The 72,089-nt window shown below is 35.0% G+C and overlaps 1 protein-coding gene across 2 annotated transcripts; it reads right to left on the reverse strand.

Annotated features, from left to right (window-relative positions):
- Positions 1-43,323: 43,323 nt before the first annotated feature.
- On the reverse strand, positions 43,324-54,308 carry LOC145676567 (uncharacterized). 2 transcript variants are annotated; one of them, XM_081747403.1, is made up of 6 exons: positions 54,018-54,308; positions 51,412-51,565; positions 49,426-49,593; positions 47,914-48,042; positions 45,490-45,651; positions 43,324-43,670 (listed from the first exon to the last, which is right to left on the reverse strand). In XM_081747403.1, exons 2-6 carry the CDS (start codon positions 51,472-51,474, stop codon positions 43,380-43,382), a joined length of 813 nt encoding a protein of 270 aa, XP_081603529.1. In that variant the 5' UTR covers positions 51,475-51,565; positions 54,018-54,308; the 3' UTR covers positions 43,324-43,379. The 2 variants fall into 2 exon arrangements, with proteins under 2 accessions (XP_081603529.1, XP_081603530.1); XM_081747404.1 differs by lacking the exon at positions 45,490-45,651 and having other exon boundaries at positions 54,018-54,303.
- Between the last annotated feature and the right edge of the window lie 17,781 nt (positions 54,309-72,089).

Raw genomic sequence — 72,089 nt, forward strand, 5'->3', positions numbered from 1 at the left:
GCTACGGTCTTGGTACTAGCACATATTTCGGTTTCTAGATCTCAAATATTTATCTTTCAGCCTGATTTTATGTATGAATCCGAAGTTTCAAATCTAGAAAAAAGTCACCAAAATTCATAATTTATTCTCGGTGCTCATATTGTGATTTACTAAATAATTATTAAATCTAATTGTAAGGTATACATTTGATATTTTGAGCAGACTGAGCAAGATAAATATACGTAAAAACTAGTCAATACTTGTCTTAACTGTTTATGTTTTCTTAACTGTCAATGAAATAGGTGTATTGAGGAATTTTAAATATTCGAGTTTTGTATTCCGGTTTCAAATATAAATATATGTGTATTTCATCTCGGTCCTGCAACCGGGTGGAACTAAATTCGACATTCAAACTCTCATCCGGATCAAATCAGATTATTTTTTAGTAAGGCAAGCATTTGATTTTTAGTGTAGAATGAAGGAGACAAATAGACTTGTCAATATTCGTCTTAATTTTATATTTTCTTCTTCACTGTCAGGACTTCATGAAATTACTTTCGGCGAATTTTAGATATTCAAGTTTATCGCAATTTGGGTAGGATTTAGGTTTAGATAAGAATCAAGATCTGAGATCTGGATTTCGGATCCAGGTCCGAATTTCGAACCCAGATCCCAGATCCGGATCCAGATCCGAAATCCGAGATCAGGATCCACATCCGAGATCCGTACCCAGATCCGATATAAGGATCCAAAGGATCCGGACCCAATCAGATCCGGATCTTCGGATCCGGCCATCCCTAATCCATACCTCGATTTGCGGAAATTGCCAAACCCTTATTTTCAATAACCAAGAAGAAAATATCGAGGCAATCGGGTAATTCGCAAGAACAAAGTTTCCGTAAATTAAAGATGTGCATTATGAAAAATATTCGCATAAAACATCCTAGATATGATTGTCCATTTTATATGCAATGTGATGGCCCTTTTCTGGAATTTCTGGCATACCCTGGCAACCGAATCCTACAACCAACAAACCAGCTGTCATACGCATGCGTGAGCCGAATGTCAAAGAATACCGAAAAGGGGTATACTACTCTAGAAATTGAATTACTGGGTGTACGCTTTTCATTGCAAAAATTTTGCTTGATATCCTAGTGGATGTCATTTTACTGTTATAACTTATCATAATTCTCTACGTCATTTAAGAAAGTGCAAGGATATGACAGTCTTTTATTAAGATGGTCTTTAGAACTTGAATCTTTTGGTGGTAGAGCATTCACCTCTGGTGTTTGGGGTCCCGGGTTCAAACCCTGGTCCCGCCAATTGAACTTTGTGGTGGAAAAAGACCGTGTGCGTGGGTTTCCTCGAGGATCTCTCGTTTCCTCCCACTTTCTTCATTCCACCATTTCATTCATTGCTCATTATCACCGTCTCCTTTAGCCTAGCCAGCATAATCGTGGGACGTAAAACTCAAAAATTTCATTTCATTTCTTACAACATTCTATTTATCACAACTGTGTTAGTGATAACCAGTGCTAACGTATAAGTTCAATAATATAATAGTGCTTCTCAGCAATGATTGCTTCTAACCAGTGCCATTCTACGAAAAAAGTAACAATAACTACTACGAGCAAACAGTTGTCTCGACTGGCATTCTGATCACCAACATGACGCGTGGGCAAACAGGAACACTACAACTCCCATCACCCACATAGAAGTTGTAAAAGACGCCTTTCAACAAGATGAGTTTAGACTGATTAGCTCTTCTCTTTTAGACTCCCTGGTGCTTTTAAAGCGCTTGCCCACTTTTGTCCCTTGGAGCTTATGTTTCACCATAATAAGTCTCTTGCTCTCCTGGAGCACTTGTAGATAAAAAAAACTTACTTTGGGTGAGCTCTGTGGTATCATAACCCCTCTTGTTGCCTGTCTGGAGCACTGGAAGATTCTAACGACAACCACTTCGCTTGTGTCCAGGGATATATTTTCCTAACAAAACTTCTTAGCTTGCATTAGTTTGAGTATTCAAACTTTGGTTGTCTGGATCTATGGACCTTCCCTCTACCAGAAAGTCCAAACTTCCTTGTGCTAATTGCTCTACTTATTTCTTTCAAAAGGCACTTGTACATTTTTTTTTACCAGAACTCGATTTTAGTGGCGACCTGAGTCAGTTGGTGTTCGTAGCATTCTTTGGTTTGGTTTTCACAAACATCGAGATGATAGAAGGATTCTAAAACATTAAACAATATGGAAGATAAAGATATTAATGTACATGGCCCTTTTGATTTTCAACTCCAATGGCGCTCGAACTCAAAACGTGTTGACACTGATAAAATGATGTCATAAAGAAGAAACAGCTGAGATAAACTACTGTGTTTTGGTGGGTGATAGAGAGGAGCTTATTACTATGGATATTTTGTTTTGTTATGTGTGCTTTGTCTTTAACATTAGCGAAAGAATAATGAAACAAAATGTAAAATTCAGAAGTTTTTAGAATGTAAAATAAGAACCGAAAAAATATTTTAGAACTTGCACTTTACTTTGTTAGTTTTTATAGAATATGGCTTCATTCTTTGAAAAAAGATGATGGAAATACGCTCTATAAGATTTTGAAAATAGGAACTAAACGATCCGTAATTAATATTATATTTATCAATCTGTAAGTTAAAGGGTTGCACACTTGAGACTTTTAGTGTGGTAGGATGTAACAAAGGAGTTGTTAAAATTCTTTTGCTCCAAGTCAGAAAAATCTGGACTGCTGTCCAGAGTTGTAAGTTCAAAAATTTTAATCTAGATCCTAAAATCCTTCGGAACCCTTTACAGGATAAATCTACTTCCCTCACTTCTATTACAGAGCAGAACGCACATCTCTAATAGAATAGCCAATTTGGACATTGTCTTCAAGTAAATATTAAAGTGACACCTATAAAATAATCATAAAGTTAAATCATAAAATGTGTTAAAAGTGAAAAATTTACACAATACATGGGACAAAACTAAAGTCTGATCAAAGCACATCTTAAACAGAACAGTAACAAAAACAAACTAAAGAGGCTAATATGCATGTTCTAATCGACAATATAATTAATTTGCCTATCAATGTATATTTTAACATGAGTTCGCAATCTGTTTACACATTATTCTTTTAAAACTAATACTTCTGAGATAATTGTAGTTTTTATAATTCATGGCATGTAGTGTATAAATATATCCTTACGAAGTAGGTGGGAATAAATAATTGAAACACTTTGGCAGTAGAAGAAATAAGCCTAGTTTCTTATCAGTATCTAGTTTCTCTATTCGTTGTGGACAACTTTGGATTTCTCTGTTTTCCTAAGAATAAATTTTTACTGTTCAATTCGTTATGTTAAAATACGAGTATTTTTTTTGGGGGGGGGGAGAAATAACAATAAATATATTTTAATAATAATCATAAAAGGTATAGGCCTTATTTTACAAGCTATATTTTTTTATCCCTGAGGACCAATTGTAAAATATTTTATTGTCTTCAGACTAATTACAATGTTAGCTGCTTTGTATACTTCGTGGCTTAGTATGTATTTAGAAAGACTGTTATGAAGTAGATATTTCAGATGTTTCTTATCATTACAATATTATATTGCGTGAATTACCTATGATATAGACTATTATAGTTTGTGACTTCTTTGAGAATCAAATTAAGAATGATCTACTTTGCTCTAGTGCTCAAATTTTTACTTTTTAAATTGGTGTCTGTTAAAACATTTTTGTGCTACTTCTTCATAAGAGCTCCTATGTACATGTATAGCGTACGCGTCTTTGGCATGGAAGACCCGGGATTCAGCTGTTTTGTTTCGGATACAGTTTAAGCTGTAAGCCCACCTTCCATATGTCTCGCTGCTGAGCGGGACATAGAACTTGTGTCGAATCCCATCTCATCCAAACTTTACATAAATTATAAACAACTAACTAACTCTTTGGAAATAGAAGGTTAAATGCTTCACTCACACGAACTGACTGTGGACTTCAGTCGTATGCTAGCTATACCTATTTCTACTTTGCCTTTCTATTTCTGCGAAATTTATCTTAACACTGTCCTCCTATCAGCTCCTAGGACTTCGTAACATTTTTTTCGATTGTGTTTCAGTTAAAATTTTAAATGTTATCTATTCAATACTTTCTACATGTTCTGTACACCTAAGGCTAATCGACGTAGTGGCCCTAACAATGTTTTTATCGGTATAAATTATCCAACTAACCGTTACCGAGTTTTCGCCATATCCCATTCTCATCTCACTTGGGTCTGAATCTTCTACTCAGGATTATGTTCCAAAATACTGTAAGGACTGGGTACTTACAATTACAGTGCCGCTATTCACGGCAGTCCAACGCGGGCTGTAATCAACGTATCACGTTCAAATTTGGTAAATATTCTAACGAGACCATGCGGAAGAAAGCTAAGCTGGAAATAATATTAGTTCCGCTTTCCGTCAACATGAAAAAATGTGGCACAAGGAAATGGTACTGAATGCGCACACGGAAGTGGTACTGAAATATCTAATACGACAATTATCTAACAAAGGAAGCTATCCAGCTCCTCGACCAATATCGCATTGAAACGTGTATAAGTGAAAGGACATGTTGAGTGATGGAATCATGCTTACTCCTACGTTGAAACCACACAGCAAAGGCTTTCTGCAATGATGATTATTTTATTATTATTATTATTATTATTATTATTATTATTAGTCGTAATAGTAGTAGTAGTAGTAGTAGTAGTAGCAGCAGTAGTAGTAGTAGTAGTAGCAGTAGAAGTAGTAGTAGTAGTAGTAGTAGCAGCAGTAGAAATAGTAGTAGTAGTAGTAGTAGTGTGATTAGTATTATTAATAGTAGTAGTATGATGAGTAATAATAATAATAATGAGAAGAAGGTAACAAAGGAAATGTTGGACACGTTCAGTAACGAAGGACTTCGGACCGTCTTGATTGTCCTCCAGTACTACAATGAAGGGTTTAAAATGCACAAATAACCATACCGCAGCCGGGATTCGAAGCCGAGACCTGGAATCGTCAGATGGCAAGAAGATGAAAAGAAGACGAAGACAATAATAATAATAATAATAATAATAATAATAATAATAATAATAATAATAACTAGCTAGTGGGGGATATTGTGTTTTCCAGCCAAGTATCAGAACCGGAAGTGAGATCAGAAAATGGATTCCGATAGGGATTCCAAATATGCATTTTCGTTTCCTCTCTGGGGAAGAGGGGGGTTACACACAGGTGAATATACTAGAGGAACCTTAGTCACTTACGTTCGTCAAAATATATCTAATAGCATGCGCGATATAAGGACTGATGGGACAGAATCATATTGTTTACAGGTTCAGAGCTACGTGAGATAAACTGATTTATTTAAGTTTGTCAGGGAAAGTAAAAAAAAAAAAAAAAAAAAACAAATATATTGGTCAATATTATTATCTGATAATTCCTTTCCTACAGTCACATCTACTAGAAAAAATGTGAATTTTCAGGGAATACCGTATCAATAATCTATTGTTCAATTTAAGACTTAAGATTTTAAACAGGGAATTTATTCCTTTAATATATACGAATGGTTACAAAGCCGATAAAAATATCAAATTGTCACACATTTACTGTTAGCCATATAATTTAATTGGAAATGTTTCTACCAAGTACGACAGAGTTCACTAACAAAGCCTTCCTTTCTTCTGCAGTTAAACGGTTCAATTGTTTAGAGTGTTAAACGTTTCATAAAAGAGTATCTACTTGTACATGAGTTTATTGGCATAAAGTAACATTTGAATAAATAAAGGCGAAGCAAAAGCGTAATTTGCGTAGAAATGTTAGCAACTGCTGTTACTCTTGTTAATCAAGACTTCTTTAAGAAAATGAAAAGACGTAAATTTTGAGGTTGGTGTGATAAGAAATGTTATTGAATTTTTACAAATGTACACATCAGCGAAGTATGCAGGTGCATTGTAATGCCACAACAGAATATAATTAAAGAATTGCAGAGTTTACTAGTGAGGTGAACAGAGTACATGATAAAACGATAAATTGTAATATATGTTTAATAATGTTGTTAATTTGTCTGGATATCAGATATTGCATATGTTATTATCCTTATTGAGAAACCATGCTACATAGTTTCATATACAGCTCTCTGTTCATTTTATTGCATTGACCTTAATTCCTAGACCAAACAATATTCTAGGTTAAAAATACAAATGTATAAAACTAGTAAACAAAAGCACCTCTAACAGAGTAAGGTAACTTGATGCAGAATCAGATACATTAAATGATAGAAAGTACTTCTGTATTCAAAAAAGTTACTTTTAAAAAAGACCTCTATTTATGCATGACTACAAAGAAGATCATTGGAAGCACTTTTACATGCAATCTATTTATAATGTATGAGAGTGCTTCCTATGCTTTGTATTTAGTCATGCGTAAACAGTTTCTTAACTAATTTCTTATGTTGCATTTTACCATTTAGTGTGATTTAATACTTAAAAAACGTATTTCAATAAAAGTATTTTATTTTAATTTTTAGTTTATCATTTATAATTGAATATATTTTCTTCTAATAGGTACACTTATTCCTTGCATTTTTGTTTCTGATATGGTCCATCACCGTAAGTTAACCCCGGAACCCCAAACAAAATTTTATGCCTTTCAATACCAACCGGGTCCAATGGACCCAAGGTAACTTTTTTGCTTCTTTCGAGGCAACAGTGCGCACTTTTGGAAGAGGGGAACAATTTTTATTAACTAGAACATCAATGAAATACACTAACTTTAATGCTTTACTTTCTTTAAGGAAAATAATGCATCTTATTATTTGTGAAGTAACAAAACCTAAGATATGTCATTAGGAGAAGGTTGTGACAATGGTTGTTGTTATGCAAAACAATCTGTGATTCCCTTATCAAGTTGGGTCGATTCTTGTGCAGTGCAGGACGAAGCTTTTACAGAAAACTGTTTTAGTACAGTGCATTTACTGTCTGGTTCGGAAGGACTGGATGCCGTAATACGACACCACGTACATCGTATGCCACTATCAGCATCACCAAGTTACACTTACTTTCATGCAGGGTGTCTATTGGTCACGAAAGTCACGAATGTTACGAAAAAGTCACGAAATTTAGCTTTGGGGTCACGATTTTTTTTTAACTGTACAAATGTAAGTATAGATTGTAAAAACTTTGTTCTATAAAACGTCAAAATTCACCACCAAAAATGCATATGGTTGGGTTTAGAGGCTACCAAATCGTAAGCAAAGTACGTTTCCATCGCATGGATGAAAATTCGGCCTAATTCGCACCGAAACTTGCGCTTGAAAATGTTCGGAAATTTTACGATTTCGTAAAGAAAAGGTCACGAAAAAGTCACGACATTTAATTTTGGAATTTTAGTAGACACCCTGTCATGCAGACGCAGCTTCTTGGGCCGAAACAATGATTGGTGGCTTAATGAATTGGCGCTTAAATTCTGAATTATAAGAGCGTATCTACATTTCGTCAAGTGCAATAATCCTGTCCCGGAACACTCAAGATTCCCGTCTGTAATGTGCCAAATGATCACCAGCGAGGACGTATCTGTGATTTTTGAACGCCTGTAAAGTGGTGTGGTGCCCGCTGGGATACAAATTTTCGTTAACGAAGGCTAATACTGTATTGTGGGATGATCATAACTCGTTAGCCAATTCTCTGCCAGTCCACCTCATGTTGACATGTAACAAAGATTGAATTAAATCAATGACTCTTTTTCCGACCCCATGTCGATCTGCACCTGGTTCCTGTTATACGCAATCATGTTCTGAGGAAAATGCTGCAACCCAAAGTATCGCAGTCCAATACCGCAATGCGCCATTACCGCATACTTCACGTAGTCCAGAGTGACATTCCTTGTATTTTTTTTTTTTATCTCAGGACACTTCGATCTTTATCTATCCACGTTGTCTAATTTGGAAACACCACCTTTAGAGCGGTGCGGTTTGTCATCCTACATTGAATACGCTCCACTATTATCACTACATCACTTACACTAGCGCCACCACGAGATTTGTATAGCTCCACACACAATCTACATATGTTGTCGACATGAGCTCGAACAAAACTCCTTGCTCGGGGATATAACAATGTGGTTATGTTTTTTTCAGCCCTCGTATTAGTTTCTAGCTTCACCATGACAGCTAGAAGAATATTAAGATGCTAATTCAGGGATCTACAATGCAAATTTTAACAAAATCTGAAGTTTGAAAAATAGATGTTTACTTAATAATGGTCAGGGTCTGCTATACATTAGTAAACCTACCACATGACTTAGAAAAATAAAATAACACCTAACTAATATAAAACAAGGATACAAACAGGACAGTCAAAGAATGTCAATACTTTATCATTATAATTGCTGACGAAAGATCCGTATGGGTCCAATGGGTCCGTAGTCTTAAGGTTAAATCTACATGGGATCATACGAAAATTACTATTATTTTGAAAATAAATAAATACATACAAATATATGAAAGGAACAATGAATTTCTGTATTGCCACGCCACACATATGTAGCGTAGTGTAAGAAAATTTCATTAGAGTGTGGCGTAAGAGAATATGTTTGAAAATTTGAAGAAATTGTTCGTAAGGTCCAAATAAGTGGTCTTGTGATTTCTGTTGCTGAGCAAAATCTTAGTTAAATTAGGGTTGTAATATTTGAGGAACAGGTTGGACCATTGTAAGTAAAAGTTTAAAAAATATCACTCTTTTAAAGTGAAAATATTTTACATGGAACAATCACCAGTTAGAGAAATTACGTAACATCGAATATTTCACGTCATACTTGATAAGATATAAGTAGTTGCTGGTGCCTTCAAGACCATACAGCATTTAAAAGTGGTGGAAGAAGTACAGTGGTTAAACTGGGTTTCGAACCCTTTTTTGGATTTATATACGAAAAGAAGAATAGAATAGCAACAGCTCTAAAATATAACTTATTGATAAACATAATATTGAACCTGAGCTCCTCCGTCGCAAACGGTTAGCGTACTCGCCTTTGGAGTTGATATCAGGTTTCGATTTCCGGAGGGAGCTCATGTCGTTCCGATTCCGTTAATCAGAGATTCCTTCTCATATAGCCTCGCTGCAGAAGAGGACGTTAAACTCAAAATCAACTCAATCAACATAATATTGGACCACATTTTACTATGCACTACAACGTTTACTCTTCAAAAACCGAGTTAGTCTGTTATCATTATTAATCAACAACGCTGCATTCTTTATGCAGTAAACAACTTGCTTATGTTATCACATGTGAAGAGTAAGTTATGTCGCACATGCTCCATCACAACCAATGTTCAATATATAGTGGGTAAATCATTATTAGTGCTGGTGCACTTCCTGGTGTATATTAAGCAAATCATGAAATGTTTTGACGTGTATATTAGGTTATCATTATCTTTGATTTAGCAAATAACACAAGAATCATAGGATACACCTGGTTACTTAAAATGTATAGAAAAATTTGTTAGTTTTAGAGAGTTTTAAGAGGACAATGAAATACCATAAAGCGATGGCCTATAACACCACGTACCCGTTGCTGCCACGTCAGACGGTGAGGTATGTAGTCATACGCAACATTTTTGTTAGGGTGTGAAAGACATATAAATCCTGTCGGAAAAAGGAAAAAATATTTATAACAATCTTTTACGTTATTCAGTTCATCGTTATTCGAATACTTTTCCTACCCTTTCCGCTAGGATAATAGATATCAGTATTGTATATACCAGATGTACAGCTTAGAGAATAACCATAAAATGACTACATTTGTTAATCCTGTAATACATGCACGAAATCTTCGCAGTAAATTCGTGTCAGTACAGCATCTGTTTACCGTGGGCATCCAGAATGCCTGTTACGTATGATGAAGCCGCGATTGCACTTCGGTATATTAAGGTGAGAATTTCCTTCGGAAGGTGTAAGGTATCCGGCGTGTCGTAAGTTGTAAAATAATGTATAAAACGTTTTGAATATGAAACGCAATAAGTAGATATATTGGCAAGAATAAATTTAAAAGCATACCTAGCCTCAAAATGCATTATGTTTCGTAAATACTACCACCATTGAGAAGGTATTACATATAGTGAGCTACTCTCTTGGAAATTGACTACGTGAAGGGCATGAAACATGAGAAACACCCCAGTCATTAACACTATTAAGAACATTTATGCCAAAATAAGTTCTAGATGGAAGAGAATCGTAGTAATCTTTTTGTTTCGTGGTGGTAGACATAGTTTACACATCCGTCTATTAAATCGTAGTCATTACTACTATAGGTAATTTTTAGAATTACTATTTGAGTTGTTCTTCTATCCTATTTTTGTAACTTCAACAATTATGGACAATCACCCAATGATGGACATGCAAGAGAATTCAGCCACTTTTGATGCCTAATTTATTGAAGTGAAATTTAATACATAACCAGCATTTGCTCATTGGATTATTTATTTTGCACTTCGAAAACGTTAAGCAAAACCAGTATTTTTGCGAAAACGAAATGAAGAGAGCCCAATGGTCATATGAAGGTGCAAGTGTTTGGAAAGAATTTGTGAAAATAAATACCACTTTTATTATCGAGAAACAAATAATAAAGTAAAAGGCTATGTTGAAGGATGCATGTACCATTTTCTGATGAAAACGCAAAGAAAAGCTATTTAAGGATAGGTTTTTATCTCTGCCTGTGTTTTTAGATCTCCTTTTTAAGTACCATATTTATTTGATCTGTTCGTCGCTTTCCTTCTCTCTTTCAAATTCCCTCACACATTTTTTCTTTAAAATCTCCCGTTAAATTCTGTTCTTTTTTAAGTTTCGATTCGGGTGTGTATTGTTCAGATGTAACAACCAGAAATCTGTTCCTTCTACTTTGTTTTGGACAACTTTGGTTTAAGCTCAAAAGAGAGCGCTTCTAAAATCAGCTAAACATCAGGATCTTCCATACTGAATTGTGGGATGTAGCTGATAAGGAAGCAACTGCTGTTGGTTCAAAACTGTCTGATTCTGTGGTGCCCCCTTTCTAAAACTCCCTCATCAAGGAAGTTGCCGTACAGTCGTCTGGATTTCTGATTCTTTCTGTAAAGGCAGAAAAATGCTGAGCAGCATGGACTTTGTTTCATAGAATAGGAACAAACTATTGAACTTGTCATCTGCTGCGAGATTTATTGTCTAACTAGCTCTTTCTGGATCTTCACATTTTGGGGTATTTTTTAAGACTTTCAATCAAACAGCTACTTCATCGTCACTATTTATCGTAGGATCATGATTCATACCTCATTCTCTTTAGAATGGAGCAGGCCTTCAAATGGTACTACTTGCATGCCCATACCGGTTACCAGGTGAGGAAAAAGTGATGTCAAAAAGAAATTTTCGGGGGGAATTTTTTTCACAGTTTGGGACCCTCTGGATCGGCCCTGTGCGAACGTTGATATCTCAAAAAAAATCACATAAATAGTACTTGGTAGACTGAATGTATATGCCAAATTTCAAGTTTCTATCTTGACTAGTAAGGCCCGGAGAAATTTTATCAAGAATCCCCACAATGCCCCAAATTACCGCAAAAGACCATTATCTCAGGTAAAAAATTTCCTGAGACATCTCTATTTACCCTACGACTATAATCCACCAATCTTTCTCTTCAGAATAGATCATTCTCTTCAGATATCTCAATGTTATCTCAAGAACACGTAAATTCTTTTCCGTTTAGCATATGAACAATCGTGTTTTCTAGATTAACTTCTTAAAATAGTCTGACAAACCAGAACCACTAATTATGAATCCTAAGTAAACTCAATAACTTAATATAAAAAGGGACAAGAGACAAACAAAGTTGAGGCTAATGCTATTAAACATTTGAACGACTTGTATCCAAATCGATTGATAAAAGGTACGAATGTAGTTAATATTTCCATCATTTTGGCTTGATCGTCAACATTGTAGATACAAATCTCAACAGTTCAGTTTAGTTTCAAATACGAAAGTAACGTGGATTTCGATGAGGATGAAGCATCTTGAATTGTAGAGAAAGTATACAAAAAGCTACTACAGCTGAACTGTTTATTTTATTGTATCAAGATCTTCATACTAGTCAGCACAATTTCGCTCTTACTTTTCTGTATTCAACTGATAGAAGTTCATGAAAATAGAATAGAATAGAATATTGTCATTAAACAACATTTCTTGCAATACACATTGTCAGCATATAAATAAATATATACAAAGAAAGAAAAGAAAAAAGTTACAATTTACACTTGTCTTCAAATTCGTTGATACTATAAATAGAATTACTTACAAGAAAATATTGGAAAGATAATACCAGCTTAATACTCAATCATTTTCTGCAAATAAATTCGCATACCAACACACATGAAGTTTCCAAAGTATACTGACCTGCTCTGTAATTTGAAATATCTGTGTTAACACTTTTTTCTCGTGAAAACTGCCGTATGTCTTACGTACAGAGAGTATAGTATGCTCTGATCCCATTCTCTGACACAAAAAATAAAAAGTCGCGGATTTAGGAGTGTCGACTATATTAGGTTCACGACTTTTATTACTTCGTCCAGTAGAGCTTTCAGAGAAGATGGCAAGGACAGAGAAGCAATCGATTAATGTTGAATGACGCAATGATCAAAGTTAGGAACTTCTTCGCGTATTGTATCTATAAATCGTTTCAATTGGTCTGTCAGAAAAGCAGCCTCGTCTATACAAACACTAACACAATTCTTCAGTTTTAATTCAATAATGGAGCATATATTCATTTGTTACAGAAAATAAGTATCAAGGGGTGTCTCGATGAAGAAGTCCTTTGCAAAAGAATGAAATAGAAAAAGAAACAGAAAAAAAAGAAAGGAACAAACTAATGTCGATTATATCTCCACCAATATTGCAAATGAAAGCGAGAAGTTGTGCGTGGCAGCAAACTTTAGTGAACTTGACAATTTCAAGTAAGAACTTGTAAATAACGTTGAATTTCTCCTTTATAATGTCTTCAATGTCATAGAATATGTCTGTAAGTTTACTGCTGATATTGTCAGCCGAGAAAGGGATTTTGAAATTTTACTATGCAGTAGCAGCTGCTGAACCCATGTATCATCATCATTTCTTTACAACCATATTGAATTGGATTGTTTAAGTAAGGTTTAATGAAGAAATTAACATAGAAGTTATTTGTCCCCGTCCCGATAACAAGCATTCATTAACAATGTTTCAATTATTGTGTGTGGTTTCTCTGGTTTTACGATACGTGTGGCTACCTTTAAACTAACTCTCTGTATCTTTTCTGTAACACGCACTGTAGCTTAAATGAATGTTGTTTGTTTGTTTCTTTGTTCCAATAGGAAAATAATCAGCATATTTGCTTGCCAGAGAACAATACTTTATTCATAAATGCCGTTTGAAAACATTGGACATCTTAACAGCACTAATGAAGGTTTCACTATGGATGAAGTTGGGAATTGGACACATTCTATTACCACACCAAGTGAAACGATAAGATAAAACAAAGTATTACTATACTGCTGGTACGCTAATTCTTCTTTCCTGCCAAAATCTTTTATTATTCGTGTCGTGGACGAAACATTCAGTACGAGAAAATTGCCCATCTGAAAACTCATGTAGTCAACTATTAGTAACGAAAATAGTAAGTTGTTCGAACTAGTTCAGATCACAGCTAAGGTAGCACTGAAATAGTGAAGTTCCGCAACCTATACTTTTCGAAAGAAGTGACACTTATGTAATACCAATATCTTTAAAAATAATGTCTAACGATGGGTGGATGCATCAATAAAGGAACAAAATAAAGTTGAAGCCCCGCTGAGAGCAAGGGCGCCGATCTTGGGAGCTAGGGGTCCTGGGTCCCTCCAAAGCTCATGTGGTCATTTATTGTATTTATGAATATTCAATATTTGGCATAATTTGAATGCAATTTGTCTTAAAATCTTCTTAAAACCTTTTGCATCTGAATGCCACCCAAAATTTACAGAGAAATCGGCGCCTTTGGCTGAGAGAAAAGGACAAACACCAAAATATTGTAATAAAGTAAAAGACAACAAATGTTTCGCTATTCCCAGAGGACTCAACAAGTGATACCAAAAGAATCACAAAGTTCAGTGCTAGAGGCAACAAACCAAAAAGTATTTTAGTAAGGAATGAACTAATGTTCAATATAATAACAACTGTGAGTTAATATTTTACATTTCAGTTATTGAATACAAGTAAAATAATAAATAATCATTATCATAAATAATCAGTAGTGCCAGAAAATGCTATATTATACAAGAATATGAAACACAGTAACCTCAATATTTCTTAAAACAATCTGGGAACGCTAACCTCTGGTAAAGAGCTGCAGGAGATATTTTTTCTGTAATCTCGGCAGAAGTTTGAAAATGCAGTTGCTAAGCTTATCTCAATAATGCATATTAGTAAATAATTATATTTTAATATTCTGCCAAATATAAGTATTACAGTGTTCAAAAAATAAGCTTTTGTAGTTTTACCAGCAGATTTAATGCAAAATAAGATCTATTAATTTCTTACAATAGGTAAAATTTCACGTCCCATGAGGCTAATGTTTAGAAGGGGTCTAGCAATCGATTCTAAAAATGTTACAATTTCGGTATTCTCTGTTCACATTAGGTTAGTTTAGTTTAGGTTAGGTTAGTTTAATTGAGTTTAGTTAGTTTAGGTTACGTTACGTTACATTATGTTAGTGTAAGGGTCCAGCATAATTTTTCAAAGAATTGCTGAATTTCGATTATTTCTTCTAATATTAGTTTAGTGTAGGTGAGATCAGGTTAGTGTAGGTACTTTTAGGTTAGATTAGGTTACATTTGGTTACGTTATGTTAGGTTTAAGTTCTTGCATCATCCATTCCTCCTCAAAATTGTATGTTTTTTACAAGTTTCTGAACATCTTCTGCTAAACATAAAATATCACATGATTAACATTGTGATACCTTGGCACACTGGTTGCAGGTTAATGTCTCAGTATAATTTGAAGCAAGTTCTTAAATTATTCTTTCGGGCTTGTTTAAAAATAATGGTTTCTTTGCTTCCTTTACGACCAAACGTTCAATGCCTTATATGACAGTATAAATAAGATGTCTCCTAATATATTATAAGTGGAAGCAGCTACAATTTGGTCAATTATGTAGAATAAACCGAATAACAAGAATATTTAAAACTTTTGTGTTTGGCTGTGATATGTATATAATTACAAGTACTCTGATGTTCAAATTTATACTTCATAATATGTCAATATTTATAGAAAGTAATGGGGACGTATGAATGCCGTCTTGTTCAAATATTTACTTATTTTTTTTTTTTTTAGAATGAAATCAAATAAATTATTTTGTAACAAAAACGGTAATATTTAGTATGATTCTGAAAAGGCTGGAATTCTTCAAAAATATTTCCTTCAAGGAATAATCAAATTTTTGACATAGATAGGAATACAAGTGCGCATATTTTGGGCTTAGGAATGAAAACATTATCTAATACATTACATCCATTATGATGCATTATAATTCATCTGAAAGAGTTCAATGCATTCAATTCAATGCATTCACTTCAGGATATGTCGATAACCATGCGCGAAACTTAGATTGTGAGCGTGTACTCCTACCAAAGTAACGAATTATTATATAAATGTAATTTATCTTATGTACATGGTGATAGTGCAAACACTCTGACTAATGCAATGGTATACACAGGGTGACACTTAATTAATGTAACACACCTTGGTAGTTTATTCCTTCGAGATAAGCAAAAATGGTCCATTGAAAATATTAAGCAGATTGGTAACGTTAGCGATTACTGGAAGACTGGAAATAGTAACTTCGATTTTTCCATATTCAGGAAAGGAAAGAGACACAAACGTTTGTCTCTCAAGAACATCATAGGAGAAATTTAACTGTCCGCCATGGACAGCAATGTATGCATGAACGGCAGATCACAGATTGGTGATAACGTTCCAAGATACTTGAGTCATAGCGAACAGTTGCACGAACGAAAATGAATCGCTGTTCCAAGTCACTGACATCCTTCAGTGAAGTAGCATACACCATACTTTTAATGTCTAACTACAGATAAAAATCCAGTGGATATAGGTTCGGAGATCGGGCAGGCCAATTCTCTGTATCGCCACGTACGATCCAATGGCTCAGGAATGTGTTGTTCCACCGCGAGTGTACGGAAGCATAGAGTACATATTGTATTGCATCACAAGGGGAACATGATATACGTGGTACGAAATCCACTGCTGATAGTTTTTGTACCCTTTGCAGATGGTATGTGCACAAGGCATTTCCATGGAACAGGCGTCAATATGCCATGTAACTAACATGCATCTCACGACTAAGTTTCTTTGTACTCTGTACTGTTTTCCAGAAAGATGTTGAAGGTGGCTATGTGACAAGCGAATATCTTGTATCGATAAGGACGTTTGTGCCGATATTGGCATAAAACAATATGGCAAGGCTGAATATGGAAGGGAGCTTATACCTTTAATATACTGTAGTTTAGTGCTGATGACGAATACCACACAGATCAATTCTTTGTTATATCAAGGAATAGTTCTGTGGTCGAATGCTTTTATGACCAAAACCACCACTTTCGTTTTTGTAAATAGACATACTGACTATTCCCTCATATACAGTCCATATACATAGCTTGTTCCACAAGAGTTGCATGTTCATTTTCTTAAGATGCCGATGAATTTCTTTGTCAGAGGAAAGAATTTTGTGAGAAACAAAATATATGTACACAAAATATAAATTTGGACCACAAAATTCACATCTCAGACAACACTTTCATAAGTAAGGAGAACCAATGGGTATGTTACAGTATAAAAAATTGAACTCTTATATAATGATGTCAAGTTATGTGTAAGGTTTTAATGCGATCAGTAAAAGAAATCGTGGATGCATACTTATATGGTATTCGGGGTTAAACACATCAGACTTACTCAGTCATTTGCTCGCTCAGATACAATATAACTTAAAATATATATATTAAACAGTTTGTAAATAACTGTTTTTAATATTTAGTTCTATGTGCACGCTGTATCAATAAGTTTGTTTTAGGGTTTTTCAAGGTGTTTGTATAGTGCTATGTATCTAACAGACAATGGCTTCATTGTTTTCATTCGATTACATTTGTATCGTAATTATCATAATCAATCCAATATTTTTAATAGTAGGCTAATATTTTGTTGAATTTCTTACTTTGTTGTTCTAGAAATTCCACGAATATGAAGTAAGTCCTTGTCTGTCTTATTCTCGTTTGTGTTTTATTTCAATTTGTGTATCTTTCGTTTCAAAAATGCGTATATAGTGAAAATGTTATTCACGGAGAGTGATAATACTTTAGAAAACTGCACTATTCTATGAACATCTGGCAACTCAAGACTCAAGCGCCAAACAGGGGTAAAAGTGAGGGGGAAACGGGCGGGTACGTCGTCCTCCCACTTCCAGAAAATATCTGTGGCGTCTCCCCACTTCCTAAAAAAATACGAAATGCAATGATAGGCACGAGGGACAGCATGTCGTCATGCGTCTCCCTATCTTTTCAGATCTACTGTAAATCCTGGCAGCAAACCGTAGAAAACGCCATGCAGCTAATAGAGATCCATTTGTAAGCATATATATAACCATGATAAATGTCTGGAGAGTGTGAACCCTGCAATACAAATGAACTGGAAGAATGACATCTGGACGAGGGGATTAAATTCGGAATCCCTAGCACCAGTGCTGCGGTATACTTTTTCCTAAAAATTTAATTTATACTCCTATCAGTAAATTACTTCTCTAACAGAAAACAGATAACAAAACGAACAATAGATAAATTAATTAATTGCGTCAAGGAAATTAGTACATATTGATTATTAATTGAAAGTAGGAAACCTTGTATTCGCAACGAAAGTTGGTGAACGTACAAAGTAGCATTACCATTAAAATCTGTATAAAAATAATAACCCTGCCGTGGGATGTTATCCACAATATAGCGCAATACCTTTAAGGCCTGTGTAAAATTGGTATTAAAACAACATTGTTGACATAGAAAAAATACTAGAGAGAGTTGTTCTAGAAGTACTGCCATGTTTATTTTAATACTTAAATCGGACAAATATATTTCATGGGCAGCTAACCAGCCAATATTCTAATGTGAAAAGCATTACAAATACAATAGAAAGAAATCTCTGGATCCGCAATTCATACAACATTCCTTTAGTAAATAATATATTACTACCTTAAATACCCATAGAGGAAGAATACAGTATTAGCAATTTATCATATTTAAAGTTAAAGAAATAAGAATTAGCAAAACCATAGGCTTTGCACACGTCAATATAAACAAAATATGTAAATACTGAAGAGTAACACACACAGCCTTGTCCCTATCAGCTGATGGACCTGCTGCCATGCTTTGTTCTTGCCTAAGCCTGGGCTCAAGTGTAATCGGAACTACTAAAAATGAACTTAGTCATACCCAAAACAATGGTTTTCACACATGTCGTTTTGACCATATTTTCAGAAAATACTAACCTGATGATTATGGTAGTACACATTTCAGCGAGATTAGAAGACTAGGAATTTCGTCCGTATATTTGATATACGGCCCCCATTCCATGGCTTGGAGCTAAGGTAGTTCTGAAAGACATGTGGACGTGGACGCCATCGGGAGTATTCATATTGATCTCAACAACTATGGCAAGTATGAATTTGATACTAATATCGCTAATTCTTTTACAATGTGAACGAACCCAAACTCCAACTGTGATGTCGTCATAAGTTTGGCTTGCACTCCGCCGCCATTGTTAGTCTGCATTTCTGCGAACATGAGAAATGTGCATTTACTTTATTATCCGGCGCTACTGTATTTATCATGTCTTACACATTGAACCCCAAATTTGCCTCTCTCGCGGGAGATAAAGGTTCGATTCCCTGTAGAAGCTCGTATGTTTCAGACAACATATTAATCTACACCTCATATAGTTTCCCTGCAGAAAGGGGCGCTAAACTAAAATCAACTAAAATCAAAACCACCAAAATTCCAAACACGTGCGCTGGAATTCGAGAAAGTGCTTCGTGCAGGATTAGATCTGTTTAATATCTTTCTTTGTAAATGTGGTGCTTATCTTACTCCTTTCTATGCAAAAAACTGATGACATATAGACTGGGAAAGACAAACACATATATTATTTTATTATTAGTAAAAATTAGCAATATTGTTCCATAAATATTTTATAGTAAATGACGAAATCAGAGTATGAACGTTTGGTCAGTACTTTATTTGGCGATTTGGAATGATACAAAGAACAAAGTCTGTGTTAGGGCGGAATCGATTTCTTAATTGTTTCACAGAAAGATGTTGAAAGTAACTGTGTGATAAGACAAAATCTTATATCGATAATGATGTCTGTGCAGTATGGTACAAAACAAGTTCCAGACTGTATATGCAAGGGAGCTTAGAATTTAATGTTGCGTAATGCTAGACATAAAGCCGTAGTGATGAGTCAATCTGAGGATGAATATAGGATATGGCAGATCACTTTACTTCAACGAATAGCTCTGAAGTTCAACGACTCCGGACGGAAACCACAACTTAGTTTTTCAATACAAGCATTCGGACTTCCTTTCGTATATAGTGATTGTGCTATAATAGTTGCCCTATTGTTTTTTGTATGATGATAGTGTATTTCTGTGGTAGGGAAAAGTGTTTCATGAGCAATCGTATGCAATTAAAAATATATACATTTAAAATGAAAGCTCGGATCACAATAATCACACGTCCAGCTGCAATTTCATAACAGATTGTAGTATGGAAATTGAAGTGTATGCACTGTCTCATATATAGTGTTGCCAAGTTATGTCTAACGTTCTAATGCGATCAATAAAAGAAATCGAGGATACATACATTTGTGTTTTTTCTTGTCGAAATACTTCATTCAAGACTTTTATTTGTTTGAAGAGTCTTCAGTTATTGCATGTATATATGTCAATTCATAGTAATTTGTTACTCACAAATCATATTACTTAAAATATTCATATTACATACTGAAGCATTTAATAATGATTCGTGTGTAAATAACTTTTTTTACAGAATATACTGTTGTTCTGTATATTACGTATTATGTGGGCGTGTGTATCAAAGTATGTGTGATTTTGGGCGTTCGCAACGGCTCCGTCTCACTCGCTAATATGAAATTCGTGTTATAAGGACAACCTAGATGTTGATTTTCCTTCCATCGTAGCTGGAGCATAAATATATGCTGTAGTTATCCCCGTAATCGTTGACCCTTTTTACAGTCAATCTGCGCGAACAGAACCTCGCATATCCTAAATTGTAACTGTATAAAGGCAACAACGGGTGAGAATTTACATTTGCAAGCAATTTGTTTAGTGAAACATTGTGTTTCACATTTGCGGAGTATATTCGTATCCGTTTATCAGAATCATCATCAGAACCATCTCATTAAAGAAGACTTCAATGCATTTCGAAGAAAGGGCTTAGATTACCCATCTTTGCTTCTTCAAGAATGACTTAATTTGTGATTTAGAGTTTGATAATCATATGTTACAAACTGTTGTGTTTCCGGAAGATAAAGCCAGGCTCTTTGCTGCCTCATCTCCCCCTAGCAGGTGCATGGTTGATGGCGATACCTTCTCCGCCTGTAGGTCTTCATTTTGCAAATGAAAGCTTTCTTATTGTTTTGCCTTACGTTTAGATTTACCTGTTTGAGAGCCTCATCGCTGTCCAGCTTATGGAGATGAGGTTAAACAATGTGGCTTTCATGCATGAAGAGCGCTGGTAGATTTGCCCAACACTTCTCCGTTAATTCTGTAATACTACGAGCCCTTAACACAGCTGGAATTCCTTTAATACGGGAACCTTCTCGTTGCTGTCGTTCAGATGGAAAGTGAACGGATGGGATGACACTGGTTCCATGGATGAGAGGTAAATGTTTATTGAGGGACTATACATGCAGTGATACTGTGAAGTATCTGTCTATTGGAAATGAAGTGACTGTGTATTTGATATAAAGAGACATGAACTTTTGAAAACTTTGAAAGAAAACTTTGTTTAGAAGTGTACATTCTCAGACACATGTTGTAAATGCACATTTGTTAAATAAACTCGACTAGCTTCCTTCTTTCCTTTCCGCATACCTTCGAGCACAGCCTGATACTTCCCGATTAGGTCATTCTTGAATTGATCAAAACCACGAAGAACAGAACAACAAGGGGTATTCAACACACGATTGGGACAGGTGCAGGATCATCAGAGAGAAGCGGATCCCACCATTGAAGGACCACCGACTCCACAAGTCAAAGAGTACCATTCTGATGGTTCATCTCCGCAGACACCTTTAAGTTTGTCACCAGAGTAGTAGAATGAAGATGTAGAAGGACATTATCGTAAGACGCTTATCGACGCCCCTTGCAGACCAAAAGGATTAAGATTCAGATGTTGACTGTCTTCAGCTAATCCAACTTCTCCAGAGAAAGATATTCATCATTCCAGATGACCAGGACGACGCCAGTCTCGATGGACCTATCAGGCTAGTGCTCATTCCTATTCTTTAATTACAACCTTTCTCTTTCTCTCACCTTTCCCCTTACTAGTCATTTTTTAAATTAGAAACATTTGAATTTTATTTAAATTCAACCACAATTTCACAGTTAAGTACCGTGTTGTGCAACAGTTCCATCCCCATTTGGTTGCATTTATATGTTTCATATTCTGAGCTATACACTGATGACACAGCACCGGCACATGATGGAGATGCTATGAGGCTTAGGCCTTTGTTACGATCCTAAAATTTCGATAAATTACGATTCTAAATATTCGGTAGATGCTTTAAGATCCCAAATTTTGAGTAATTTGTACTGTGTAATTTTAGTTTGTCGACAGAAATTAAGTAGAGTTACTTTTAACCCACCCGCCCAACCTCGCTATTTTATTAATTTGCTCTGTTAGAGTAAATTTTTGTTTTGTTGTATTTTAGTCGAATGATAAGTGGGTGAGAAGAGAAAATTTTGCTAAGTTATTATATTTTGGTTTTCTTTGTGGTGTTGGATATATATACATAGTAGTGTAAGTTATTTATTATAAGTGTGATTTTGAAAATATATATAATGGAGAATACTAATGCTATATCTCTTGCTATAGATCGTTTAGTAGAACCCCCCAAATTTTCCGGCAAATTGAACGAGTCAGTTCAATCATTTTTTAGTCATTTTGAGGATTTTTCTGTCCTTCATAACCTACGTGATGTACAGAAACGTCATTTGTTGCCGTATTGTTTAGAAAATGGGGCTCGTGCTTATCTGCTAGCTTTACAATCAACCGCAGAATATGATAATCTCATGTATGTACAGATTAAGAAGAAATTAATAGAGGCTTATGAAGATAACATAGTTTCGCAAGTTTTAGAGCAAGAAATGAGAAATAGAGAACAGTTAGATTCTGAATCTGTTTTAGATTACATTTTTCATAAGTGGAAGTTAATACTTGAATACGATCCGAGGATGCCAGTGACCGAACAAATTAACTTGATAATCGATGGGTTATTGCCTTCATTTTATTCTGTAGTCGTAAGAAAATCATATAAGACTGTTATTGACTTAGCAAAGTCCTTAGGTCTAGAGGAAAGAGTTAATTTTCTTGTCAGCATGCGTAGTCAGCAATCGAAGTCCTTGGAAATAACAAACGAATACAATATACATCCTGTTAGTAATAATGCTATACAGCAAAAAGAAAATACTTTAGATGTTAATATTCAGAACGAAAATGAAATTGTAAGTCAGCCTGGAGAAAAAAATACATTGATAGCTCAGTTGGACGGTATCAAAGTCCAGTTACAAGATCTTGTGCAACGATCTGCGCTCGCAAAAGTTTCTCACGCACACAAAGGAAAATCTGTGTGTATACAATCTTACAAGCATTCGCGTTTGGAACGAAGAAATCCCATTCATGAATCCTCTTCATCCTTTGCTTATTCGTTACCTCCTGCTTCTGTCAATGTAAATGAGAATGTTAAATCGAATAATAGGAATAAAGTAGACAAGAATATGTGTAATAATGTTAGAAATAGTAAGCGATATTATGTTCCTATTCACTATGAAGCTGATTTACCTCATGTTAAAGCATATATTGATAATAAGCCGCATTTATTTCTATTGGATTCAGGCAGCACTGTTAGCTTAATTTCTGGTAATAGTTTAAGTAATAAGCATAAAATACTCAAAGGAACGACTTTTATTCGTGGTATCACAGGAAATTCTCAAGGAAGTGATCAAATCGCTTTAGTGAAATTTAAATTAGGAGGACAGTATTTTACGCATCCTTTTCGATTGTATAATAATTTTCCGTATAATGGCATAATTTTCCAAGATTTTTTGAAAAATCATCTTGCAATGGTTGATCACAATAAGAATTCTTTTAGTTTTGTTAAATTTGGTTGGTATTCCTCCAAGAATTGAATTGCCGCCATACGTATCTTTTGAAGAAATTTCTAACCATATAGCAAAATTATATAAACCTCAATTTTTAGTGGCTCGCTCTGTTGTTTTGCCTCCAAATTCAAGTGTTCAAGTTACATTGAAAAAAGTGAATGATCTTGCAGGAACTCGCAATTTATTAGTTCATAACGAGTTGATAAATACGCAGGCAGAAATTTTTGTGCGTAAATCAGTCGTAGACGAAATTCATCCGGTAATATCTGTGATTAATCCTACCAAAAGTAAACTTTACTTGAAAAAGATGTTGTTTTGGGTTCTGCCGAACATGTTATCAGTAATACCAACTTCAAGAAACAAAATAGCACTAACAATAAGGTTCATCAAGTTAATGCAGTAGATACGAAATCTTTTCCTGAAGGTTATGATAAATATAGAGTAAATGTTAACCCTGAATTGTTGCCACATCAACAACAGCAATTATATGATTTAGTAGAAGAATTTTATTCTAGTTTTTCTTGGAATGAATTTGATTATGGTTGTGCTAAGGGATATAAACATAAAATTGAATTAGTAGACAATATTCCAGTAAATCGACCCCAATTTTCCATACCATTTCATCTACGGGATGAGATAAAAAAAACAAGTAGATATTTTATTGAAAAGTAAGATCATTGAACCTAGTATTAGTCCGTACAATTCTCCGGTAATGCTTGTTAAAAAGAAGAATGGACAGTATAGATTTGTACAAGACGCGAGATTTTTGAACAAAAAAATGGTTCCTGACAGTTTTCCGGTTCCTCCTATCCAGGATATTTTGACTAATTTGGCAGGACGCAAATATCTATGTTCTAGCGACGTTTTTGGAGCGTTCTTTAATATTCCCCTCACTGAAGAATCTAAACCTATTATAGCTTTTTCAATTCCGGGCTTGGGATCGTACCATTTTAATTTCTTGCCTCAGGGTGTCAAGACATCTACTAGTGGTATGAACAGATTAGTGAAACTCACCTTAGAAGGTCTTCCACAAGATAAAATATTTTCTTATGTTGAAGATTATTTTTGGTCTAGTGATAGTTTTGATGAAATTCTGCAGTTAACTCGTATGTTGCTTCAAAGAATAAAAGAAATTGTTTAAAGTTTTCCTCAGAAAAAACAAAATTGGGATATTTTTCATTAGATATTTTAGGTCACACTGTTAGTAAAGATGGTTTGTCTATTTCGAAACGAATAAATAATTCAATCTCCAACTATCAACGTCCCAAAACAAAGAAACAAGTCAAAAGTTTTTTAGGATTGGCTTCTTTTGTTCGTTCGTATTTACCTAATTTCAGTCAATTAGCAGAAGCGTTACTTTCTTTGTTGAAAAAAGATGCTCCTTTTCGTTGGAAGGACGCACAGGAGACAGCATTCAATAATATCAAACAAGCCGTCATTTCAGCACCTTGTCTCATGATATACAAGCCTGATTATCCTCTGTATCTCTACTTTGATGCTAGCAAACTCGCTCTTTCTGGACTAATCAAACAACCTCAAAATTCACCTGACGACACAAATCTAGTTCCCATTAGTTACTGTAGTCGTGCAACGTCTCCTAGCGAGAGAAAATTGCACCCATATCAGCTTGAAGTACTAGCATTATTGTACTCATTACGTTCATTTATGTATTTTCTTTTGGGACGTCATTTTTATTTGAAGACAGATTGTCATAGTTTAATTTATTTGAAGCAAACAAAGAATGTAAGTAAAATTTCTAGATTGTTGAGTGAAATCGAATCGTACAATTTCACTATTTCACATATCAGCGGCTCCAGTAACGTAGAGGCAGACGCCATTTCACATTTTTCTAACCCCCTAGAGATTTGGAAGATGAGAAAAAGAATCAAGAAGATCCGAAAATTTTGTTTACTCAGACCACAAATTCATTTTCAATTTTGAATGAGTCAAATCTGGCAACAGAACAGCGTAAAGATCCGTTTTTTAAAGATATTTTTTCTTGGTTGGAACAGAAAGAAAATAGAAATCCTAATATAGAACGACAAGCATTATATTTTACTATTAAAGATGGAATTTTGTATAGAAAGCTGAAAACTTCTCAAGGTATAAAATTTTTAGTTGAAGTTCCTACTTCTTTGCCTTATAAAGTTTTTAATGCTTGTCGCACGTCTGCATTGGGATCATCTCATTCTGGTTATTCTAAAACCTATGACATGTTAGTAAAAACAGTGTATTTCCCCAACATGAAGAAATATATACATCAGAAGTGTAAAGAATGTACGATTTGTCAAGTATCGAAATCGAAAATTGATTCTCCGTATGGCACATTGCTTACTTATTCCTCCGTTCCCCCCTTCTATCGCATCCACATAGATGTTGCTGGGAATTATTCCCCCAATAATATGTTAAGTCACAAATATATGATAGTTGTAGTAGATAGTTGTACTAGATACATAATTGCAAATTTCCCTTCCTGATGTTACAGCAAGTACTTTGACTTCATTTCTTTATCACAAAGTAATTTTAAAGTTTGGAATTTTTTTATGAAATTGTCTTAGACAAAGGCAGTGAATTCACTAGTGGACTATTTAAAGAATTATGTGCTATGATTGGTGCTAACATGCGTTTTGTAAATGTACATGGGCATTATAGTAATGGTGTTTGTGAAATTAGTATTAGAAACATAGAACAACGACTGAAATCAGCTTTATGTGACAAAGATTTAGGAGAATGGATTGACTTATTACAACCTATAGTTTTTTCGCTTAACGTCACCAAGAACTTATCATCTCAAATTTCACCATTTGAATGTCTTTTTGGCTTCACACCTAGGTTACTTCATCAGGCAATATTAAATAACCCGTGTCAATACGGAGACAATGCCATTCGTTTACAGCAATTACAAGAGATTAGAGACAAAGCGCAAGAAAATCTTTACAAACGTCATAAAACGGCGACAAAATTTTTTGACAAGAGACATACGAAACCTACTTTTAAAGAAGGAGAAAAAGTTTGGATTTTAGACACCACAAGAAAGAAAGGTCACGCCAAAGCATTCAGCGGAAAGTTTATTGGTCCAGGCATAATAGAACGTGTGGAAAATCCAAATTCATATTTTGTTAAGTATAAGACCGCCCGAGGATCTTACAAGATAGATAGCATAGCAGTCCAGAGATTGAAGAAGTTTTATGAGAAGGAAAACCCGGAAGAGGAAGACCATCTTGAAGACTCTGACGAAGAGATGCCTATCAACGTCTGCACGGAAGACCATACGATGAAAAAGAAGAAGACGAGACGCCAAGACCATCAAGAACCACCAACTGAAGAGATCTTCAACCCCAGGAAACAATGTTTGGAAGAAGAAATTTTCATCCCTTCTCTTCATATTAAGGATGTTGTGATTGCCGAAAATCTACCAACGTGGGCAACTATAGGGAAGAATTCTACAGAAGAAAAACCAAAATTTGCTTGTAATACTGCCATCAATCAGAAGATTAGTATTTATAAAGGTAACATAGTGGACATAAAAGCAGATGCTTTAGTAAATCCGACGAATGAAACCTTAACTCCTTTAGGTGGTGCAGATAAAGCCATTCAAGACGCAGCTCGATCTGAATTTTTAGAAGAATGTTTGACCATATCATCATTGAAGCCAGGAGAAGCGAAGATTGCCAATGGTTATCGTCTACCAGCCAATTATGTAATTATGACATGTGGACCACTTAATTCAGACAAGAAGATTTTACGAGAGACGTACAAAAAGTGTTTTAAAGTAATGTTGGAGAATGACCTATCTACAATTGTATTACCTAACATTTCAACTGGAGCATTTAAATTTCCCAAGTTAGAAGCTGCCAAAATTGCCTTGGCTACAACAAGAATATTTTTAGAAGAACATCTTGATGACGTAGACCGTGTCGTATTTTGTATTTATGATAGAGAAAATTGGGACATTTATCAGCGATTACTCCCCATATATTTTCCCATTGATGAAGAATCTGTTAGTCCGTCTGTCCGCACGTAACTTGTATGTGGACTACTTTTCTTGAAGATTAGATTGAGAATAGGAACACCTTGCAGATGGTCGATGAACTTTCTTTTAGCACTGGCCACGCTTAGAAGTTAGTTTATCTTGGTTTTGAATTGTGCATCCAAATCCACCGGTGGAAAACTTCGAAAACTTAGAACACTTTGAAACTTGGAATACTTCGAATTTTGGAACACGTTGGTATCTTCAAGAATTGTACCACTTCATTTGATTTGACAGCGTATCACTACAGAAGTTTCTTACTTTTTTTTAATGTGAGTGTGTGAAGAATGAAGAAAATCTACAACACGTGTATGGATAGTTACTTTGATGGATATATTAAGAAGATGTAAGAAGATTGAAGACAAGATTGCAAGAACCATGCTCCATCCCTTCAGATGTCTAGGATTCGATGCCATGATTGATGTCTAGTATTCGATGCCCGAAGAGGACAAGATTTAAGAAGAAAGAAGATGAAGATAAGAAGAACTTATATGTTAGTTAGGGTTGTAGGTTATATGTGGTGAATAGTTCTGTCTTGCTGATTTCATATAGTTTGATTACAGCCAGTATATGGGGCTATAACCATATCTTGGAATACTTTTCCAGTCTACGGACGCTTTAAGCTTAAATAACTTAAAGCTCATTTTTCTCAAACTGAAATCAGTACCCTTCTTGTGCAGTCTAACTTTACTATCTTTGGTAAGCTAGATAGTATTACACCGTTTTTTTCTTTTCGCGTATTAGTCACGTTAGATATTGAAGTTATTTTCTGCATTAGAGGAACATACATATATATATAGAGGTCTACATTGGATTATGAAATATTTATTTATTTGATTATCATTTTATTTTATTATACGTATCTAAGTTTTGATAATCTGTATTAGTGATAATTAAATTTAGTATTATTCCTACCTTTCATTTCCCTTCCCTGAGCACTAACGGAACTCCAAACAAACACATGTCACTCACAATGATATTATGCAAGCACTAATGTTTATTTTTCTTTTTCTTATTTTCCATCTTCCCAGAGACGCTGTCGCCATATCTTCAGGTTACCTAGTAAACTATATGAACTGTCTCAGGAACGCACACTCAGCATTTTGCAGTTTGTGGTCAAGGATTTATTCAAAACAACCAATATGTTACACAAAGAATTCTCTTACCTTTAACAAACATTTTTTTTGACTTTCTTCGATATTTTTTTTTCATTTTTTTCTACTACGGAAAATTAAAATTTTCGTGTATTTTGATTTTGAGGAGGGGGTGTGAAGTATCTGTCTATTGGAAATGAAGTGACTGTGTATTTGATATAAAGAGACATGAACTTTTGAAAACTTTGAAAGAAAACTTTGTTTAGAAGTGTACATTCTCAGACACATGTTGTAAATGCACATTTGTTAAATAAACTCGACTAGCTTCCTTCTTTCCTTTCCGCATACCTTCGAGCACAGCCTGATACTTCCCGATTAGGTCATCATTCTTGAATTGATCAAAACCACGAAGAACAGAACAAGGGGTATTCAACACACGATTGGGACAAGTGCAGGATCATCAGAGAGAAGCGGATCCCACCATTGAAGGACCACCGACTCCACAAGTCAAAGAGTACCATTCTGACGGTTCATCGCCGCAGACACCTTTAAGTTTGTCACCAGAGTAGTAGAATGAAGATGTAGAAGGACATTATCGTAAGACGCTTATCGACGCCCCTTGCAGACCAAAAGGATTAAGATTCAGATGTTGACTGTCTTCAGCTAATCCAGACTTCTCCAGAGAAAGATATTCATCATTCCAGATGACCAGGACGACGCCAGTCTCGATGGACCTATCAGGCTAGTGCTCATTCCTATTCTTTAATTACAACCTTTCTCTTTCTCTCACCTTTCCCCTTACTAGTCATTTTTTAAATTAGAAACATTTGAATTTTATTTAAATTCAACCACAATTTCACAGTTAAGTACCGTGTTGTGCATCAGTTCCATCCCCATTTGGTTGCATTTATATGTTTCATATTCTGAGCTATAACTGATGACACAGCACCGGCACAATACATACGCTTATTCATGTCTCCCTCTTCAGTAATGAACGCTGGAGCTGCTGCTAATCGCAGAGAACCTGAATAGCAAGGAACATACAACAACCTTCTCGAATGTTTGTTTTCACTCCAATCGCTATTCAAACCAGTGGTGTTTAGGGTGCAAGAAGTCTTGAATTCATTATGGAGGTTTGAAGACGCATTTCTTGTGTTTCTGGCGAAGTTTGCTCCACGTCGTATGTAATACAGCGCATATCTGTTTCTATCCAACGTGGTAACGTCTCGTCGGTCCTTGGCACTTTACCTCCGGGAAAGTAACTGGATGAGGTATTTATACTCTGATAAGAATAGTTTTATATATATTAGTCCCTGGACAATAGTTTTCTTTCACCTTAGAATTATATATTTAAACTAACTTTTACTATGATCAAGAACACTTGAACTTTTCTCTGTCTCTTTATTTTTTATTCGCCTATTCTACGTGCCTCTTGTTTCGCTTTGCTGGCCTCAGAAAGCTTCCTAACATACATGGATCCTCGAATTGCTACCCGTTCAGAATGATCGGAGATATTTTCCAACAAACTAAATTTTCTGCATTCAGTGGCTCCAAAATGTCATGTTGTGTCACTGTCTTGACGTACGGTACATCATTCTGCGGTAATTGTTCATATAAACTCATTAACTGTTATCTCTCTCATCCTACTCCTTGCTCGGTTGTTGCATAAATTGTTGCACCAATGATTTGTTTTCACTCAGAAAATTCCTGCTCTAGAATCACAGAAGAAAGACTTTTTCCAGCCCTTTCCGGTGGGTAACATTCCCATAATAGCCGACACGTTCATACGTTGAATAGCTATGCTAATGCGTTGAACCAGGAAAGATTTTGCTCGAGTAACTCCTGATTTAATTGATAGACGGTGGCAGATTTCATTTATAAATTTGAGGTCGCCTTCTTCCCAAGAACCGCTAAACTCAATTGCTATTGCAACATAGCAATTGTTATCGAGTAGATTACTATATTTATTCCTTTTTTCTTTTGCTCTTCGAGCAGCTAAAAGACCAGTTTGTACTGAGGGATATTGAAGGTTGGAGGGGGCATAAGTATCTGAACATGTGAATCCCAAATCAATGCCTTTCTTTTCATCCATGGTACTAATGTCATACCATCAAGCCTTTTTCCGTCTGAATGGCTACATCAATTCTGTACCCTCACTGCTGGGAGCCCTGCAGATATTAAAGCTCTTGATATTATATAATTTACACTTGAGTGACGTGGATGTCTGCCGGCGCTGCTTATGAACGACAAACTGTGTAATCCTTTTTTATCTACTAAGGTGTTGCAATTGGGACAGTGGTGTGGTTCACATATTCCTTGTTCCCAACCGTAGAGCGATGGATACTTGGAAGATCTTTTTGGATAGATGTAGGCGCAGAGAAGGTGATGGCAGAGCTTGAAGCCATTCACCGTTTTCAGAGGACATGACCGCGAGAAGCCTGGCCTTATCTTTAATGTTATTTGTAGTATGCAATAAAGAAGCTACATGGTAATTAACGAAATGCCTGTCCCAGGCCGATTTTCGAGAAACACAGGGTCTATCCCAACTAAATTTGTCCATTTAGCTATGCAATCCAGCATATCTGGATTGGTGATGTCGTCGTTACCTCATTGAAGAAGAGAGCAAATTAATTGACTTGCACCATAGAAAGACGCAAGAAAAGACGGTATAGTGACGGATTCAAAGACCTCCATTTTTGACTGGCAATAAAGCTTGTATCCAAGAGTTGTTATCAAGAGAACAATTGAGGATGGATTCCAGTCCAGTTTTAAGAGTATCATCAAACTTTTCCAATAGGACATCTTCCTTCCAATGTGGAGAGTATCGAAGAAAATAAAATAATCTCGGCATTCCAAATGAAACCCTTAATGAATAAAATGCAGAATGGGCTGAGAGCTTGGAAAGTCGTGACAAAAAAATCTAGTGTGAAGGTCTTGTCTAATAACATTTTGCTATGTGCTTTTGTTGAGATAGCTGAACCTAAAAGCTCTGCATTAGTTGGAGCAAGGAGCTGAATACCAGATGCTCATTTATTAGCGATATTATATAGGATCTTAATTTGTTCTTCTGTAGCATCGAGAAATTTGTAGTAATTTAGCGATTAGCCAATTGGTGACGAATGTTGTCTTATGTTTGTAGTATTACGTCTGTATTTCCAGCTATTGTTCCATCATCCAAATACCAGACATTCAGCTCCGATTTAATATTATTAATAATTGGTTGGAGAGTCAGAGCAAACAGAGCTAAGCACATCCATCCCTTCAAGTGAAAATAGTAATACTGTACTATTTGTTAGAGTTTATGATGTGGAAGTGTGATTAGTTTTAATCCATGTATGTAGTGATGGGTAGTTCCGGAAGGATTCGTTCCAAAAGAACGAATTCTTCAGAGGAATGAAAGGATTGAATCTCTGAAAGGAGTCGGATTCATTTGGGCGGATTCACTCACGGGATGGATTCACTCAGGAAGTTAACGGATTGAATCAGTGGATTCGGTTAGTGGAACCAGATGGCGGAACCAAACAACAGACGAGTGCATTGATATGAATGGAGTCGGATTGATATGGATGGGACAAAAAGAGTAGTGAAGAATAGACCGATACTGCACAAGAGAGAAGCAAATAATGCACTACTGCGCATGTCTGGAAACAAGCAATCTTACTTACGCGCTCTTTGTGTCACTTTTCTGCAATATTCTGACAATCGCAACTGCTGTCCCAACTGGAGGAGGGGGGAGATCGGTTGCTAGTCTTATCACTATTTTTTCTTTCTTTCTTCTTGTTTTTACGTTTTCACCGGTGTTCAGCGTTACCAGGTCTATAGATTTTTATTGCAAAATGGATAATAAAACTATTTGTTGTAACACACAAACTCTTATTCAATATATTCTGATGTAAAGTCTATATAACACTATACTAATATAAAATTTGCAATTGGTTGTTTGATTAGGTTTTAATGCTTATTTCAACACACACCAAAATAATATGAAATATGATTTAATGGACAAGATGGGACTTCTATCCAAGTCAAATATCCTCACCGGGATCAAACCCGGGACCACTTACACAAAGAGTAGGTGCACTAACAATTCTCGACCACGAAGAGGGAAAGTACAAGCAAGTCGAAATTTGATACAATGAATTCGTAGTTGGAAAGAGGGACATTAAGTGTTTTTACAACTATACCGAATAAGTTTTCCATTTTATTTCATTATAACTAATTCTTTTCTAGAACTAATTTAGATATATTGGTCAAAAATCTAAAGGAAGCGTACCTGACCCGTGGACTAAACTCAATTCGGCAACTGATCTACGGCTTACGAAGCAGGGATGCTCATTTCCCTAAAAGACTTGGGCACAACCTTCAAATTTACCATTCTACAGTTTGATTGCAAAATTTTCAGTGAATATTTATGAACCCCAAATATTTTCATGAATGAAACCTGTGCCCTAAAATCCCTCCGTGGACCTCCCTGGAAAGGGACACATTTTAAAAGAACTTTTCAGCTAGAACCATAGCTGAACGAATAGCTCTCAGTCAAGTACAGACTTATTTCATGACGTATAAAACGATGTATCGTCTATTGCAATAGCAGTATAGTTTTATACAAGTGCTTCCATTTTATGTGAGTGTTACACCAAAGGTAATACAGAAACGCAGAGTTGCAGACCAGTGACTACGCCGGAGAGAGGGTGAGTATTCCTGAGTGGCAAGACCTACCCCCCAGACATGTATTTATTGTATGTAGGTAAAGTAATAGGGAACTAATCTTTTCGGTTTACAAGAAAACACTCGTTCCAAATTTTATCCGCCTCTCCGTTTTCTCCCCTCCTCCAAGATGTTAAAGTTGGTAACGTCCCTGGTTGCAGCTCGAGAAATCCTTTGCTCACGTGACTCGTGATTTTTCTCGTCTTGTCTCGAAAACAATACAAGAAATACATTTACAAACTCAAGATGAGACAAGAACAGTGACATTTCTCGTCTCTTTTTCGAGGCAAAACAAGACATTTCACGAGTTTCGTGCGCAACACTAGTTCATATAAGTCTTAAATCTCCAACACTAAATTGATCAAATGTTTGTAGAAACATAATGAACATTTTTCAACGTTAAAAGATACCAAATTTATACACAATGTGCTCCAATTAAGAAGTATACACCCTACTTTAAATGTTTTTATTTCACATCCTTCGTGGATCTCTCGTAGAGCGGAAGGATTATGACAATATTTAGATAAAATTAACAGAATATGAGGGCATTAATTCTATATATTAATTTACAAAGCGAGATGAGACAGGTGCCGATTTCTCTAATTTTGGGAGGGGCCCATCCAGATGTGTGGTTGCAGACAAGGGTCTAAAAAGGTACATACGAGAATTTTAAGAGAAATTTAATTTAAATTATACCAAATATTGCATATTCATTAAAAAAATACATGTAACAATACATGTGAAAGTAAAAAAAAAATACATATAAAAATTCATATTCATAAAAATACATGGGGCCAACATAAGCATTTGGGGTCCCGGGCCCCCAGAATCGGAGACCTTGTCTTGATCCACAATACCTTTCTTCCTTCAATCAACGTTAATTAGCTATACTTTTTATAAAATAGTGGGCATGGTAAAGCGCTTACCTGTGGGGCCCTGGTTCGATCACGGGCGAAGTATGGTTGTAGTGGACAACATTGTGTCCGTGGATTTCCTTGGGTATTTCCGTTTTCCAGGGCCGGATTAAGGGGAGGCTTAGGAGGGCTATTGCCCCGGGCCTCCTCTCTGATCAAAATCTCAACTGGCTATCTAAAAAGAATCATGAAGATACAATCATCATCATCAAAACAAAATATGACCAGAAATATGAAACATATTCATTTAACTTCCCTACTGTACTTTCACAAAAATGTATTAAGTGAAGTTAACAACGGCCACATATTTTTTCAAGCCCCGGGCCTCCAGATGAAATAATCCAGCCCTGCCGTTTTCTCGCACTTTCTGATTTCACCAATTCTTCCATTATCATTCACTTGCTTCAACCATCGTCTCTTTTAGCCTAAAGGGTATAATCGTTGATATTAAACTGAAATGAAAGATTTTTATAAGATAATTCATGATAAGGAAACTCATCTGTTAAGATGCTGAAGGAATCCAATTGTTGTTGCGCTTGTTGTCATCAGAGGGCCTTGTTGTTTCACAATCAGCATTAAAAAATGGAATGAAATTTTAAAAAAGACTAGGGAATCATATGTCATCTGTATTTAACAAATACGAGCTATAAAAAAATGGAACCTAAACCTTACAGATTCTCCCCCTTCTGGCATTCATCCAGAAAATTTTCTAAAAAAGGGTAAGATCAAAATGTGAATATATCCTAAAGATCATGCCCTGCACAAGAATGATATGAAATAGTGATTTACTTACCTTATCCCTTTCCCTCTCGAGCTCCTTCGTGGCTAAGCGGTTATCGTACGCTCCTTTGGCGTGGAAAACCCGGGTTCGATTCCTGGCGGAAGATTATGTGGTTCGGATTCCACATTAATCAGTAGGTCCCATCTCATATAACCTAGCTACTGAAAGGGACGATAAACTCAACAAAGTCAACTCCTTTTCCCTCTCTATGAGAAATATGTGTGAAAGAAACTCTGCATATGAGTTCCCATAATTCACCACACTTCTTTCATACTTTTGCAGAAAGGGAGTTTAGCTTCTCTTTAAGCACCGAGGATATTAATGTATGTGACGTAGGTCTACAACCTTATGACAAATCCGAATTACACGAAAAAATGAAAATGAAATCTTTCAGTTTTAGGTCTCACGATTATGCCGGATAGGCTAAAGGACACGGTGATTATAAGAAATGAATAAAATGGTGGAATGAAGAAAGTGGGAGGAAACGGGAGAACCCCGAGAAAACCCACGAGCACTGTGTTTGTGCACCACAAGGTGCACAAGACGCGAGGTGGGATCGAACTAGGAACCCCAAGCACAAGAGGTGAACGCTCTACCACTGAGCCAACGCACCCCCCCTCGAACCACACGAGCTGCCACTGAAAATACAACTCGAGTCTGCCGCGAGGAGAACCAAAATTGCGCGTAATGTTTATTATTATTATTATTATTATTATTATTATTATTATTATTATTATTATTATTATTATTATTATACAGTTTAATAAAAAAAATTGTAATTCTCAAACTCAGGATAGACAATTGCCCCTTGCCCTCCCTAAATGACACTCCTACATAAGGAAGCCCGAGACTTCGTTTGATGTTGCTGGTATTACGTATTTAAATAAATAGTAAGAATGAAAATAATTAACATTTATTTTTTTGGCGCTTAATAGTCATGTAAAAAAATGAGAAGAAAAAGAAGACTACTTGTTACTCCTTAACAGTTTCAACGTGAAGTCTTAACAACACGCTTTAATAAAACAGAAATCTTCAAAGAATCAAACAATATCGGTATTTGCTCTTGTCCTATGTGCAATATTATCTCAGCTTTATCAGAAAAAAATGGAAGATTGTGAACATGTTTCAAAACACTGCAATCCCTCCTTTTGCTTCTACTCATTCCAATTTCCCACACCACCACATTGCAGCAATTTCTCAGGCGATAAGAGTGGTTTGGCAACTTACGGTGAAAGGAGGAACTGAATTGGAGAGCCATAGTTCATCGCAACCAAAGGATTCGATCCAGAGAGGAACGAATCCTTGTTTGGGGGAATCAAATCGAAAAAAAACTATGAAATCATTTAAATTTGCGGAACCAAAGGATTCGGTCCGGAGGAACCAATCCTTCTTCGGAACGGATTCAAAGGAATTGATTCCGGGAAAGGAACCAAACTGCCCATCACTACATGTATGTGTATTTATGGTTGCGATTATATTGCTGTTAGCTATATATTATAGAACATATAATGATATCCCGATAATCACATTAGTTCTTACTGTGTTGGAATAAATAAAGACTTATTCATGTCGACGTCACAAGAAATCGACTAAAAATATAACAGATCTCGAGAAACAAGTCAAATAATGATAATAATCAAACATTTTCTCGCTACACATAACATGTTTCTAATTCGAAGTCCCGTGGTGCTAAAATGCGTACCTCATAACGTCAATATTTTAAAAGAAAACAATGCAGATGTTACGGTGTCATCTCTTATGTAACGTTTTATAAAATAACTAAATTTTTAAAAATTGATGTGATTATAATTGCAAAATTTACTATCATTCTAAGAATGTTTTAGTCGGAAAACAATCACATTTTTAAAATAGTTCGGGATGAAAATGCAGATTATGTCTCCACACTTATATAAAAAAAAGAAATTATTCTATAAAACTAATTCATTTTATGTATATTTCGGAAGCTCTTCAAGACGAATGCTGTAAGCATGTCTTCCATCATGTATGTTTGCCGTAAATCCAATAAGTCTGTGGAAAAAGGGTGTAGAGACTGCGGAAGTTCATAGGCTATTGGTGACAGTGTGTTAACAGTGCGCATTGTCACGCAGAGTCATATACAACTGGGTGGACGGCTACAAAAGTGGCCGCACATCAACGGAGAAAGGAACCGTTCTGGAAGAAATGTGAATGTGACAACCCTATTAAACATTCGAAGAGTGGAGCGCCTTATTTAGGACAAAAAGTGCATCACGTTCACTGAACTAGAGGCTGCCACAGGACTTACCAGAATCACTCTGCACCGCATATTGTACGTACACCTTAACATGGGTAAGGTGGTTGCAGACTGGGTTTTCTTTGTGCTGCATTCATGGGTTTTGGGATTCACTTTTTCAGCAGTTGTATACGGTTTTTCGTGACGGTGCGTACTCTTCACACACTGCCAGCAACCGCATGTGAATTTCCTGAGTCTGTACCAAATTTAACGAAAGTAAATCCTCATGTTTAGCGGGTTTGCATATCCAGACTCCTAACTATGAAAACATTTACGATCATCCAACCCCAAACATTTCACAGATTTAACCTGTTGTATATACGTTATCTAGACGTAATTTATATGAAGAAGACTTACATACATTGTAAAACCTGTAAAGTCAAAATATTCACTACAAAGTCACAGTTATACGAACACAAACAAAAAAGAGTGTAGATCAGAAAACAATTTTACACAAAGGTCAAAACATGGGGTGAATGCATAAGAAATGGTCGAGCGGTTCGAGTCAATAGCTTATCAATCAGAAGTTTATGTGTTCAAACTCTGTACGAACTATTAGCTTTTTTTAAAGTGTGTTCCTATTTTCATCAGGGCGCTGAGAACATTTCTTTGAATAAATCTTTGGTAACTACATTTCTTTCAAATTCGATTAGAACGGAGCATAATATGAATTGCAAATCTAAAATCCGTAGCTGAAAACAAAAAATTAAGTATGAGAAAAATTTCATTACTCTCTTTTCATTTGTAATTGAAAACTAATTATAAACATTGGTCATTTCAGAAGATTTTCTCAGGAGGATGGTCATTATATGAAGGAGGGAAAATAGGTAAAAGAATAATAGTTCAATTTGAGAATACTTGAAGATATGGCCACGAAGAAGGAAATTTCTTAGGTCGACAGGGTCTCAAATTCTCCCTCAGGTCACCCGCTGAAATCATCAGTGTTTGATCGGTTTTCTTAACAGATAGACTATTACATTCATTTCTCAGTCTAGGTTTGGTATGGAAAACTTATAGAGAATTCTCATAACTTATAGAGAATTATAACACGTAAAAGCGTTAAGAATTATAGAACTAAATGATGTAAATATTATGATGTAAGTTATCGATTTCTAGATGGATTAAAATTCAAATATTCCTTCGGATCGCACTTTGAAGTAAATCCTTCTATATACAGTTCTTAATGGAAAGGCATGTTTAACCCTCCAGAAGTCGCGCTGAAAAAGTAACGCGAGTAGTCGCGCGCGGTCAAAAGGACCGCACGAACATAATGTGTTGCAAATATTGTTCTAAATATTTTTTTTGTATTAGAAACGTAATTTTGTATATTTTCTGATTAAGAGGGATTAAAATATTTATTATTAAAATAAGTTTTATAGTAGTAACTATTATTGGAACCTACTGTTAGACATGTACTGTTTTTTTTTTATTTCTTATTTAGAATAAAATATTTTTTCGTTACATATTTTTTTAGATAGATAACTACGCACTGGTTTTATTGAAAATTTTAATTCTGATGACGATCCTTTGTTTTTGTCAACTCTTTGGCTCGTCTAAAATTAGAAATGCAATAGTAAATTACTAAAATAAATGGTATATACACATAACAATAAAACAACCTTCAAAGCGCATATTACATTCAATAATAGCTCACTTGTAGTTAAGCGGTTAGCATACACCCCTTTGGCATGGAACTTCCGGGTTCGATTCTCGGTGGGAGCTCATGTGGTTCGGATCCCACGTTAAGCAGTAGGTCTACGTCTTACATAGCCTTGATGCTGAAAGGGGCGCTAAATTGAAATCAAATCAAATTTACATTGAATTATTTTACGGTCCTATTATTTTGAAACCACCTATTTATTGAATTATTTTAGGTTATCTTGAAATTTACACTGTTTTACACTTCGTCGGCGCTTATTTCGTCCTCTGTTGCTCTGACTACATTTGGGGAATCGCTGGTCATTTCTGGGTTTGAGATCTTCAGACTTGCTCGCAGACCCCTCACTTCCACTTTCGTGTCCACTCACTTCTACATTTTTTTATGATCTTCCTCAGACAAAGCTTCCACTAGATGATCTCGGCTGATTTATCCCAATAGTCCATTCCTAACATTTCCCTCCGTTCTTTTAAGCTGTTCGTTTCTAATTTCCTCTTTTTCCAAACTTGAGATCAATTTTTTTAACTTTGTCGACCTCTCTTCCATCCATTAAAATAACATTTATACTTATAAAGCTCAAAACATCTCCAAAGCAAAGGTCACGTGCAGAGCGTAACACTGAGAAAAAACATTACACGGTTAGTCGCGCGCGGTGGAAAGCACCACAGAGTCACTAAACAGTCACTAGTAGTTAAACTAAACAACGGATAAGGAAGTAATTGAGCAGGAATGTTCGGGAAGGTGAGGGGTAAGATTAGCTAGACGGTGGAGTCTGTCGGACAAACAGAGTGGACACACGATAAAAAATAATTTCCCTGCGGTCCTTTCGACCGCGGCGCGACTAACCGAGGGTTAACTCCAATTACTTAGTCAATATTTTTTTAATAAAGTTTTATTTAATATTTTCATTATTCAATGTTATATCGTTTCCCAAAGCAAAATCTCGCAAATGTATAGTGGACTAGTGAACATTATCAAATAAATTATCTTTTAGTTTATGTAAATGCTGCATCGCTTTATTTTGAACTTCGTACTTTAACTATTTTTATTTTTATTATTATTATTATTATTATTATTATTATTAATAATAATAATAGTAAGATCGTAATCGTAATCAGAATTTCTGGCTTAGTCAATAAATGAATTCAACGTAGTCTCTATTCGAAGTTCTATTTAATCGAATCCGATAGAAACACAAAGAGGAACTTCGCGAATATGTAAAAGAAATATTTCGCTTTGGTGAGACTCTTTAAGAGTTGTTTATAATCTACAGTTAAACGCCTAGGATAATTTTTTCTTTTCTTTAAGTTAACTGATTCACCGAATGTATCTCAGCAACTTGTCACTATTTTCTACTCGGTTATATACTTTTTAGTCATTCCCAGTATCATGGAACGACAGGACACGAACACAAGAAGATCTAGGACAGTTAAAATTCCAAACTTTCTCCCACCTTGAATTGAATTCGGGCACACCAGAGGAACACGTGTTAACCACTGGACCAACGGGTACAGCAAATTACATGTATTTTGTAGTGTCTAAAATGTAAACCTATTACACCCTGATGTAATTGTCTATTGACATTTTTTGTTTACCACATTCCTCATTTTGAGGAATTATATATGTTATTGAAGTAGATTCTGTTATAATTCGTCCAATAATATTATATAAATTTTCAGAATTATTCATGATGATCCATACAAATTCACTGGTGCATGCACAATAGACAAAGATTACAATTAGAAGGTTAGTCGAATAGAGATGATGTCTTAAGTCAACATTATTTAATATCTATCTAGAATAGATATCGAAAAAGAGTCTACATACTGAAGATGGAATTTCGATAGAAATGATTAGGTTTATACGGTTTATGGGTGATATGGATGTCGCAGAATCTAAAAAGAAAGTCCATAAGATGAAGAAAAGTTGAGAAAAGGTTTTGAAGAATATGGGATGAAAGTAAATGTTAGAAAGACAAAATACATTGTGATTGGAACGAAGCGATCGATGTCAAATATAGAAGTAAAAGCAGGGAAAATACAACAGGATACTAGTTTTCGATATCTGAGTAATATTATTAGTGATGACGTGCGAGCGTGAAATAAAAGGAAGAAAGGAATAATGTAACTGATAACCGTTATGAAGGTAAAATAAGTACACTCTAAATACAGTACCCACTATTTCAGAGGTACAAAACGGCCGTTTTGTACCCACTAATTTAGCAGGTACATTGTACCCAAGAGTTAGCAGGTACAATGTACCTGTGACTTCTTAGGTACAAATAATTTCATGGGTACGAAAGCTCCTAAGTTCATGGGTACAAAACCTAATTTCATGGGTACATATATAGTCAGAAATAATATTAAGTATCGAATGGAGCTATCACTTCTTATACCTCCAATCCATACTTAATATTGTTTCTGACTGTACCTATTATATTGATAAATACAAGTTGACTCAGTTAATACCGGTACATATCTAAGTTACAGCACTTAACAGTACTTGCTACTATAGCTTATAATCTAAGTATTTCCCAGTCAACATTAAAAGTAAATATGGTAAATATGTGACCGCGCTCTGCATAAAACTTAAGTGGATGCGGGAAAAATTTCTGGTGATATAACGTGTCTGTTGGCCATTTTACAAGAAGAAATATTAGTTTAATCTAAGTTTTAAAAACTCTTTAATGGAAACAAGGGCCATGTGCATCATCTTAAGACTAGATTTGAATCGAAATTCATAGGCGAAGTCAGTTTTTCAGTATATGTACTCTGCTGCTTTTCAGCAACGAGCTTTTAATGAGACTGAAATTAGGAACAGCATGCAGTTGGTTACAAAAACAGTAATAATGAAACACTTCTTTAATGAATTTCTCATGAAATGCTAGCACAAAATGAGTTGGGCTTTTTTTAATTAAAATTATTTTTAGATAAATCCTACATAGCTGTCTCCAAAATAGCCTATATAATACATTTTACTGCTAGAAATGTCGCGCATCCACCTAAACATCTTATAATTATACCTCTTTCACTTCAGAATATACAGCATTCAGGGTGTGGCTCTAACTTGGACTTACCTTGTATCATACATGGAATATGAAGCTTGTACTTTGTACCTAGTGACAATAATAGCCTTACCTATTGTTAAGTGTTCCACTCATTTCGGCACAGTTGTACGCATGTAATCATGTTTTGAACAATACACCATAATTCAACACAGAGATTGCAATCCATACTTTTGTGCAATAGTGTCCAAAAAGATAATTGGCAAAAAAAAAAAAATCCACACTTATTTCAAATAGGTCAAGCCTATATTGCTAATTATTTTAAACACAAATAATTATTTGACCGTTATTCAACACAGGGATTGCAATCTATACTTTCGTGCAATAGTGTCCAAAAGGATAACGGCGAAAAAAGAATCCATCTTCTTTCAAATAGGTCATCCCTATATTGCTAATTATTTTAAACACATTTTTTTTTATTTGTAATGTTTGCATACATTTTATATTAATGATAGAACTATACGGGTCCTACTGGAAGGACTCACCTCCTAATTATAAAACGCTGTTCTTCCGGGTTTCCTATAAGAAGTATCCAGCAAAGAATGAACATCCATGTGGTCTTACCCATCAAACATTACTTTTGGAAAGCATATCGCCTTTTCTGAACGAACAATCGTAACTTTTTTTTTCTTTCTTATGCTAAGACTGGATGCCATACAGAACTGAAACGTCTTCTCCCTTACTTACGCTTTGCATTCTGCCATAAATATGCAAAGTTCTCCAAACTGTGGGAAAATAAAAGACCTTTTCGACGTTCTGCCCTTCTGGAAGGTTGTTTAAGTTTACTGATCAAAATAATTAAAATACATAAAAATGCTATCCGTGATATTTTCCATATCGAAGCTTTGCTTTTATGAACCCAATTAAAACAACATAATAGCTGAGCAAAGCACTACCTTTTATTAAAAGCCAAGTGTTTAGTTTTTAATAAAATGTACTTGTTTTGCTCAGCTATTATTTTATTTTATTTGGGAAACATGCCATATATTCTTCTTCAAGGTGCGCATTAGAAATTAATTAAAAATACTTCAGTTTGCGCGTGAAGACTCACCTAGATTGAAGCACCCCAAACTGAATAAAACAAATCCACAAGCTACGGGAAAGATTTCAAAAACAAGGTCGGACTGGACAGGTTTGTTGGAAGGGTGGAGGGGACGTTCTGATAGTGCAAACTTGATGTGTTAACAGATTATTGTTTACACTTTTCCTGATATACATTATTTGCATAATAAAATATAGTGCATAATAAAATAAGCATGTCTTAGTGCATAATAAAAAATATATCGTCTTGGTACATAATAAAAAAACATTATTTTAAAATGAGAGCCAAGTATATTGCTACTGTTTAATTGCTAGTCCTCTTACAACCAATTACAATTTCAGTTTTTTTATAGTGTCCGCAGTTCGCTGAGTTTGATACTTCTTTGGAAATTTATCATGAGTTAAAATAATGGTTTGTAATACTCCCAGAAACTGACCACATGAACTTGGATAAGACAAATTCTTGACATAATAAACACATAGGAGCAGCAAGCAGGCCTCTTCAATATCACAGGTGTTATCAAGCTGCACTGTTTCACCACTTCCTGTCCACAGGATTTTGGACTCGGGGGCATAGAAAATGGCTGGTCCTGGAGGTTTCAAGCTTTCTTGAAACGTTTCCTATGATATATATGGAAAAGGAATGAATTCAGATATGTTTAGTAAAACATAAGGAATAAAGTACATTTTTACATAAAAGAAAAAAACCACCAAATAAAACTGCTGTGTAAAATATAGTTGTTTTATCAAGTATAACCACATCTAAATTGGAAAGTTGTTTATATACTACTGTTATGTAGACAAGTTAATTAAATACGACAAACAAATAGAAGCACTCCTTAGAAAGTTTAACAATATTAATTTTAAAATCGAGTTTACAAGATAATTTAAAACTAATATTTTTTTTTCTGGGATCTGCTAATATGGCATAGCGCACATGTTCCAAACAACATTCTAAAGTAAAACTACTTCAAAGGAAACATACAAAGTGATAGAATAATGTGTAAAACATGGAACATATGAGGTGGAAATAAGAGAAAACTTCCTTTTTAAGAAATTAATGAACATGTGTGGTTTCAGGGCCACAAACGCTCGAAGTTATGGTGGCATCGTCGCAAATGTCGTCATACCTCGACAGATAGTGGCGGCACGCGAGGTCGGTTTATAAAATCACAACTGAAATAGTACCCAATACATCTATATAAGCAATCCTTCTGATTGAGAAGTTCCGCATAGATAGGTCTTGCAATGTGAGGATTCCATTGTAAAGCAATCATATGGTTTGATGAGATAAGCACAGAATATCTAAACAGCAATTGCCGTTCACAAACACTGCTTGCTTAAATCGATGTACTGGGTTCTACTTCGAAATGAAATGAAATGAAATCTTTAAGTTTCACGTCCCACGGTTGTGCCGGCGGTGGTGGTGAGAAATGAATGAAATGGTGGAATGAAGAAAGTGGGAGGAAACGGGAGAACTCCGAGAAAACCCACGCACAAGGTGTTTGTCCACCACAAAGTTCACTTGGCGCAAGCCGGTATCGAACCAGGGACCCAATACACCACTGAGCCACCGCAGCCCATTTTGGGTTCTACTTCGACTGTAATTTCTAAGTCGAGACGACCTATATCAATATTTGTCAAGATACGACGTCTCTTGTGACGATCTCACCGTAATATTGAGAGCCTGTAACTGGGAAACTCCTTGTGTTTTGAATGTTCTAAGCTACTTTTTTTTTTCAACTCAACTACTCACACGTTTTGAGAACTCAATACAATTATCAATAAAATTATTTTTCTTTCATTTTACTTTATACATGGTATCAAATCACGATGATCCGGCAAAAAACTCCGAGGCATGAATTCGGATTGGAGTCCATCATTTGAGGACATACTTTAACCTCTTCAATTTTTCTTTACGCCTTAATGGCGAACGGTGATAAAAGTATATGAAAGAAATTTCATCTTTATGCACTATCATAGCTTTTGAAAATTTCAGATGCAGTAGTATAGGGGAAAAAGAGATCGAAATCGAATGACTTTGGAAGTTTCTTTCCCTCCTTTTCTAATAAAGGCTTAAAAGTATCTTTTGTTTTAACAACGAAAAATATGTGGCATTTCTTTTCAGAAACAAGTACTGCTATTGCTACAACTGATACTACTCTTAATAAATAGGTAGTGGCGAAAATATGAAATATAGATATTGTGTCCTATGCTGCATGAATCATTATCTATCCTTAGCAGGGCGGGTGAGAATGAAAATAAAGTTACATGTACTTAAGACCTTCAAATATCCCTGCCAAATTGAAAGGGACGACATTTTTAGTTCCATAAGTCTTTCTGGAGGGTGGGGGGTAATATCGAACAATCTTCAAACTGTTTTCCTTTTTTAAAAAAAAAAGACAAAAGGAAAGCTCATATCACTAAAAACTCAACGTACCAAATTGGTACATCTGTTGGATCCCTTTGGATGGAGATATCGTTCCAAGGCTACCAAGTTCTTTTCAATATTTAAAGCATCTAGCTTATTCACTACAGTTAGTAATTTCTTTTTCATTGCGTCCAAACATTTGCCAAATATTAATTCGGCTTCGGTTGCTAACTGAAACAAAAGATTAGTAGATTAGCACACCGTATAGATATATTCTTTGGAAAAATAATATACTTTGATTTTTTTTTTTTTAAGTGATGACATCTTTGACATCTTAGTATGCTACAACACTGGTAATTTTACTTTAGATATTGGATACGCTTATTCTTGTTAAAACTGTATTTTTGGCAGGGTTTACCGAAGTGAGCTGACCCTACTTGAAAAAAACCCGCCGGAGTTTTTGAGCTTTTTGTAAGTATATTACTTGTACAACTAACCTGATCACATTGAAAGTGACTGTACGAAATTTTGGACTTTTCTTTCGAATTAGACGCTTTAACGTTAAGGTATACTACAACATTCAATATATACTAATTAAGTCTTTTGTAAGACCTTAATAAAGATATCAATTTCACTGAATGAAAAAAAACTTGAGATAATTATAGGGCCTACAGGGTGGTCCTAAAGTATTTAAACACCCCTGCATTGATCAAATGTAACATAATCTAGTTTATAGGTTTATTTGCTTCGGCTGTTCCAAGCTAAAGATAAAGAAACTAAGTCTATCTGATGGATAACAATAAGAAATTATATAAAAAGCAATGAGTTGATCAGTACGGGGCTGTATACCTACTTTTGCCCTTCCCCCCTGTAAAACAAATTAATGTGTGGATTATGTTTAATATAAAATTGAATGTTTTACTTCTAATATCAAACTTCGACGTACAGTAAATAATTTCTTTTTTAACTTTTACGTCCCACGATTATGCCAACTAGGCAAAAGGAGACGGTGATGGTGAATAATGAATGAAATTGTGGAATGAAGAAAGTGGGAGGAAACAGGATACCCCGAGAAAACTCACGCACGCAGTGTTTGTCCACAAAAAGCCCCACTTGGCGCGAGCAGGGATCGAACCAAAGACTCCATGCACCAGAGGTGAACGTTCTACCACTGAGCCACCGTAGTCCCTACAGTAAATAAAGTAGCATTATCGGAAAAGAACCGTCGTGAAACAAGTGGTCAGGGAATTCCCATAATTGAACGCACAAACCATCGGAAGTAAATACTCTAATAATAAAACCATTTATTTTACATTGGAAGATATTTAATTTCATTTCGCACAAACCATCGGAAGTAAACACTTCAACAATAAAACCATGAAGATATTTAATTTCATTTAAGACATTTTGAAACATTTGCTTCATAGAATATGGATTATATCTGTTTTAAATTAATATATTTAGTATTAATAATATTAGTTACTCCTGTATACTTGTTCCCTTTTAAATTCTACTTTTTATTGGCAGTTTTATTTTTGTGTGTGTGTCTGTGTGTGTAAACCTTTGAATGCTTATTAACATTGGTTACCACGTAGCATCAAAGTTAATGTTTTAACTCCTAGCTGGTATAGCGGCTAGCATAAGCACTTTTGGTGTACGGGATCCCGGGTTCGATTCCCGGTGGGAATCCTGGAAAAATGAATGATTTTGGTGGTTCGGATTCCATATTAAATTGTAGGTTTACGTCTCATATGAGATCGCTGCTGAAAATAGACGCTAAACTTCAATAACCAATCAACTAGTCAATGTTAACATATAGATTTGCAAGTAGAATAAAGATGGTAACACTAAGGAGACGACGAGACTTTAGCTTCTTATTATAGCATCTTCAAGGAAACATCTTTTATCGTTGTTACCAAAACTACGAATACTATTAGCTTCATAATACGTATTTTAATATAGACCTAAATAATATTGAAGTGGATTACAAGTATACAATGGTGATTTCAGAATATTTCGTCCAGGAAACTTTAAAATACAAAGACAGAAAGGGTGAAAAGAAATACCACGAAAATATTGATAACATATTGAGTACGAGCGGATTTAGACCCATGGGAATTTCCCCCGGGCCACCTCCTGAAACTATTACTGCAAGTTCGGCTTAATTTGGTTGGGTGCACTAGGAAGAGAGGCTGCACTGCCCGCTCTGCGTCGTCACTCTCCGTATATACTCAAACTCTGAACATCAGAGAATTCAGTCTCTAGGGAAAAAAAAAATAGAAAATCCCAAAGAGATCTTTATGCAGCAGTGAGTAGAAAATTGTTGCAAATTGTGACAATGACAATCTTGAAATATAAATCATATTTTAACACTTTTACCCCAGAAACATTTAGATATACAGAAAAATTTAAAAAAAATTACAAACAAAAGATGAGTTCGTACATTTATTGAAAAATGTAGCTCAAGTAAACACGTTTGCAAATTATTCTTACCAGTTTATGGGGGAGCAAAAAGCATGGCATTACGTTTACTTCCTTATCTTTTCTTGAAAGGAATGTCTTTCTTAGTAAAAACTGCAATCTTGTTATATTCGTTGGAGTTAAGGATTGTATTGGTGTTGCCTGGAAAATTTAGAGAAAAATAAAAATAGAGGTTTCAAAGGTAAGATAACTACAGAAGCTGCAACATCTAGTAAGAAAATGTTCCAAGTTAACTCTTATTATTGACATTAATCTATTTACATCTAATAACATCTTGAAGCAAACTCAGAGCATGATGAAACACAACACTATAGGTGACTGATAAAGTATACACATCACAAAGGAAGATATTTCACTTCGAATTAAAAACACTAGAAGATATTTCTACAGATATTAGTCGCTTTCATGATCAATTACTTGAACACAATATATTGCAATATACTAATATCAATTCTCCTCTTCAAAGTTAGTGGTACTTGGTTTGTAATACACGTTATCTTGTACAAAAATTCAACATGTTATAGTGTTAAGTTCCTACACGTCTATTAAAAAATAAGAACTTCTATTTGTACTCCTCCCTCATGCTGTTTTCTTTTGCTGAACGAGAAACGTCTCTCGCAATATTAATATTTCTGTCAGTGGTAAAGCAGTTTGTCATAATTACTGAAATATTGTCTATCTTTACTACGATTTAAGCATTAAGTCATTACAAAATTATACAGCGATACAAAAATTACTATTAAATCAAATTGCGCGGTCCCAAGCACTTCTATTCCACCGGAAGATAAAACAATGAAATCTGAGTGTAACGTTCCACAATTATACCCGTTACGCTAAGGGAGACGAAGATTAAAGCAAGTGAATGATGGAAGAATTGGTGGAATGAGAAAGTGGGGGGAACAAGAGAGTATCCCTAGAAAACCCACGAGCACGATGTTGTCTACCACAAATTTATTTGGCCGGGGCTCGAACCAGGCACCCCACGAACGAGAAGTGAGTGCTATATCACAGAAACTGTGTCCCCAATAAAAAATTAATAATGCACTTCTGTACCCTACTTCCATATAACCAAATTTTACTAAAATATACGGATATTGTATAAATAGGCTATTCAAAATTCTTCCCAAATTTACTATAATTACTGATGACGATTTTAGCGATATCCGAAACATTGATGTTGCGATTCCTATTAAATTTAATTTAAAGTAATAAAATTCGCAAAAAAATAATATGAATAAGAGCAAATAATGATAATAATAATATTCGCAAAAGATAAGAAACAGTCAAAATTTCGTAGTGTTAAACAATACCACAAACTATATTAAACAGGTTAAAAGAGTCAGCACTGATCTTAAGGCATCATCACAGCATTTGCGTCGTACGACTGAGAGAAACCAGGGAAAAACTTCAGTCAGGATAGGCGATTGTTGATCGCGAATCCAAGACCTTTACAATGCAAAGCCAACGCTATACCAATTGAGCTATAGCCACTCGGTAATGTAAAACAATACTTAATATGATTACCTCTAACTCTAGTAAGCAGTCAGATACATTTTCTGTTGAACTTGTTGAAGATGAGTTAACATCAGATGCACCTGCCAGAGGTTCATTTGGTGCGACACGGATTTCTTTATCTTTTGATCTCAATTTTTGTCTCTTTCTTCGCTGTGCTAATCTTCTTATGAAAATACCCTACAAAAAAGCAGAGGAGAGAATTTTTACTTTTGTTTTACCAATGATAAGCTAATTCATAGTTATAAATCAAATGCTACTCCGCTTTAAAGCTGAAGCAACACAAATCACAGTATCTACCAACAAGTAATTGGTCTATTACCTGATTTTTTTCTCTGAGGTCATTACTGAGTTGATACCTCTTGCTGTTATAACAGCAGCTAGCCTTCCCGGAAGGTTCTTAACTAGGTTCTCAAGTTCGTCCAGGTTAGACAGTTGGGCACTGGAAGCTGCTCGCATCCCCCGATACCTCACCCACAGATCTCTTACCAAACGCGTTCTTTGGGATTGAGGTTGGTTTCTCAGGAGGCCGAAGAAAGTCTTGAATACTGTTCCTTTTATACCCTGGCATTATTTTGAAACTAACAAGAATCCATTCTTTAAAAGTGACATAATATTGAAAGCACTTCATTGCCTAAAAATGTACAGTACGAGGATGTTTACGTCGCCCCGAACAACAGTGGTCCTACAATGTAGTGGGTGAAACACTAAAATATTGTCACGACCACCAACCTTGATGGGCACTACTTACTCTGGCCTAAAATTACCTCCACCTTCCACCTACGCAGGACGAATGCCAGAATTGGTTCGGGGCCTGTTGAACTTAGCGGCTATTCCCTACTGGACAACTCACTAAGTGGTATTCCACGATTACATCCTTATCAAAGTCCAATATTTATGCATCACGCGCCATATCCTTTATAGCTCCTTGTGCTGTTCTGCGAAATATGGTTAAGATTACATGACTGCCAAACGAAGGCAATCACCAACTACCATAGAGTGATTAATAATTTTTGGTGGCTAGCTATTCGAACGTAAATGTTTTACTTTTTATTTTAAAAAAATATATAACTCTTAGAATTTAGTGAACCCTTACGAAGTTTAAAATTATTCCTCTCCAAAGTGTGTTTGTTCAACTTGAACTTAGTCACGGTTATATATTGTTACCCCCGTGCGCGAATTGATGATAACATTAAAGAATAAACTGCTGATTCATTACTTATGCACTAACATGAACTAATCTAACCTTTATAATTCAAATAGAAACAGAAACAATTTATTTTCCCCGTGTATCAGGATATGTGGCACAGGCATGTAGAACTGTCCTTTCACTTCACAACCACACTGAATTATTCATGATTCTTGAAATACACTACTATGATCCTTATTTTCAGAGTTAAGGTATGTCACTGGATGTTCCAAATAATGAACCGATACTTGCCATCACTAGTCGTGAAATTGCTTTCACTATAAATATGGAGCAGCGGCTCCGAACTTGAAAATTCTACAAGTTAGGAGACTCGGTTTCTCCTCTCTGTTCATTAAAAAAAAGCAAATTAACAATATTTAAATTTTGTAATGAGATAGACGCTTAAGAATATCTATCGACTGATCTACTTGAGGTTTGGAAACATTTTAATTTAAGCGATAAATTTTAAAACCTAACATCATACTGTAAGGGTTTTCCAATTCATTGTCTAAATGAAGTCACTTCAAAAACTGAAGTAGTTTATTCAATAGATATTCGTACGTATGATTGGAGACGCTTTTCAAAATTTCAGTATTGTTTTTCATTTCTGTCGTATTGTTAAAAATCTAAAGCAATGGGAAGGGGGAGGGGCGTAATTACAAAGACTTTTGAATCTCTATTTGATCCATAATATTTCCAAAGAGAATCAAGTTTATTGGGTAGAATTCAGTCAATTTTATTTCGAATCCAACATTCTTTAAGTTGGCGCATTTTCTAAAATACGGTAATAATAATTGAAATATACGTACAAATACTGGAGCGTTCTCATTTATTCTCCTCTGCTGTCTCTTCCCTTCAACGTCCCATTTCATATCTGGATATTTACTGGCTAAAGTTATTCCTAAGTCTCTGTAGGCCCAGCGATGTTCTTGGTGGTTGCCGTTCACAATGAGGTTGTGATTACTGAAATCAAATGTACGACATTATTCACTGAAAGGAAGGTAATAAAAACTACAACTTTAACTATGAAATAACTTATCATTCTCGAGTAAAATCGTTGTGGTAAACTTGCGGTGAACTGAACTGAAATAATAATCAATATTGAATTGAAACAATAATCATTATGATAAGTTGTCTATCAAACTGTAACTGATAAATTGTACTTTCGAGGAATGGGAATAAAATTATATGAATATTCTGAAAACCGCAAGTTACACAGTGACGTTTCAGGTAACATAAGAAGCATTCTCGAGTGTAGTTTTTCGACTACATTTCACGCTGAAAGTAAACATGTCTTTAAAGTAGAAAAGTTCGGTTGTGACTCTAAAAAAAAAAAAAAAAAAGGTATGTCTTTAAACTTATGTACATTCTACAGTGCACTGGCTAGACCAAGCGTTTTCCAAGCTACTCGAATTAATAATTACGAACGTACAATAAAGTCGTTGTAAATTTGTTGTGTGTAAGTGGTACTAAAATATGTTAATTATCTAAATGCGTACATAGGTCTAATCACTATAGGAGAGAGAATAGTATGTATACATTTCAAATCAATGAACACCTTGGAAGCCGAACATATTTAAATATGAAATTACGAGTTCAATGTAACGCACTTTGACTTTATGGCTTTTTGGCATCTTTCACTCAAGTCGAGATCGATTAGTAGGCGCGTCTGCGAAGGTGGGTATACGCATATACGAGGGTAGTGATAATGAGTGAGTTTTGGCAATAACTCGACTTTCAATAACACTTGCCCTGGTTTCATACTAGTAGAGCTTCACTTGTAAACAAAATACAGCTTTTGTAAGCTGTGCGAAATGCACCGCTGATGGATAATAGTTTCTAATGCAATCATCTTTCATATGCACTCTTATTTTATTCGTCGTAAAGCACTTGTAATGATTTTACACTAGTAACCCTACATCTATAAACGTAATATATAGGTGTTTTACTTTGTATTTAATTCTATCGGTGGCAGAAATTTATTATTTATAAATATGTTTTGGTAATAGTATACATGAGAACGCCGTGATCTGCGTTTCTTCTGTGTTCTATTACCACTTCTACATGAAATACCATAAATTTTCTACGTAGTGCTATAGTAAGAAGTACCCGTGTGCACAAGACATGCGATATGCGTTAAATCCCCCCCTTCACACACACATAGTCATAGATAAAGTACAAGGGCACTACACATGCAGATATAAAGTACAGGTACGTTCTTTTTTATTTTCGTATCAGTCGATAAGTAAATCAAAGTCGCTTTGTTACCCCCTTGGTAAGTTTGTAGATACTCAATGAATAATCCCTAAAAGTATGAGCGTCCAGCTCCTTCGGGAACTGACGCGGCTTTACGTATACTATATCCTATGTTGGATATGTTTTTTTGATGCAAAGTATTGAATTTTACCTGTAAATCTTTCAAAAAATGTGATGCACCAAAAGTAAACCAGCACTCCCGATGTCATCCTACCCAACTTATTCTTACCTTACTCTACTCTACCTACCCTACTCTACTATATCATTTTAAAGCGGCCCTAAATTTGATGATTTTTAAATTTTCGTAGCTATTAGGCTTTTTGTCGAAAACCAGACGGAATACCAATTTCGTGATAAATGCCCATAAAGCATCACTCGTACTTATCCCCAATATATAAATTTGCAAACATCAAACGCAATATTGGTCACATGACTAAACCCAGATGCACTTATTCTTTCTATGATCATAAAATAATAGGTGCCTTTTAGTAGCCACCTAGCACAAATTGTTTTGTGTTTTTACACTGTCGTTCTTATGCATATTTCCAGTCGCCGGTATTTATACGCAAATCGTAAAAGAATTGTAATTTTTCAGTAATTGCTTCTGATGGCCCCCTTGAATTTTAAGTATGCCATGTGAGATATTTTCATGTCGCTCAGCGCAAATCATTGAGGACTCAATAAGAAGGAAAGTGTAAAAGTATTCTAAATTTTCAGCAATTATTTCAAGTGGTGCGCTAAAAGTAAATCTGCGTGAAATAATATTTCAATTATATCGTACGTTTCTAGTTTTCGTAAGTATTTATTTTATATTGTTAGGACATGATCACACCTCGAAAAAGCAAAAAAAAAAAAAAAATCTATATATCACCTTATATTATTATTTTCATCACACTTATACCAAACGAATTAACGATACGACAAATGTGGTGGAATAATCACATGAGTTTCTAGAACATTCGAAACTGGTAAATTTGATGTAAAATGTAAAAATAATAAAATAAAAATTCTATTTTCATTCACTTAGGCCTGCATTTCGTAATCGGTTGTATTTAATAGGAACACTGTTTAACTATGAAATATTATTACTGTTTAACTATAAAATACTCTGAATTTACAACATCCAAATGCAACTACAAATACATGATATTCCACTTACTTTTATAAGAATCCCTTTCGTTGGTTGTAGTAATCTTTATAATCTTCACTCAAATAACGAATACACACCACCACACCACACTACCGACAAAAGCAATATGGCGTCTGTTCAGTTGGTTACCTTCTACTGTTGTCATGGGTACTTTCTTCGGTACGAATTTACTGTACCCATAAATCTTCCATGTACCCACTAATTCATGGGTAAGAGGCTGAAATACGGTGTGTACCCACTAAAGTCTTCGGTACATTGAATTCTCATAGGTACATCAGCGAAGTACCTTCTATTTCATGGGTACTTGTGCAAAATCATGGGTACTGTTTTTAGAGTGTACAAATTTTTTGTACACTGCAAAAGTCCTAATAGTCCCTATATAATGCCATAATTCTTGTACCTCGAAATATGAAAACCGTACGAAAAATGGTAATAGGAAAATTGTGGGAAATAGGTTTTCCTAACTAAAAATTTGACACTTTTTTTTTAAATGCGCCAGCCGCTTAGACTTCACACAGGTGAGACGACCTCTTTAATAAAGTACAACGTTGTTCTCAGCGCAATGTTAAGCCCTTCTCTTAAGCCCTCACATTAAGCCATTGTGAGGAAACGTTCTAGAGGTCTTTAGGTTTCCACGCACAACAATGTGCGTGTTACTCTGTCATTTTGTCGTGTTCTTACGTTACGTTTGAACTTCCAGTTAAGAGGAAACGTTGATTTTTCAAGAATTATTTTACCTATCCACTAATGATCATGATGCAGAAGCGTCATCAATATATCACATTGCTTGCCACATTTGTAAATTGTTTCTCCTTATGATCCATATTTATTGCAGTAAAAACTATTAAGATCATCCTGTACTCTGTAGATGATCCATCATTTGATATCACCCTGAGCACAACAAATATATTAGGGTGAAGAATATTCATTTTGTTTGAAAGTAACGCCAGTTATTTATTGTATCACAGTGCATTCTACTAAATGTTTCCACCTAGTGGCGTAAGATATATCCTCATTTCCATATCTGGGATTCGAGGGATTTTGGTTATTCCGTAAGTAAATGCGTTAGTATAGCTTTTGATTATCTATTTTCATGAATAGTACTCGTTGTATATGAGTGAGCTCATTTCCAAAATTCTAAAATGGTGTATACTGGCTCTCAACGAATTTAGCAAATCACCAGAAGAGAGTTACATTGTGTAAATGATGAATTCTATTTTCAATGCAGACTTCTTTTCCTTCAAGCTGCAATGGTTTTTCTTTATACACGTCTTCCATGTAACGTTACTGTAATGTTCACTCGCAACTTTTCCGTTTATCATATGAACAATTCTGTTTCCTAGATAAATTACCCCTTTGGGGATCCTATGGTACAATTTGTACCATATGCACTTTTCATGGTACAATGCGTTATTTCTCTTCTATTTGAGCTTTTTCGTCCGGGTTTTTTTGTTTTCCAAGTCCAGAGGCCTTGTAGAAGACATTACGTATGGTTCCAGACCGTCCTGCGTCCAGACATAGGAGGTGATGACGTCATAAGTCAAAAATTTATTTTCTCATTTTCTAAGCCTATGTTCAATATTTTTTGGCGGGCTTATTTTTCAACGTAGAAGATTGAAATTTTGCACAAACATTCAGTCCACCGAGTAGTATATACCAGATTTTTTGTTCCGATGTCAGTGCCAAAACAGGGGGGGAACCAGAGGGGAAAAGGGGTAAAAATAGGGATTTTTTAACCCCCAAAATCCCGTTTCTCGTCATTTTCCCGCCTCACATACAAGATAGGACCACGTGAGTCATACCGTCTGAAAGGCCATTCTATTCTGAAGAGAATGACGGTCGAATTATTATTCTAGGGTAATTAGGGACGTCTCAGGGATTTTTTGAAAAATTTACTTCCATATAGGGAAATATATTGCATTGTCGGTATATATATATTTTTGGCGGGCTTATTTTTGAACGTAGAAGACTGAAATTTTGCACAAACATTCAGTCCACCGAGTACTATTTACCAGATTTTTTTCCGATGTCAGTGCTAAAACAGGGGGGAACCAGAGGGGCAAAGTGGTAAAAATAGGGATTTTTTACCCCAAAAATCCCGTTTTTCGTCATTTTCCCGCCAAAAAACATGATAGGACCACGTGAGTCATACCGTCTGAAAGGCCGTTCCATTCTGAAGAGAACGACGGTCGAATTATTATTCTAGGGTAATTAGGGCCGTCTCAGTGAATTTTTATCCAAATATACTTCTGTATAGGGTAAAAGTAGGGCAAAGTAGGGAAATTTTCTCTGGCAGGCCTATTTTTTCACGTAGAAGATTGAAATTTTGCACAAACATTCAGTCCACCGAGTAGTATTTACCAGAAGTTTTTTTCCGATTTCTGCGTAAAAACAGGGGGTCCAGAGGGGCAAAAGTTGAAAAAAGGGAAATTTTGCCCCCAAAAATCCCTTTTGTCAGGAATTTCCCGCCTTAGATACATGATGGAGACATATGAATGGTACCGCCTGAAAGACAGTTCTATTCTGAAGAGAATGATTGGCGGATTATAGTCCTAGGGTAATTAGGGATGTCTCAGGAATTTTTTTCCCTGAGATCATAGTGTTTTATGGTATTTTGGGGCACTGTGGGAATTTTTGATAAAAATTCTCCCGCCCTTACTATTCAAGATAGAAAGTTGAAATTTGGCCCACACATTCAGTATACTAAGTACTATTTCTCAGATTTTTTTTAGATGGCTACGATCACACAGGGGTGTCCAGGGGGGGCCAAAGTTCGAGAAAAAAAATTTTCCCCCCGAAATTTTCACTTTGACATTTTCTTTCCCGCTTCTGGTATATGGTATGAGCACGCAAGTGATATCATTTGAAAGCCAGCTCTATTCTGAAGAGAATGAGGTATGAACGATGATCCTAGGATAAATAGTGACGATACAGTAGCTGCTTGACTGAAAGGCTAAAAAATAGCCCAAAAAGCCAGGATCCCCAAAGGGTTACTCAAAATAATTCGGACAAACCAAAGCCACTCACGACCAGTGTTTCTTCTAGACCAGTTTTTGGGGGGAACTACCCCCGGGGCTCTAAGAGTGGCAGTCCTGGAGCAGAACAAAATCATACGTCTATAATATAATTATAAATAGAATAGTATCAGTAGTGCCCCCGGAACATAGTTTCTAAAAGAAACACTGTTCACGAGTTATATGCTTTATACAAATTGAAGAACTTCATGTAGAAAGGGCGAAGCGACAAAAAACGTTGAAACTAATGCTATTAAACGTTTGAACAGGGCATGAACAAATCTCTACGGTTCTTTTTAAAAGGGCATGATTCATAAAAGTAACGTAATGATAAAATAGATAAAGAAAACTTTACTTTTGAAAATTATAATAGAAATGAACAAATCGAACTATTTAAAAACCTTGAGTTTTGTTGTCATTGTACGAAATAAACAACTTGTCTTTTCTAGAATAAATGAATAAAATGACGGACTAATGCAAACTCGCTATTCCATACACGCAATCCAAATCTTAATTACATAAAGGAAGCTCCATTAGCATAAACATGAGAAGGACTTCTGACAAATCTGTACATGGTACGAAACAACTGGTATTACTTTTTACATAAGGACACTAAATTTTGGGTAACTTTTGGAATAAGCGACCAACCGTAGAAAACACCATCCACCATGCAGCGAACGTAGAGAGTATTCGGTAGTATACGACTGTAAATTTAAATTAAATGCGCCCACGATTGTAGGAGATATGTTGATATCTGGAGAGTGTAGACACCGGCTAGGACAGATAGAATTTGTTGTTTGGAGATGGGATCAAACCAGAAATCCTAAATGTCACAACTATGTGTGCTACAACTATACTTGTCTTTTAAGATTTTTATTGTATCTTTATTTGTATTTATGGGCAAAATGTACTTTTAAAATATGCACAAGCTGTTCAAGAAAGGAAGAAGAAGAATATGAAAAGAGAAATAGAAGTGATTTCTTTTCTGTTGTTACGCGATGCTTTTTTCTTATGATAGTGATTTGACGATGTGATTTTAGTTGTCATAGTAACGAAATATAAATAATAATAACAAAGGATTCATCTCGCGGAAACTACATGTATAATGTTTAAGGTGTGTACAAGTTTAATTTGTTACGTACTATAATAAAAAAAGGTGATATCATACAAATTTTGATAAATCAATAACCTTGTTTATATAAATATATGAACTTATGGACCTTACGTTATAAATAGGCGTCATCCGTTCCAGGATTACGTCTTAGTGAAACATTTATTTGTTTTATTTTCTACTTATACCAGCAAATTAAACCTGCTGGAGTAGACTGAAAACAACACATATTTTAGGAATTTAATAAATAGTTGCAATAAAATTAGTACATTTAGTTTATAATTGAAAGCGGAATACTTATATTCGCATAAAAGTTAATGCACTTGAAAATCGTATTTCCATTAGAATTTGTGTTCAAAATGACATTGTGTCGGACGTTATCAACAATACTGTTCGTTATGTATAGTGTAGGTACCAAATTTATAATAAGTTAACAACCTTATTGGCATACAAAGAATAGTAAGAGAAGTTGATATAGAGAGACTTAGGATATGTTTTTATATGGAAACCATACATAACTAGATTGCATAGGCAGAAAAACAGCCGGTTTTGTAAAATGTTAAAAGCATGAAAATACTGCAGCAAACATTGTTCGGATTCCAATTTCATAGCCGCCAGTTAATAAATTAAAGTATTAATAGAAATACTCGTTCTTTACACGTGAAGAATAAGGTTTACCCAATGTTTCATATTTAAAGGTAAATAAAATAGTTAAAATGGATAAGGGTCATGTCAGTATGAGACCAATACACAATTCCTGAGGTGTCATGGATTTTACGTTGCCTCTGTATGTTACCGGATAGGTTATTATTTTCATTCTCGCCTAAACGGAGACTCAAATCCCATCAGTTCTGTCGCCAAACAGCTTAGCGATCTAAAAAAAACTTTAGTTTCAACACTCCTGTCGGTAAGTTTAAACATGTTACTTTTCACACAACTCCATAACTCATGATGATGACGGGAACACTGGACCTCAACGACATTGAAGCGTTACTATCCATCGCAGCAACTTCTAAAATACACATTTGATGATGATATCGTTATTATAATTATCGTTAATATGGGTGTGCTACTTTAACAACCTACTCCCACTTGATGGCAATTTGGCTCAAGCGGGACTTAAAATTGATGTGTTACTTTTTATCTTAGCACATAGAAAATTATCAATAGGTAACTAATCGGCTATTGAACATTATTTTAAGTTCCGTAATCTGCATTGCGATGTTCCCAAACTTTAACTGCAACAGAAATGTTACTTTCAAAATCTCAGCGATCCAGTGGCTATTCTCGACATGTTTTCTAAGTCTCACATCCTCCAGAAAAATGGAGAATGAAGTTGAAGTCCGTCTTCAGCGATCCGGAAACTATTAATTTTACACTAATATTGTCCATTTAGTGACTACTCTTTTTTTTTTTAAAAAAAAAAAAAAAAACAAATACCAAAACATACTAAACGATGGAGGCCCAAGTTGGAATTCAACGCTCCAAGGGGTGTTACTATTCATCTCAGCGATCTCCAAAACCACAAATTTAAAATTTAGTAAATCGTTTCTGGACATGTTATTTTTATGCCTTCCTCATTCCTTCAGGGTGATGAGGACTAACGTTGGATCTGAACAGCTTTGAGACTGTCGCTACTCATCTCAACGACCCCGAAAACTAATGGATTCGAAATTAGTAACCGGCGTCTATGGCATTTATACTTTCCCTTTTTGCTTAAAACCATAATTTCCCCTCGTGGCGAAATTCAAAGGAAATGTTTGGTGTAATATTAGGCGTGATCAGGATCTATTAGATCCAAAGTATCTGATAGATAGATATATGATAGATCTATCTGACGTCTACCTGACTCTATCTTTCCTTCCTATGCAAGAATCTGATGAAAGACAGAAACACAAACGGGTACATAGAATACGCATGTTTTTTGCAAATGTGAGCAATACTATATTATAAGTATTGAATGGTAAGTGAAAAATAGGAATATGAACCTTTAGTCATATTTTGTGTCAGTTTCTCATTAGGTGATGTTGAACAATACAAGGAACACAAACTATGTTAGAGTAGAGTCGATTTGGACATTGGCAGACATCCTTGTCTTGGTTCCCTGATAAGCGAAGTTATATCAATACAGATACACTTGCCTGCAACTGGAAAGCCTCCATGTTATAGAGACTCCCTATCAAAAGAATGAACAACTTCCAGGAGAATTTCATTGGAGATTGCTTACAGTGGAGAACTTTAAGCAGTTCTAAGCTATGAATTGGTTTCCGAGTCCTGAGATGGTGCAATAGGAAAAGTCCATTATTGAAGGCTCAAAATTGGTCTGACCTTTGTTAGTGAAATGGGTTGAATCTTTTTGAATACATGTCGTACAAAGCTGTTTTTTCAGAGGCAACAACCGAAAACTACGGAAATATGTCATTACAGATCTGCTGAGTAGGGGATACTTTGGTGACAAGAAGATTCATGTACACTTAGGTATGTGAATAGTTTCACTAGAAGTTGCAGACTTATGTTTAGGTTACGCCTGTAATGCCGGTAGACGTTTCCCACTTAATATATCAAAACTACTATTACAACCAGGTAGACTTTTATTTCTCATTAAGTACAATATACGTTCGGAATATGAAGGTAGAGACACTGGACAGGTAATCTGACAGAGCTAGAAGATTACGCCAGTTCATATATTCCTTCAGAAAATTATTGAGGGAATCCAAAAATAGCACTATTCTTATTTTTTTCTTCGTACATAAACTACCCATAAAAAGTATCTTAATTCATATATAAACAATCTTTTTGTACGCAGAGTAGACGGCCAATTGTAACTAAAATGCAAGCACCAGGGTCACAAATCCTTTGACTTGAAATTAATCTTTTACAGTTCATATTGTACTGCACGTAGCAAACCTCTTGACGCATATGTTTAAGTTAAAAGAAATACAGATTCAAAAATTTCAGAAGTTATTTTGAGAATATTTTAAGTCACCCGCAAAGAAGTGAAAACCTAGTTTGTTGAGGTTTCTTGCACTGTAGCTTTTACGACATATCATCGTACAATGTATTTATACCACGACGATTAAGCGTTTCTAAAATAAATCTGCCCTTGATATTCTATACGGTAATTATGTAAAGGTATCAAACGGTGGGGAATTACATTTGCTAGCTATTTGTTAAGTGAAACATTGTATTCCAACTTGCAAAATATATTTCTATACGTTAATTCGAAATATTTTCAACCTTATTAAATTTTGTTGAACTATTCTCTGCTGCACTTCGAAGCAAGGGCTTAGATTACCCATATGTGCTTCTTCAAAAATAATGTTTATTACAACATCCATCGAGAACAACACAACACATAGTTCAATACTGTGTTAAAATATAGATAGCTTTTAATAATATGTTGCAAACGGAAGTGGAAACAATAGTGATTGATCTCGAAGAGTAAACCCAGTGATAATAATTAACAACAAATGTGGCTACATAGGACTCGTTCCTAATTTGATGTTCCATGCTATTAAAATTTATACTTCATAATATGTCAATATTTGGAAGAAAATAGTCCAGATTTCAAGTGTGCTATCTTTTATGATATTAAAGAAATATTAACTAAATTAAAAAAATAAATTAGTTTATGATGATAACTGCAATATTAATTATCATTCAGAAAAATCTGTAATTCTTTGAGAAAAACAACGAAGGGGTTGCACGTGCACCTTTGCAACCCCCTAAATCCGGCCCTATATAGGGTAACAACCCCGAATATGAGACCCTAAAAGTTAGGATGCTATAATCTGGTCAATAAAAGCATAAACAAACACTGTTGTTACTTTAACATATTCTGTTGAATTTACGATACAAACTATTAGAATACTTAAAAATTTAATAATAATTAATTATATCGAAAAAGGGCACCTAAGTTGCTACACTGCCATTTATATGAGAGGTATCTAATAAGAGACCCCGGCTTTTTGTATACTCTTAAAAGAGTTCTTTTATTAATTCGCCATTCAACACTGTGTTTAAGCCAAATCCTGTGTTGGCACAAGATTATAAAACGTTACATTTTCAATCTAACTCATTTTCTTCACTTTTAGAATATACGCACTGTAAAATTTTACACATTTTGTGCGCATGAACTACAATCATTTTTGATCACTTCTTTTAATGTTCAAAAATGTACCAAATGAGAAGAACTGTGCATAAAATGACAGTACAATGCCAACGAAATCACTGGTTCTATGTACAGGAGTAAGTCTAAGAGACTTCTTTGTGAATACAGAAATGTCGATACAAATGAGCTCCTAATATAAAACCTAATATTACTGTACGGGCCACATTATGAGACCGGTCTCATATACTGAAACCTTTAAAGGTCTCATAATAAGACATTCGACCGATAAACAAATGACTAACGCTATCTCAAATATAAATGGAAGAAAATCGGCAACTCATTATATGTTGCAATACGTATATTCACTGGTATAAAAGTAAGTAAAGATAGAATGAATATCAATTTATCTTTTCCATTTTCAGCGCCTGATGTGTGCACGTTAAGAAAACTTTGTACGGACACAATTTCTTTCAGCCTCGACTATACTAACAACTCTCCACATAACTAGCTCACGTGACTTCCAGTGCTGTGGTGGGCTATTTCTTTTGTTTTACCTCGCTTCCACTAGATTGCATCTCTTGCTTTTCAAGATAGGTACAGGTCTCAATTTAAGTACCTATCCTAATATTAGGGGTTCTTACCCTATATATCAAAATAACAGACTGTGTTAGAGTGAATCTATTTTTCAAGCTGTTTGCCAGAAAGGTGTTCAAGGTAACTGTGTGACAAGAGGATACCTTATATTGATAAGGATGTCCGTGCTGTATGGTACAAGTCGAACGGTGTATATGGAAGGTAGCTTATAATTTAATATAGCTTAGTGCTAGACATATAACTGTGCTGATTAGGATCTCTTAGCACGAATATAGTGTCTGACACAACACACTAATCACCCCATTGTAGTACCAACGAGTAGTTCTGGTAGTTCAATTTTTTATGACAAAAAAACACCACTTTGTTCTGTAAACAATAGTTTACATTGTCCTTTCGAATACAGTGATTACGCTTAAACAGTTGCCTCTTTGTTTCCGCATGGTGTTGACGTATTTCTCCGGTAGGAGAAACGGTTTTAAGAGAAAAACATACGAATCGAAATATCTGAATCTAAAATATAAACTCATACCGCAACACTCACATGCCAGGCTACACTTTTGCCAGTAAGGGAGACCAAAGTGGATGTTACAACATGCAACTGTAGTATACAACATCTCTAATGTAGTATTGCCAGGTTATAGCTAACATTTTTTATTGTGATCAGTAAAAGAAATCGATTATATGTACTGTGTGTAAAGTGGTAATAACTTACCTACTCACATACTATATATGTGCATCAATATGTATGCTTGTATTCGCGATTAGCTTGTGTGTTCATCTTTAGACTTGCCTGGAATAATTCTTTTATCCCTCTTGGGGTAGTATCCTGCACACGTCCCTGGCCCTATCCAAGTCTACTTTTATCACATGTACTCTACTGTACTCTAAATCTTACGAAGCACTTGCTGTTGACATTTATATTTGGGGTGGCCGAAACCGGTTCCTGGTGGAGCAGGTTTTCGGCTCTGAACAGATCCGGTTCTAGAACATCCTTCTTCGTAACCGGGGTTTCGGGATTCACTTCTGGAACCAGTTTTGAAAACTGGATCTCCATGAAGCGGTTCCTCGCAGAACCGATTCTGCCGAAGCCTAAACTTTGTGGTCATCCCTAATTTATATACAAATATACAGTTCTTCATTCTAGTCTAACCGAATTAGTTTTGTTGCACAGATGTAAGCCAGAAATTTTAAAAACGTGATAAAATACTAGAAAGATGTTGTATCTTTATGAGCACTGAAAGGTCTAGTAGATTACATATTTCTCTTGCTACTCAAAGTAAAGCGTTTATATCCAACAATACTCATTTACGTACTATCAACGCCTGCTTCCTAAGGACGTACCCTCGATTATACGCAATTAGCGTTTTTCACTATCAACCTAGATTCTTTGTATTTCTTGCATTCTAGCTTTTACAACATATGACCGTCCACTTTATTTATACATCCATAACGGATAAGCTCTTCTATATAAGATCTACAACGACTTTACTCATGATATTCTGAAAGGTAGCTACAGTGTAAGTAGGTAAAAGACCAGAATGTGATAAATTACATTTTCAATCAATTTGTAACTTCATTTTTTTTTTTTTTTTTTTTTTTTTTTTTTTTTTACATTTTCCGAAGATATAATTTTGCTCATCCGAAACATCATCAGCCCCATGGTTTAGTTTAACATTTGGACACTTCGTAGAAAAGGTTTATATTACCCATCAGTGCTTCTTAAAAATAACAATAGCTTTCATCCTAGCACTCATTGTTAGCTCTTCTGCACATCACTCATTAGAATGTTACAATATCACTTAAATATTTCTTAATATAAGCATCGAAACGAACACAATTGTGATACTTCTCGAAGAACAAGTTCAGTTTAAATATCTTTCATTTCTTGACATAAATTACAATTTGTACAATATTTGAATAATTTTGAAATGTAAAATTGTAGCAATTAAATTATATTACAGTAATTTCATATTTAAAGATATTGACATGTTGCTTTAGGCTTTTTGAAACAGATACTGGAACTTGGCTCGAGTTTCTCTGTATATATTTTGTTTTTCTTCTAATGATTGATCATGTCATTGTGGGATTTTCGCTATTCGTCAAAGGCCTCTAGTTACGTGAATGTGCTTGCCAATTCAGAGTTTACATAAATTCCAGTTCATTTCAAGTAAAAAAAAAAAAAAAAAGTCTTCCAATTTAGAAGAAGGGAAGGATCTTAAAATGCTCACCGCACTACCTCGCTGTATCGCTACACTAATGTACTGTTATAAACATTGTTGACCTCTCGTGTAACGTATATGAACCACTATCTAAAATGTAACAATTATTGCTTATTATTATTATTATTATTATTATTATTATTATTATTATTATTATTATTATTATTTTACACGTTACATTCCAGCCCACACTTCAGTCACGTCACATTCCACTCCGTGTAAATTTTTAAATTATGTCAACACAATTGAATGGTATAAAATCAGACACACCACATAGAATCACTATTACCTTTCATTCTCAAAACACCATTAATTATACATTTTTTCGGTTGTCATAGCAACCTTTTACACAAACAACTATCTGCTGTTTTGGTAACTAAAAGTACAAACTATACGTATAAAATCAACATATAGTTTTCAGCTACTAACATTAAATTTTATTTTTTTTATATTTAGATTCAACAACATCTAAATTCCATTTCTTCTTCTTCTTCTACACAACAGATTGTTTACTTTTAAGCACCGTTGCCCAAAACCAAGATATAAAAATAGAAGAAATTTACAAAATAGATATACAATATCGGTGTATGTGTGGCTCCCGGAGGATGATTTCTTGAATTGTTTAGAATTTAAGAAAGTATCCTGGACCGTTATCTATTTTTACATATATGGTTACATTACTTTCCGAATAGTTCTTATATATTTTATAGAACATATATTAATTTCATTTTATCTCATTCTTATATTCATTAACAACTAATTCCATTTTAGTTTTTTAAACTTATCAACAAAGAGGACTTATTCAAAACGCAATTAACTTATTTATTGAACTAGGTTCTAAGGCGTATTCTTTAGTTCCATATTAGGAAGTTCATTGGCGAATCAACTCAGTATATGTTGACATACTATATAAATTATTTCTTCCATTTGATCAAAAGTACAATACTGATAAACAATATTTGTTTCAATGCATAGATGTAAATTGCATAAAACTCAGAAGAAATACGAATTACAAAGAAATCAATTAGTATACAAAATGAAACAAATTAAGACTTGATTAATATAACGAAATAATACAAATAAAGAAATTATCTTATTAAGAATTAACCTGAAAACTCAATGTTACCTATATTAATCTTGGATAAAACTTCTGAAGGAAATAATGTCTTAAGTAACTGTATCCATTTACTTTTAGTATGCTTTGACGCAGAGAATATTTCGCTAAGAATATTTTTTTTACTCTTCAGTTCGTTATGTTCCAATACGAGTATCTTTTTTTTGTTAGGAAGAATTGACAGCGAACATATTTAAAACTTATTCATAGAAGGAATAAGTCTTATTTTAGTAAGCTATAAATTTTCTTATCCCTGATGATCAATTCTAAAATATTCTATCGTCTTCAGAGTCATTGCAAATTTAGCTGCTTTGAATACTTCGTGGCCTAAAACTTATTCAGAATGACTGTTATGAAGTAGATATTTCAGATCTTTCTTATCAATACAATACTATATTGCGCGAGTTAGCTGTGATATATTATAGTTTGTGAGTTCTTTGAGAATCAAATAAAGAATAACTACTTTGCACTAGTAATTGAATTTTCACTTTTTCAGTTGGTCTGTTATAACGTTTTGGCGCTACTTCTTCATAAGAGCTTATAGGTAAGTGTATAGCGTACTCGTCTTTACCATGGAAGACCCTGGACATCATTGGAAATAGAAGGTTAAGTGCTACACTCACACGAACTGGCTGTGGATTTCCATCGTAATCAAACTATACATATTTCAACTTTGCATTGCTATTTCTGCGAAATGTATCTTAACACTACCCTCCTATCAGCTGCTAGGACTTCTTAACAGTTTTCTTTCGATTGTGTTTCAGTTAAAATTTTAAATGTTATCTACATGTTCTGTGTACTAAGGCTAATCGACGTAATGACCCTAATAATTTTTTAAACGGTATAAATATCCAGCTACCATCATCGAATTTCCGCTATATCCCATTGTCATCTCACTTCGGTCTGAATGTTTAACTCAGAATTTTATTTTAAAATACTGTAAGTACAAGGTAGTTACAATTACAGTGCCGCTATTCACGGCGGTCCAACGCGGGCTGTAATCAACATATTACGTTGAAATTTGGTAAATATTCTAACAAGACCATGCGGAAGCGAGTTAAGCTGGAAATAATATTAGTTCCGCTTTCTGTCAACATAAAAAATGTGGCACTTTGGAATTAATACGCACACGGAAATGGTACTGAATGCATGAATATGATGGTTATCTAACAAAGGAAGCTATCCAACTCCTCGACGAATATCGCATTGAAACGTGCACAAGTGGAAGGACATGTTGAGTGATGGAAACATTCTTACCCCTACGATTCGCAATGTCATCGAACAGGAAGCATAATGATCGTTCCCCATAGCGCCTGTAAGTTGTGGATTTTAGTCATACGTGCTTTGGATGGGATATGAATATGATACATTGGAACTTGCTTCGCACCAAGACAAAAAATCTTGCAAACTCAAGATGATAACAGTCAGTGGTGATTGCGATCTCTAGTACGCTATTGATGCTAATCGATGCCCAATGGAACGCGATACACGTTCGTAAATTCCAAACGCACACAACCGGTGGAGAAAAGGGACACGTTGAAACCACAAAGCAAAGTGGCTTTCTGCAATGATGATTATTTTATTATTATTATTATTATTATTATTATTATTATTATTATTATTATTATTATTATTATTATTATTATTATTGTTATTATTATTATTATTATTAGTAGTAGTAGTAGTAGTAGTAGTAGTAGTAACAGTAGTAGTAGCATGATGAGTAATAATAATAATAATGAGAAGAAGGTAACAAAGGTATTGTTGGACACGTTCAGTAACGAAGGACTTCGGCCCGTTTTGATTGTCCTCTAATACTACAATGTAGGGTTTAAAATCCACAAATAACCATACCCCAACCGGGATTCGAAGCCGGTACCTGGAATCGCCAGATGGCAAGAAGATGAAGAGAACATAATAATAATAATAATAATAATAATAATAATAATAATAATAATAATAATAATAACTAGCTAGTGGGGGATATTGGGGTTTCCAGCCAAGTGTAAGCGGGCTCAAAAAGCTGTATACAACTTAGTCGGATGTAACCAGAAGTGATTTCTGAGCGTGAGAAAGAGATCGAAAAGCTGCCAAACCATATATACTGGTCATTATGGTCATTATGAGCAAGAATATATGCAGGTTGATCTCACCTCTGGCTAGAAATCTCGGATCTGAAGTAGTCGCAGGGTTGTCGGCTTCACATTTATAGCTTCCCAGGTCATAAGTAGTAAGAATATGTAGCTTATAAGTTAATCGAACGTCCGCGTTGTCACGTATAGCCGAAAATAGTCAGCACGCACATCCCTGTTATTCTCCGGAACCGGAGGTGAGATCAGAAAATGGATTCCGATCGGGCTTCCAAATATGTAATTCGTTTCCTCGCCTTGGAGGGGGGGAGGGATTACACACAGGTGAATACACTAGAGGGCCCTTAGTCACATACGTTCGTCAAAATATATCTAATACCATGCGCAATATGAGGACTCATGGGACAGAATCATATTCTTTACAAGTTTAGAGCTACGTGAGGTAAACTGATTTATTTGTTTGTCAGGAAAAGTATGAAAATAACAATTATATTGGGCAATATAATTATGTTAAAATTCCTGTTATTAATGAAGCTGGGTTATGGATACTCTGTATAGTAAGCAGTACCTGAGATCAAGGGAGCCCATCAGGGGGGAAGGTGGGGTGATGTCCCCCCTAAGAGAAAATTTTACTTGGGAATATCGAAAACCCAATAGAATTTTTACATTAGTTACAGCAAAATTTGAAACTATATTTGAAACGTCGATTATACTTGGCCCCCCTTGGAAACCACAACAAATAAATCATATACATGGACATTTCTACCAAATAAATTGTAAAGGGTCTAGTAAATTTAAATAACATCAAGTAGTCCTTTTGGAAAACGATTTCTACGAAACGCTATTATACAGAATACAGCCACGTCACGCAAGAAATTCATGCAAAATTAAATTATACAAAATCTAGTCACACCTACTAGAAAAAAATGTGAATTTTCAGGGAATACGGTATCAATAATCAATTGTTCAATTTAAGAGTTAAGAATTTTAAACAGGGAATTTATCCCTTTTCTACAATCGAACGGTTACAAAGCCCATAAAAATATCAAAATGTCACACATTTACTGTTAGCCATATAATTTAATGGGAATTGTTTCTAACAAGTACGAGAGAGTTCACTAACAAAGTGTTACTTTCTTCTGCAGTTAAACAGTTTAATTGTTTAGAGTATTAAATTTTTTATAAACGACTATCCACCTGTATATGCATTTATTGGCACAAAGCAATATTTGAATAAATAAAGGCAACCAAAAGCGTAATTTGCGTAGAAATGTCAGCAACTGCAGTTACTCTTGTTAATCAAGACTTCTTTAAAGAAATGAAAACACGTAAATTTTGAGGTTGGAATGAAAAGAAATGTTATTGAATTTTTAAAAATGTGCACATCAGCGAAGTATGCTGGTGCATTGTAAAAAATAAAGTCTTTGAGTTTTACGTCTCACGTTTATGCCGGTTAGGATAAAGGAGACGGCTGGCACATTGTAATGCCACAGCAGAATATAATTAAAGAACTGCAGAGTTTACTAGTGAAGTGAACAGATTACATGATAAAACGATAAATTGTAATATATGTTTAATAATGTTGTTAATTTGTCAGAATCATATACAGCTCTCTGTTCCTTTTATTGCATTGATCTTAATAATTCCTAGATCAAAAAATATTCTAGGTTAAAAATACAAATGTATAAAACTAGTAAACACAAGCACCTCAAACAGAGTAAGATAACTTGATGCAGAATCAGATATATTAAATGGTAGAAAGTACTTCTGTATTCAAGAAAGTTATTTTTAAAAAGACTTCCATTTATGCATGACTACAAAGAAGATCATGGGAAGCACTTTTATATGCAATCAATTTATAATGTATGAGAGTGTATCCCATGCTTTGTATTTAGTCATGCGTAAACAGTTTCATAAATTAATTTCTTAGGTTGCATTTTACCTTTTAGTGTGACTTCTAAAAAATATTTAAATAAAAGTACTTTATTTTATTTTCAGTTTATCATTTGTAATTGAATATATTTTCTTTTTACATTTTCTCTAATAGGTACACTTATTCCTTGCACTTTATTTCTGATATGGTCTATCAACGTAAGTTAACTCCGAAACCACAGACAAAATGTTATACCTTTCAATACCAACCGAGTCCAATTGACCCACGGTGACTTTTTTTGCTTCTTTGTAGGCAATAATGTACACTTTTGGAAGAGGGGAGCAATTTTTATTAACTAGAACATCAATGAAATTCACTTAACTTTAATTCGTTACTCTCTTTAAGGAAAAAACGCATCTTCTTATTTATTATTTAAGAACACTAATATACATCATATTGAAATATAAACGTCCGAAATGTATTCCTATCTAACAAAAAATAAAATTATATAAAATTTTCTAAAGAGTTTTAACAAACTTGTAGTAGTTCTTTCATTTTAGAAACAAATAAAAGTCAGAAGGACTCATGTTCGCTGAATATGCTATGTGTGCTCTGGAGCCTCCCTACCATCTTGCAAACAGATTCCTCACAGGAACAGAGTTGTGATAATGGGTATTGGTATGCAAACAATCTGTGAATATCCCTGATTAAGTTGGGTCGATTCCTGCGCAGTGAAGGACGAAGATGTTCAAGAAACCTGTGGTAGTACACTGCATTTACTGTCTGGTTCGGAAGGACTGGATGTCGTAATACGACACCACGTACATCGTATGCCACTATCAGCATCACCATATTTCCCCTAAGTTACACTTACTTTCATGTTGACGCAACTAATTGGGTCGAGACGATGATTGATGGCTTATTGAATTGGCGATTAAGTTCTGGATCATAAGAGGGGCCTATATTTCGTCAAGGGCGATAATCCTGTCCCGAAACACGCGAGATTCCCGTGTGTAATGTTCCAAACAATCACCGGCGAGGGCGTATCTGTGACATTTTTAAAGGTCTGTAAGGTGGTGCGGTGCACACTGGGATGTAATTTTTCGGTAACCAAGGGCAATTAATACTGTAATGTGGGATGATCATACCTCGTTAGCCAATTCTCCGCCAGTCCACCTCCTGTAGAAATGCAGCAAAGACTAAATCAAATCAATGACTCTTTTTCCGACCCCATCTCGATCTGCACCTGGTTCCAGTTACACGTAATCACGTCCTGAACGAAATGCTGAAACCCAAATTATCGCAGTCCGATACCGCATTGCGTCATTACCGCATGCTTCATGTAGTCCAGAGTCTAACTTGGAAATACCACCTATAGACCGGTGTAGTTTGACATCCTACATTGAATACACTCCACTACTATCACTACATCACCTGCACTAGCACCAACACTCGACTTGAAAAGCTCCACACACGATCTACATGTGTTGTCAACAGGAGCTAGAACAAAACTCCTTGCGCGGGGATAAAACAATGTGGTCATGTTTTCTTTGCAGCCCTCGTATTAATTTCTAGCTTAGCTCAGAGAACATTAAAATGCTAATTATGACATCTACAATGCAAATTTTAACAGAATCTGAAGTTTGAAAAATAATTGTTACTCAATAATGGTCAGGGTCTGCTATAAATTAGTAAACGTAATACATGACTTACAAAAACAAAGTAACACCTAACTAATATATAATAAGGATACAAATAGGACAAAGTCAGAGAATATGAATACTGTTATCATTATAATTACTGAAGAAAGAATCCGTATGGGTCCAATGGACCAGCCTGGTAGTCGCAGGGTTAAATATCCATGCGGTCATACGAAAATAACTTTTAGTTTGAAAATAAATAAATACATACAAATATATGAAAGGAACAATGAATTTCTGTATTGCCACGCCACA

This window comes from Thermobia domestica, unplaced genomic scaffold (genome assembly GCF_964235325.1).
Source record: "Thermobia domestica unplaced genomic scaffold, izTheDome1.hap1.1 HAP1_SCAFFOLD_221, whole genome shotgun sequence".
In the NCBI taxonomy this organism is placed as follows: Eukaryota; Metazoa; Arthropoda; class Insecta; order Zygentoma; family Lepismatidae; genus Thermobia; species Thermobia domestica.

What these genes read in the sequence shown, in the direction of transcription:
- LOC145676567 (XM_081747403.1), bottom strand. Translation starts at nt 51,474, where the DNA reads ATGAAATGGGACGTTGAAGGGAAGAGACAGCAGAGGAGAATAAATGAG. An exon ending in TTTTGCTCCCCCATAAACTG is followed by an intron (nt 45,652 to 47,913) that starts GTAAGAATAATT and finishes CTTTTGTTTCAG; the next exon opens with TTAGCAACCGAAGCCGAATT. An exon ending in CCAACAGATGTACCAATTTG is followed by an intron (nt 43,671 to 45,489) that starts GTACGTTGAGTT and finishes TATATATCATAG; the next exon opens with GAAACGTTTCAAGAAAGCTT.